The sequence below is a fragment of the Molothrus ater genome, chromosome 2 (genome assembly GCF_012460135.2).
Source record: "Molothrus ater isolate BHLD 08-10-18 breed brown headed cowbird chromosome 2, BPBGC_Mater_1.1, whole genome shotgun sequence".
Classification (NCBI taxonomy): Eukaryota; Metazoa; Chordata; class Aves; order Passeriformes; family Icteridae; genus Molothrus; species Molothrus ater.
The window spans coordinates 111166988-111236747 of record NC_050479.2 but is presented as its reverse complement, the minus strand read 5'-3'; the positions used below and the strand labels follow the sequence as shown (position 1 = coordinate 111236747).

General features: G+C 47.4%; 2 protein-coding genes across 4 annotated transcripts in view; one reads left to right on the top strand and one right to left on the bottom strand.

Moving 5' to 3' along the window:
- The first annotated feature begins 25884 nt into the window (after positions 1-25884).
- Positions 25885-55808, top strand: BCL9 (BCL9 transcription coactivator). Of its 3 annotated transcripts, none has more exons than XM_054513984.1 (9): positions 25885-25971; positions 41086-41168; positions 44145-44451; positions 46026-46339; positions 47237-47426; positions 47897-47996; positions 48419-50648; positions 52311-52571; positions 53614-55808. In XM_054513984.1, the coding sequence occupies exons 3-9, from the start codon at positions 44399-44401 to the stop codon at positions 54729-54731; spliced, it is 4266 nt and encodes a 1421-aa protein (XP_054369959.1). In that variant the 5' UTR covers positions 25885-25971; positions 41086-41168; positions 44145-44398; the 3' UTR covers positions 54732-55808. The 3 variants fall into 3 exon arrangements, with proteins under 3 accessions (XP_054369959.1, XP_054369960.1, XP_036238801.1); XM_054513985.1 differs by having other exon boundaries at positions 46023-46339; positions 53650-55808; XM_036382908.2 differs by having other exon boundaries at positions 46023-46339.
- Positions 55809-61993: 6185 nt separating this feature from the next.
- Positions 61994-69760, bottom strand: part of ACP6 (acid phosphatase 6, lysophosphatidic) — a 7914-nt gene continuing 147 nt past the window's right edge. Inside the window, exons 1-10 of the mRNA XM_036394201.1 lie at positions 69651-69760; positions 68105-68236; positions 67881-68011; positions 67168-67247; positions 66355-66442; positions 64785-64917; positions 63952-64055; positions 62647-62742; positions 62282-62447; positions 61994-62167 (exon numbers count right to left, since the gene is read on the bottom strand). The exon at positions 69651-69760 is cut by the window's right edge and continues 147 nt beyond it. Coding sequence (XP_036250094.1) covers positions 62027-62167; positions 62282-62447; positions 62647-62742; positions 63952-64055; positions 64785-64917; positions 66355-66442; positions 67168-67247; positions 67881-68011; positions 68105-68236; positions 69651-69760 — 1181 coding nt within the window. The 3' untranslated portion in view covers positions 61994-62026. The remainder of the gene's footprint in view (positions 62168-62281; positions 62448-62646; positions 62743-63951; positions 64056-64784; positions 64918-66354; positions 66443-67167; positions 67248-67880; positions 68012-68104; positions 68237-69650) is intronic.

Here is a 69760-nt window from a genome sequence, read left to right as displayed (position 1 = left end):
GACCTTTATTGCTTTATTGATGTTTCCACGCACCCAGCACCTCCACACACATGGAAACAGCAAGTTTGTGCAAACACACCTGCTTGAGTCGCACATCCTTCCTCTTGAGGGGCAATGTGCACGTGTTGTGAGCGTGGCTCCTGCGTGGACATGGCCCAGCTCTCGTGTTTTCCTCAGTTTACAGGATAGCTTGTTCCCTCAGCCTGGTAGCAGTAGTATATGGCAGCCAACTTTGCGATAGCACCAACTGCACTGAGGTGGCTGAGACTTAAAACCAGTATGTGACGTGTTCTAGCTTTTCCATTCGTGGCAGCATTCCCATGATGGGGCAGGGACGTACCACAGGTGTCTGGCATGCACAAATAAAATGTTACACACGTGCAGAGGACAGATCTCAGGTCAAATGTACCCCAAGTCACTCTCTTTGAGAGAAAGCTGAAGCAGCACCAGCTTGTTGCAGGCAGAGCTCACACGCTGCTCCCACACATGCAGATCGCACGCGTGCACGCTCCACCTTTCCTCTCCAGGATCACCTGTTTGAATTCCAGCTGGGCTGGCAGCACAGGGAAGTTTTGCACCCTCCTGGATGGGGATTTGATGGCCTTTCTGTTCCAGCTTGGCGCTGGATGGGCTTGAGCCACAAAAGCTTAACAACAGGGAACACTAATGAGCCCCTGCTTGGCATGCTGAGAAGAAAGGCCGAGGGCTGAGTGGGCATAAAAACAGTGGCATGGAGCCCCTTGGCCAGAGTCTGAGCCTCGGCACGAAGGCTGGGGAGGCAGCAGAGGCTCTGGAGTCGGGAACAAGACGGCAGCGCTGCAGCAAAGGCAGGAGAGGAGACCATGTTGGGGGGAGGAGAGCAGGCTGCTGTTTCCACATCATCTGAAAACTCAACCTGCTGTCAGGACAGAAGGAAGGCTTGTGCATATTTTATGTCACTTTTCTCCTTCTAGGACAAGCTGCTGATCTGATCAGCTATGCACTTTAAAATCCTTGACGCGCCAATCAGCAAGTATGACTCGAGGCCAATAACCAGCCTTGGCCTCCTGCCTCCGCTCCTTTGTGGACATCCCATGCCGCCCTTCCCCGGAGAACGTGCGCACAATTAAACCCTGCACGGCGTTCCTCAACTGCGGCATGGGATGTGACGAGCTGCATGGAGACGGGGACAGAAAATGGCAACGTGTCAGGGCTGGGGGGGGTGGAGGCAGGGAGGGGAGTTGGCCATTTCTTATGCTGTTTGCTGATGTCTGGAAGGAGACTAAATGGGTAAATTGGTTTTCCTTTGAACCGGTGGTGTGCTGTTCCAGTCAGCTGCTCTCGCTTCAGAGGTCTTCAGTGGCAGCTCAGGAGTTGGTGGGGCTGGCAGTAAACAAAATGCATTTCACTCCTCCAGCCTGAATTTTGTTGGGGGCTGTCAGACGAGAGATTTCTCCTCAGCAGTTAGTTATTCAGTGCTGCTTCTGCATGGTAGAGCCACTTGAGCCACTGGAGATAGGAGCACCACTGGTGCTCCCTGCCCTATGCTTTAAGGGTGCAGGCAGCCCAGGCACCGTAGTTTTGACGACAGTCAAACAGTCTCTCACACACAAACATGTAACTCCTGTGTCCCATAAGCCAACTCACTGCCCTAAACACCATCTTGGGACACGTGGGGAAGCAAATATTTTTTCTGTGTGATGCAGAGTTGTGACCCTAACTGAGGTCCTGCTTTATCCTTCACTTGTCCCGTGTGAGAAATGGCCATCAGACGTGGAGGTCTCACAGAAACTTGAGGTCCTGGCACTGATCTGATGGGACGCCTTAAGCAAATTGCCTTAAAGCTGGCATGGAGCTTCCTGCTGCAGTCTGTGTGATGGGGTGATGCTTGCCCAGCACCCCAAAGGGCTGTGTGTGTGTGTGCAGACACACACCAGCCCATGGACAAAGCGTGTGGCTTTGCACCGAGCGTGACTCACGCGACAGCAACTTCTGCTCGAGGTATGCGCGCTGTTGGACAGTGAATTCTGCTTTGTCCTTCCAGCAGAAAGCAGCACAACTTGCCAGTGACATGGACTGGACATGTATTCCCATAACAACAATATTATAAACATATGGTAAACCTGGTGGAACAACTGCTGTCCGTGTCTCCACGCAAAACAAGGAGCCGGTTAACAGAATCTTGAGGCTGTCTGAGGCTGTATCTCCCCAGACTGTGATCTCATCAGCTTTCCCAAGCTAACCTCAACCTGGTCACTGCTTGGATTGTAAACTTGGGCTGGGTGGGAGGGGGTGGGAGCAGTTAGCAGGAATGGCTATTTGTGATTCAGTCCACTTCCCCGTGACTCAGAACTGAACCATCCCTTGGTAGAGTATTTGGGGATAGTACTCTTCAGATGTTGAACATCAGTCTAGTTCTTAGAAGTTCTGCAGCACCCAGGCTTGCTTGCTTGCTTGCAATTGGGTTTTTCTCAGCATCTTTTTGTGAAAACAAAACCCTAAAAACTACTTCTGACTATTAAAGACGCCATGGTAATTTTTGCCAAAAGAAGAAGGGGGAGTGGTCTTAGCCCTGGGCACTTTGCCAGATTCGAGCTCAGGAAATTGCAGTCTATCTAGGTAAAACTCCCTATAGTTTAAATGAAAAAAAGTATTCATCTCTTACTGTCTTAAAGGGTAAGCACTGTGTTCTCTGGAGCCTTAAACAGACAGTACATTCTGGCTGGAGAGGTGGTTACAGTTGCTTGCTGGGAGAAGAATTTTTTATGCAAAAACTGGGGCCTTTTTTGCATTTTTGGGATGCTTCTAATTGCAAAATGCTGTATGCATTTTAGGTTATTGCAAAGCTTGAATGAATATGTGGCTCCACATACAAATGCAAGGAAATATGCTGGTGTGCTGTTTGCACAGGGAGCAGGCACAGCCAGCAAACACACATCTTTTCTGTGGCAGAAAAATAAGGACCAGTTCTTTAGTCCTGCGCACGTGCATCTGGGGGCTGGATTTTTGTATGTTTAGCAGCAATTGCTTTTGTAAGCTGCTGCTAGGGCACGTAACTGGCTGTGTGCAATTGCAGTAATGGAATGTGAAAATGCAACTACACACAGACCTGTAATCTTGCATGCAAAACACTTCTGGTCTAGTTCTCCAGGTACCAAAAAATGGTCTGAGATTGTACTTGCCTTTGCATTTAACTGTGTTCACCTGCATTTTTCAGGTGACAGCTGTGTGTATGGAGTGCTGAATGATTATCCTTTCTATTTTTGCTCCAAGAAGAAGGAAATTAAATCTTTTACTAGTGATCATGGCAGTGCACGTGTTGTGATAAGTCCAGGATGGAGGTGGCTGGGGGGTTGCAATGAAAATTCCATAACGCTTTGAAATCCTGGGGAAATGGGTGAAGGAGAGCAGAGTGAGCTCCTGTTCCCCCTACAGATGAGGAGCACTGAACTGCTGTGTTTGCCAATGCTGTCAGGATCTGACCTTACCTTCTGCCAAATCCAGTACTTTCAGGGCCCCCCAAAACAGAATGTGCAGTAGGGCACAGATGGATGCAAGGCTAAATATCCATGCTGGGAAGGATGTCCTTGGGTATTCCAGCCCAGGACTCCCAAAGTGTGAAGCAGATCTCCTCCTCCTCACTCAGTGATGTGCCTCAGCCCTGCCCCAGGGAGATGGAGGCAGCTGGGGGGGAGGACACAGGAGAACAGCTCACTTTCTCTGCACTTCACTCTCCAGCTTCTCTGGTGACAGTGATAACAAAGGGCTGCTCAGCATTAGGTGATATGGATCTCTCTCAGCCCACTAAACTTGAGTCCTGCAGGCTTCTCACTAGCCCTCAGGGCTTGGGTGTCACTGTACCCTCCCAGCCTGGGGTGGCCTGGGACAGTACCCCTGGGGACTGACAGCTGAACTTTCTCCAGGAGTTCTGGAGGCATGGATTTCTCCTTACTGAAACCCGTGATTTTATTTTGAGGTTATTTCCTGCCATCCTGGGTCCTTGACTGCAATCACTTCCATTTTGCACGCTGCTCTTTGTAATTGAATCTATCGTGTATATTTAATCCACTTGGCACCGTGGTTGGTAACTAGGCACTGCTTCCCAGCCTTCTGTCACTTGTTTTCACAATTACTGTCTGAAGTTGGGGTGGGTGCCTGTCACTCAGCTCTTTGCCCAATTGCTAGACTGCCTGGGAAGACCTGTGCTTGACAGTCAGCTCCACAGCTGGTACAGCTCCTGTCCTTCCATCTGGACTTCAGCCAGGTGTGTGGGACTTGGGTCATGGAAGCTAAGCCTGTTGGGTTTAATTCTCTTCTCTGCCGCTGATTTGCTTTGTGTGATCACGGGCAAGTCCTTTAACCTCAGATGGCCTCCACTGGGTTATCTACTTCAGAAAGGTGTTGTAATGCTTAATTATTGCCAGCTCTTCAGAAACCCCTGGTGGGGAAAAAATGCATTTTATTCAGAAATATCGCTGACCTCCCTGGCCTTTCTAAGCCACCTTGGTGGTGCTAGGAGATATTATTTTTCCAACCTCAATAATGTTTCTTCAATTTTTCATCTGTACATTCACCCACTCTCTCAGCTGCATGTAAAAATGCCAAGCTGTCTGAAGCCATGGAAATATTTTTATAAACTTGACAGCCACGGCAAACATTCCTCCTTGGCAATAAACAAACAAGGTACACAACCTGCCATTAACATCAATTTATAGCAGAGAGACCTTCTTCAGTCATTGATGAGGGAATCCTAGACAATTCTTCTGCTAGCAAGCCATAAAGTAGTGTTGTCTGAGATTAGGAAAATGCTGGATCCTTTGGGTTCCTGTGTGCTGGGAGTAACTGGGAAGCTCTGTTTGCCCAAGTGCATGTGGGAGTTCAAGCAGGCACCAGGTATTTGGTTTATTCAAGGCTCTTGCAAACTATGTTTGGCTCGGGTGTACGTGTGCTTGGGGGCTTGGTGTCTGTTTGTAGGCAAAAAAAGCCTGTTTTCCATAGTGGCAGCTGAAACACAAAGGTGGTACAAATTAAACTGGATAAATTTTAGACACCTGAAAAAAAAGCTGCAAACAAAAGACATCAGTCAGCATTGGAGGAGCACAGCCCTTGTCATGCAGCCTCCCATGCACCCTCCTTCCATTTTCCTTGCAGCTGGCTGTGGGCTGGGAGGGTTGGCAAGCACCTGAACCCATGCTGCAACATCTCCCTATGAGCAGCTCCCCACATAAGCACTCAGACAGTGCTCATTTTGGTGTGTTCTAGGTTAATTTACCCTGAATACATCTAAACACAGAGAGCTCTTCAGAGACCTTGGTGGTGCTGGCAAAAAAAAAAAAAAAAAGCAGGTAACCCTCTTTTTCTCTCATTACTTTGGGTTATCTCTTACTTTTCTAGCAGGCTCTCTTCCTGCCATCTTTGAGTGGTGGATTCTCTGTGGTGTGCTCAGGAGAAGAAAGTCTAGACTGTTCTTCACCTGTGTCTTTGATGGAAGACTCGAAGTAGGGAGCCAAGCTTCTTTCTACCACCTCACTCATTCACTGCCTCTCTGTCTCTGTGCCGTAGTTCCTCCCTTCTTAAATGGGGATGACAAGTCTTCACTCTGCTTCCACAAAACCTTTGAAAACTAAGGAGAAAAACATGCAGGGCATTTGTCTTCCCTCTCCAGGAAATCATAAATCCCTCCCCTCTCCCCTCACCCCTCTCCCTTCTCCTCTCTACCTTTTTTTCCTTTCTCTTCTCCTCTCTCCCCTTTTCCTCTCATTTTAAGAGTTGTTATTATTATATTCTGTCCCTTTAGGTCTCCTCTACTTCCACCGCTCTTGCAATCTGTCTCTCTCTGCTGTTTCCATATCCCCTTCTATTTGCAGCTCTCTTCCTTCTGTTCATGTCATTTTCTTCTCTCACCCTGTATCTCCTACCCTCCCCCACTATTCATGCGCCGCGCACTCCTATCGCTTCCCTCTGGTTTATCCTCCAAATTCCTCCCTTATGTGTGTCTCCACCACGGACCCCTTTTTGTTGCTGCCGGCTGCATGTCCCTGGGAGCTGCTGGCAGGGCTGGCTGGCCAGGCCTGAGGGAGAAGGACAGGGTGTGGGATCAGCTGGACAGCCCCTGCAGGGTGGGGGTTGCCCTCTGAGGGAGCAAGGTGAGGCTCCCTCCATGTGTGTGCTGCTGGCTCTGGATGGAGCTGCCTCGAGTCCCGTTCTGAGCTGCAGCATGGTTGTCACTTTAATGTCTGAGCACTTTGTTTCTGCCTGGAAGCTTGATGAAGTCTGTAGTCTCAAATGTTGTCTCCTGATGTCACCTTACCTCCTTGGACATGACCTTGTGACTTTCTCTGGTCCCATTGTCCTATTGCCATTCCCCTGACTTCCCCCTGGCTCTAGACACTCTGTTCTGAAAACAGGGGTTGTGTTGTGCCTGGCTGCCTGTTGACATGTCTGGTTGTTGAGAGGATGACTGTCCCATGTGTCACTTCCAGCTGAGTTCAGCGCCCTATGCTGTGCCAGGGGAAGCCATGATGGAGGAGGGAGAGGCTGAGCACCAGAGGTCTGGGAAGCCCTGTACATCCTGATGGAGAGTTGCATTGAGCCCACAAGCCAGTGCCCAGCAGGTCAAGACAACTGTGCTGTGTTCCTGGGAGACCTGTGCTTAGCGTCCTGCTGTTGTGACAGGACAGGAACAACAGGGTCACTGCCTTAGGGAGAACCCCTCTCCCATCTGCCTGAGAGAGCCACCCGATCCCAGGAGGAGGCTATCCCACTATCTGATGTGGGATAGAGTTTCCTCCAAGTCAGCCAGGGTGGTTGAGGTGTATTTAATCACCTTTCTTCAGGGACAGGATTTTGGCTGCGAGGATCAAGCCCAGTAGCAGCAATTAAAAAATGGTGAGTTCTTTATATCCCCTCATGGACTCCGTTTTCTTCACACATAGGGGACACATGGCATGGAGAAGTCCCCTTTTCAAGGCAAGGAGAGGTGGCTGCATCTGGGCTGATGGGAGAGACAGCCAAATCAGGGCTCATGAGGTGTTCCTGACAGCAAGGCACCAAGAGGTCAAGGAGATGGCCACGTGCTGAACTTCATCCAGTGTCCTGCAAAACAGGGCATGGTGACTTTTTGGCCCCCAGTGGAGTTTAGCTCTACTCCTGGATAGCACATTTCCCCCTGCCAGGTGTCACTCAGTCCCAGACTCATTAAAGTCATGAGCCTCAGTTCCCCTGACCAGACAGTTCCTGATTTCTCCCTTCTGTCTCTGCAACACTCAACCCTTCCTTAGTATGCTGGATGATCTCCCTCGTGCTTCATGTGAGGTGCTGTGCACCTTTTCCCATTTTTCCCACAGCAGTTTTTCTCCCTCTCCATACCTGCTTCACCTGTTTTACCTGCTTTTTCCCTCCTGCTCTGCCTCTGGGCTAGGTCTCTTTCCAGACTCTGTCTAAAACCCTCTGCCTCATTTGCCTTCCCATCTGGCTTCCTTGTCTCTGTGGTCATGCCCTCAGCTGTCAGAAGTCAGGGGAGGAGGACCATTGCAAGAGCAGGGCACAGACTGGAGGGTGTGAGAGAGAGCAGGGCAGGAAGGCAGATTCCTAAACCAGGCTCCATCATTTGCTGGTCTCTGGCCTCTCCCAGGTATGTGCTCTTAGCTACACGGCAGAAGTCCCCTTTTCCCAGAAGTGTGATTTTCCCATTGCTTCTACTTCACTATTGGCAAGCTCCTGAAAGGTTAATGAAGTCATTCATTGCAAAAGGAAAAAGCACATCTTCCCATGTTTTGCATAAATTAATCTTGGAGATTATGGAGCAGCCAGTGCACAGGGCACAGGATAGGCAGCTATGTCCTTGAATCTTGTCACCCAAAATGCAGCTCTGGGAGTATCACGTAGGTGATACTGTGCACTCCAGTCCTTGATATCAGCTGAGGCTAAAATGTAGGTAAAAACTGTGGCCTCCTCAGTCATCTTTATTCATGTTTCATTGTGTGTAACAGAGACTGGGGAGGAGGTACCCAGGAATGCCCACAAGCCCTTCCTCCCATTGCGGTGGATCCTTGTTTCCCACAGATCCTCTTTAGAAAATGCCCTGTATCAGGTTTCATTCCCCCTGGATTTTTTTTTCTGCTTGAGAAGTATGCAGAAAATCATTCAATTGGTTCTGAACCACATGAGTGGGAGCAGGAACCAACCCCAGAAGATAAGTGTTCTGACCTTTACCGCACTCAGATAACTGAAAATAATAACAAATAAATACATCTTGTTTCTAAACCTCAGACTTAGGTATGTGTCCCTGCCTTACTCAACGAGAGCCTGAGCTCCTGGGAGGGCTGAGGTTATGAACCTGGTAGCTGCCTGCAGTAAGCAGCAGCCCCTTTGCTTTTCCTTTTGTAAAAGGAGCTGGAACCAGTCCAGATATTCAGGATGTGAGGGACAGGGCCAACATCCCCACACTCCTGCCATCTTGCTGCTGGGACCCTGCATGTTTTCCCATGGCTGGTGTGCTGGGAGAATGAGAATTTTTTTTATTTCTTGCCTGTGTGTGTTTCTTTGTGCTTTTTGCCTCTTATTTTCAAATATGGGGTTGACCATTTAGGGCCATGCCAGGCTGGCTACCAACTCTGCATATATGCAGACCCTGGATAAGATGATGGGATTTGCTCAGAAAAAAAAATGCTAAGACCCCCAAATCAGTGAGTGTTTGAAAAAAAAAAAAAAAGGAATCTGTCTATAAGGAGGACATGCTGAACTGTTACTTGCAGTGAGCTCCCCAGGTCTGGGTCTTAGGTCACTGACTCAGACTTCCATCATCTCTGCAGATGCCCCTGGGGAGGTCCATCTGAGACAGCCTCTCTCTGCAGGCTGCTGATGACAGTAAATATTTGTACACTGCATGCTGAAGTGCTGATATGGGGCTGGAGTCCCATTGTGCAGTGTGCTGTCCAGACCCTGGAAAGAGACAGTGCCTGTCCTGAAGGATTTACTGCAATCCCAAATTAAAGCTGGAAAACAGGCTTTTTGTGCCTACAAACAGATGCCAAGCACCAAATTCATGGTGCTTTCTGTCGTGGCTGTGGCTTGATGTTGCTTCAGCTGCATGTTGCTTCCCTTCCCTCCTCTGTGACATGGGGTGATTGTTTGCTTGGTTTCTGCCATCCAAACCACCAGTGACTGTAGAGATGACTGTATGCAGACCGTGGGGAGGATGCTGGGAGGTTTCTAGCACTCAGTCAGTGTAAAGCACCTTATTTATTAGAGTCTAATGCCCGTCTGGGATGTACTTCTGATCTAAAGCTCCTGAATTCCTCCCTTTTAACGCTAAAGAAGCCATTCAGAGGCCCCCTGGGCCCAATGTGTGCTTCTGCTGAAGACTGCCCTGATCATATATCTACCACTGTCTTGCCCAGACTTCAGGTTCAGTGATTTTGTTTTCATTGGAAGATCTCCTCCAACTCACCTCTTCCTTCAGGGGTTCCAGCAGATACCCAAATAAATATGATATTCAGCTCATGCAGTGTATGGAAACGTGCATTTTCAGCATGCAACCTGAGACTGCATGTTTGCAATTGTGTTGTGTGGACGCTTGCATTCATGTCTGCCAGTGTATTTGGGCTGGAGGAGGCAGCAGAGAAGCCTCTGGCAGCTGGGAAGAAAGGAATGACAGGCTTGCTAGGGGAGGGAGGAGAGAGTTTGGTAGCTGAGATGAGGATTGGGTAACAACTGGAGGGGGAGATCAGATTTAGGATCCATGTTGCTCACTTAAGAAAATAGGAGAAGAAGCAGTACATTGTTTATTGGGGATTGTGTTATTCCTGTGCATTATTTATTAGACTTCTGCTAATGGTACTGCATAAAGAAGTGGCACTTCTACAGAAATTTCACAGACAGCTGGAGGATCAGTTCCAGGAGGTATTGTAACCAGGTCAGGTTGGTGTAGGGAATCCTGCTGGGCTCAGTTTTGACAGGCTTTGGAAAAGAGAAGATTGTTCAGGAGGCATTTGGAGGCGAGAAGGGGGGGGGATGTCTGTGACTCACCAGGGAACAATGATTGCTGTGAGGATAAAGGGGCAGGCTGGAAGAAGACCTGGAGACAATGGTGAATTCCTGGGTTCAGCAGCTTCAGGATTCCAGCCTGAGGTACAAGAAAGCGTGAGAAAATGATGTGTTTAGGAGGAAGCTTTAGGAGTAATAAAGGCAGCTGGTGAGAGAGAGCCAGAAGTGAGGAGCAAGCAATGCTGCACCTTGAAGTGGGTCCTTTAAGGCTTGATTTTGAGGCAGGAGTTGGAAGAATGGATGTGCAGTGACTGTAACTGAACCCTTCCTGAGTTACCTGTAGTGTCTGTGAACACAGACCTGCTGGTGTGCAGCCTCTGCAGATGCAACAGGCAAAGCAGAGGTGTTGAGGTACCCAGGGACAGGAGACTAGATAGGTTTGTGAAGTTCATAGTGCAGACAGATGGGTGCCCCCAGCCAGACCTTGGATACTGGTCCTTCCTTTCATTTGCAAGATGTCTGGTCACTTAGAGAGGTGGGACTGCTGTTCTGGTAGGTGGCATTCTTCTTTCACCCAGCCATGAATCTGAAATCAGCCAATACTGGAGGAGGAAATCATGCCATTGGTGCAAACTGTCTTTGGGTGAGAAGCTAACTCATAGTCACCAAAATACCCAGAAAAAATGTAAAGGTTTTATTTTTAAGGTTTGTTTTACCCCACCACGTTCAACCATTGGGCGGGGAACACCCTCCTTACTGCTTGTGACTTGTTTCCATGAGCCAGGAGCAGGTCTAAATGGAAGTTGCCTTGGTGACACTTCAACCTGAGAATCTTGGTGCTGAGCTGGTGCAGAATTTTGGGGCTGGAGGGGAGGAGGAGAAACTGCAAAATAAACAGCTTCATGGGCTGTCCTTTATTTTTCTGACTGCAGTATGAAGCCTACTTTGTTGGATACAGTCACGCTGTGAACATGGGAAGTCCTGTAGCACAAACTCCATTAGCCAGAGTCAGCCCCTGCCCTCAGCCATCAAGTACAGCACAGCTGAGCTACCATTACTGAGTGTATTTTATTTATTTTTAACTAGGATTGATGCAAATCATTCAACAAGTACCTGTGATTGTTGGTGTGTTTAAGAGTTGTTTTGGGTTTTTATTTTTCAGTTATTGTCTTAACACTGCACTACACCCTACAGCAAACCTCCTTGTTGTTGTGTGCAGCTATCCTGGGGGTGGGGGTAGTGCTAAGTGCACTGAGGACTGTAACAATAACTCTGTGAGAGTGGCCTGGAGGTTTGGAATTAACCAGGCCATGATGGGACATGATTCTGTTAATCCACTATGTCGTTTAGAATAGAAGGTGACTTGGGCCAACCAGCTGAAAGGCCTTCAGAGTGTTTCTCCACCTTGGGAGAGTGTGTGATCATCTGAGATCTGGGACTTAAGTTCTAGCAGGGATTATCCATTGGGAAAGGACAGTCCATTTTGAAAGTGAAGTGCTGATGGGTCCAGGAATGATAAAATCACCCTTGGACTTTTTTTGTGCGTGTGTGAACTCCTAGAAGTCATCTATGTTGGTATAAATGAGATCATTTGGCCTAATTAGTTCCAAGCTTAATTAGCAGTAATTATCCCAACATGGGAGTAATACTCGAGTAGGAAGTACTGAGTCCTCGATTAGATAGATCTCTAATTGGTGTTACAATATTGTAATTAAAGCATGCTTGTACGCCTCTGCCTCTGCAAGTGATTTGTTTTATGTCTGATTAAGCAGGGAGTCCGGCAGCCTCAAGGAGGCCAGGACACCACCACTGATTGAAACAGTGTATTATTCTTTGTTATAGGAAAGAAATGATGAATCACATGTACTAGGAAACACTGTGGGCCAAATTAGTCCTTTGAGTAATTGCTACTGGAGTTAGGGAAATTACAACAGGGGTAAATTTGGCCTCAAGTGTATCAGCTCTATCTGTGTATCACACAGTTAAACAAATACTCATTTGAATGTGCAGTCTGGCAATTACACCATCAGACAAATGCAAGTGAGTTAATCTGCATTTGCGATCACTGGATTGCAGGGGTGAGTTCGGCTGCTGGGTGATGGTTATTAGGTTGCACATTCTGCTCAGATTTTGTGGGAGGTGGTGCTGTGTGTCCCAGGATGCAGCTGGCACAGTTTCAGATGGCCACTGCTGGCTGCAATGTCCTCTCCTTGGCGAAGTGGGACCTGGAAGGTACTGCTAGGGCCACCAGGAGTATCTGGCAACTGGAGGAGATGGACAGACCAAGAGTCCTCTTCCAGCAGTGCTACCTTCAGTCTGGCTGATCTGATCTTTCCCAGCAGAGGACCCTTCAGAATATCAGGTAAACATGTTTTTTGAAGAAGTTTAAAATGAAGAGAGTGATAATGGGAACTTTCTGAAATTAGTCAGCATCAAAACACGAAAGCTTCCTATGTCTTTTTAAGAAACCACCTCCTTAGGAGTTGGCAAGTGTGCTGCTTTATTACTTATCTGTTCGCTACATGAGTGGGCGACTGTACTTCCTGATTTGGTTCTCCAACACAGAGAGATCATCAGCATAGGTCTGTAGAGGACAGTAACTCCTCGCCTACAGAAAGTAACAAATAGGAATGCATGTATCCTCTGGCTGTCACAAAGGATTTCTAAGCACATTCGAGTCACATCCGAAGTAACACGTCATCTTATTTCCATTCTACAGCTGCAGAAACTGAGGCACAGATCAGTTACTTCTCTTGCTGCAGCTCATGGAGCTGGTGGATGTGGCAGCACCAGGAATGCAGTGCAGGTCTCATCACCGTCTGCTTCACCTACAAAAACATCTTTCTTTTCCAGGAGGGAGAGTCCTCCCAGAAGGAAGGAGATGACTTGAGCAAATAAAGTGCACAGAATTCTGTTAAAGCAATATTAGGGATAAGAATTTAAACACCCCATGCACGGGAATTCAAAGCAAGGGTTTCCATAGCAGCATTGCTTGGCCATATTGTATATACACTGTTTTGCATTGTGCTGGTGATGTCAAAGGCATATTCTAATATCTGTGTGTGCAATATGTCTGAATCAGAGTTGCTATGAAACTTAAGGGAGAATTACACCATGGAGGCATATTCTTGTGTGGTGTTGGGAGGAAATAACAGAACTAGGTTTTGCTGGGATTTTTCTCCAGAGATAATTTTTCTTAGAAAATTGCTGATTTGCCAGAATTGTTGCTATTTTCAGGAAAAGTTGACTCCAGTTTTGTGTTTCATCTTGGAAAAAAAAAAAGGAGAAAAATTTTAAAGCTGTCAAAATGAAACATTTCAAGAAGGTAAAATGAAACCTTGCATTTAATTCATTTAGTCGGTTTCTAGGTAGAAATTTTGAAAACTACTTTTTCGTTTCTTTTTTTTTTTTTTTAACCTGATCAGATGTAGAACAGTTATTTGAAATTTCTGAAAATCTGGAAGGAATAAAAAGTTTGTTCTTTCTCACCGTATAGTCCTGAACTGTCCTGGGAGTGGCAGGTGGCAAGGGAGTGACTGCATCACCCAGCACCGTGTGTGCCTGCCCGGTTGTGTGTTGCAATGGGAGCTGTGGGAGAGGTTTCCCACTGAATACCTCTCTAACTACCTGGTAAAGGCACGTAGCAAAAAATGCCTGCTCCAAAAACTGCTCAAATCTTTCACAAAGCTCAGCTGTCTCTAAAAACCGCGGCATCACCTGGATATCATAAGGTTAAGCCTCTGGACCGGGAGTGTTTTGGGTGGGAGCCACTGTTTGTCACATCGTTAAACCTGGATTCAGCAGATGATGGGATCTCCGAGGGGGAGCTGCCTCCTCTCCCTGCCCCACACTGGGGATCCTGGGGCCTCTTCTTCTCACCTCCCTATGCATGGACAAAGAGAGGGCCTCCCGAGTGGCACCACAGCTCTCCCCTGTGCTCATCCCTCTGTGCCCTTGATTCCAGCACCTCATCTATGCTCTGAAGCTCTCCTGGGTAGCAGGAGGGATGTTGCACCCTGGGCTGGGAAAGAGTGCTTGCACTCATGGAAAAGCCCTGTGAGTTATTTTGGCATCACTCTTCCTGCTGGCAGCAATGTTTCCTCACTGCCAGCATTCCCAAATGTTGGTGTAGCCTGTATGCCAACGTCTCCTTTCTCCCTGCCCCCTCATGTTGCAATTGCTAATTTCTGTGCCTGTGCCTGAAGAGCTGTAGTTTAGACTTGCTTTCCCATGCATTGAAGCTGTTCTTGTTTAGGGAAGAAACTGTAAAAGGGGTGTGGGAGAGAGAAAAAAAGAAGAGAGCTGGGTTTTTTTTCCCTATGTGGCAGTGACGAATGCTGGGTATTAGAGAGACAAGCTGACAAACATCTGAATGAGTGGAAGAGACTTCTAACCCAAAGGGAGGAGTTGTGGTTTAGGTTAAAGCCACAAAGGAAGTGAAGGAGGTTACCACTTTCCTGTCTGTGGGCAGGAGGTTCTCCTTGTGCTCGTTTGAAGGCTTAGCTGTAGCTCGTTCTTCCCTAGGAACATGCTCATCTGTGTACTTCTTGAAAGGCATTCGAGCTGGCGTCTGATCTTGGGAGTGACAAACATCCCCTTTATACTCAGAAATCAGCAGGAGCTGGGAGCTAAAGATCTGGGAATCACAGTCTAATTTATGGAGCCAGATACTCTAAAGCGTCTTGTTAGGCCATGTGTCTTGGTTGGTGCTAGTTCATGTAGTGTTTTTCTCTGTGTTTCTTCCTCTTGCTGATTCCACTTGGATTTTCTGTTGTAAATATCTGTATGTACCTCTGGGGCTTGTTGGCTCCCCACGGGCCTCACTTCTCTCATGTCCCTGAATGATTGGCAAATTGTGTCTCCATCGTGCCTGGATCCAGCAGTCTAGCATGCTGATACAGGACAGATTCTGAATGTCATTGGGTTCCTACCAGCATGGCCTGTGATCAGGATTTTCCTTGATTTTCTGTGCTTGCTTTTCTTTTAACAGTGCAGAGGCTTTAGCTGTATGTGGTTGCAAAGTTTGTTGTCTCAGCTCTGCAGCTTCACTCTTCATCTGAGAGAAGAGGGTGAGTGGTTAACCCTGGTGTGCTGCAGAAGGCATGCCAGGAGGGAGATGAAAGAATCCAGGATTGCTCTTACAAGAGCATGAGCCTTCTCCTGAGTCAGAGGAGCATGGGCACGTGAGCCAGCTATCTTAATCCCAGCTATCAACTGGTGACTGCACAGTTAGAGCCACTGTCAGTGGCAGTGACTTCAGTATGTGGTGCCACTGCCTTCTGATTACTGTGCACTGCTGAACATGAAAAGAGCATCTGAAAGGTGCTCCCTGAAGGGCCGTTTTGTGGTCTCTTAACCTTCCATTAACAGCTCACCTTAGACCCTAACCCTGGCCTTGGGATGCAGCAGAGTTATTTCATTTACCAGGTGTGAAAATCATATTTTGCCATGTGAGGATGTTTGTTCTCTCAGGTGTATTACAGCAACTGGGGTTTCTTTTTTTGTTTGTTTGGGTTTTTAATGCTTTGTTAAAACTACAAGATATCATTAAAGATTTATATGTGGCAAATGTGTCCTTTTTTGCAGAGTGTTTCCTTTTAGAGACCTTCACAGTATTGATTTCAAGTAGATTTTCCTCCTCTGTTTTAAAACGTTTCCTTTGCCTATGGATTTTCAGCATTACTCACTGGAGCTGTGTGCAGTACATTCCCCAGACTGTACTATCAAGCCAGAGTCCCTTACTGCTGCTCTTCAGGGACCACTTCTGAAGCTGGAAAGACCATTCATTTGCTGTGTTCACTCAGTCCTGCACAACTATCCTGCATCACATCCTTATTACTCCAGGATGTGCATTGTCATCTAACTGAGCCATGGGTCTGCTTTCACCTTGTGCCGGTGGATCCCACACTAATCTGGCAAGAGCCTTGAGCTGGCCCTTCCTTGGACTGAGGGATGTTTGTTGGGATGTTTTAGATGTAAAGGGAAAACAAGCTGTACAACGGGGAGATGAAGAGACTGGAGTGATAAGTAGCTGATATTGTAAGGTCGTTTGTTTTTGGTGTCAGCATTTCATTTCTCAAACTCATCCTTGTGGCCACTAGAGTGGGGAACAGGGATTTCTTTTTTGGGGAGGGCAGAGGACTCAGCAGGAAGGCTGAGAATGCTGGCCCAGCACAGATCCTAGAAGAGTGAGGTACCACTGCCCTTTCAAGGAGTGTGCTGGTGTCCACCAGCCATTTCTCTGCCCCAGGATGAGGCCCTGGGGTCTATCTTCTGCTGGTGGCTGAAACATCTCAGTGAGAGCCAGCTGATGGTGTGGGTTCAGCCATCTTTTGGTGGATCGTATCTGTAAGATGTTGAAGACTTGGATTCAGGCCTTAAAGCATCTGGCTTATGGAATTTGGCTTTGTTTACTGTAGTGCTTTAGCCTTAGGGCCACAGAAAGTGCAGCTTTATTGAAATCATTGGAGTTGTGCTTGCTTATGGCAGCAGGGAGCTGGGGACGTGGTTTTTTGGAACATGTTGCCAGGAACATAAACCCTTTTCTTTGGGAGATGCTTTGTAAGGATGACTCAAGTAAATGCCTGGGAAACATTGTCCTAATGGAAACAAGACATTGGAGTGATCAGGTCTCAGAACAGCTCTTATTTCTTCCTCACATCTGTGACTTTGAGAAGTCACCATCCTAAGGCTCAGCTCTTCTCTCCTTCCTCATTATCATCCTAGTTTTGAACATCATATACACCACCAAGAGCAGGAGCACCCAGGGGAGACTCAGTCTCTGCACATGGGGGAAATAAGGACTTGGAAGAGGAATCCAGCTGACTTGCATGGGATCCAGGCAGGGCGAAGTTGTGTCACTGGACAGAGCAGCAGCAATCTGTTATTGGATTCTAAAGTGGAAGGTATCTGTGTTTCAGCATTTACATTTTTACAGGAGATTCTTGCTACACTCTTTGATGCTGGATGCTCAAATAAAAGCAATTCCCAAAAATACAAGTGATTTCTAAGGACAGTGCACACAGTATTACCTGCATTTCTTGCATGCTGGATGGACTGCTGGCATTAATTTTAACTTGGTTTGACAGAGAGGGCAGGCAAAAGATGCAGGTTGTGTGTAGGAACAGCCCATGTTGTAGGCAAGTCAAGGCACAGGGAGTGTCCCATCAGAGTTCCATTATCAAGGCTGGTCCCTTGTGCGGCACCAGCTCACTTGTTAAATGGATGCTCTGAAATAAAAGGGTATAGATGGAAAGAAGCATGCTGTCCTAGGTGTCTCTGAGGACCTGCAAGGCAGGTATTGTCAGCACATGTATTCCTGCTGGGGAATAGCCCGGTATGATTTAAAATAAGCTGGCAGATTTTGTGCTCAGATGGACTGGGAACATTCATGCAGTCTGTTATTGCAGTTCAGCTGTGAGAGGCCAGCACCACTAACAGAGAGGGACTAGCAAAATGTTTGGGCAGAAGTATGTCCAGTCATGACATCTGTTGCTGAAGTGGTCCACAGTTTGCACCATAAAAGTGCATAAGTAAAAATGGAAAAGAACAAGAGCGAGGCATTTATATAGCTAAGCCAAAACTCTCAAGTGCCCTCTAATAATGAAGAGTCCTGGGTTTGTTGGTGTTGTCCTCTATCATCTAAGATCTTGCAGATCTGAAAGCTGGTGATTACTGCAGGACAAAGTCAGCACCATACTGATGATAAGCCAATGTCTAATCTAAAGAGCAAGGGGGGAAATCTGTGTGTTTTCTTTGGAGGCATCTCTCTGTTTTATGTAATTTTGGTACAACACCTGAAAATCAGTGGCTGGTACTTTTGAAATGTATTTCTTTCATCAAAAGCTGTTTCAAACAACAGGTTGCACCTATCCATTCAGTCTAAGCTCCCTTGACATTTTTAAATGACAGATAATGAAAACTGTCTTCATTATAACTCAAGCAATTTCATCAGACTGTCACCAGCAAACAATGGCAAACTAAAGACTGAACAACCCTCAACTCTACTCTCCTAGGTACCTGTGCTAGAGTATCTGGTGTCTTTTCAGCTTCTAGGAAATATAAGAGGTGATATGTCTGCTGGGGAGGGTTCTGCATTGTGAGGCATTAGAGGTCAAGAGGAACATGTTAAAATCTGTCTGGGAGCCAGCGGTCAGATGGCATTAAAATGGAGCACAAATGTGAGAATGATCGTGGGTGAGAGACATGGCTTATCTAACTGAGCGCTGAATTCTGCACTGCCTTCAGTTTATGAATGGATTTAAAGCATGGTGCCAAACAGACCATATTGCAGTTGTCTAATCCTTAGGTGACAGAGGCAGGCATGATTGTAGGCAGAGCTGCATCCAAGAGGGCTCATCAGAACAGCCCAGTCAGCCTGGCATTATTGCTACCTGATCTGTGGGAATCGGTCCAGGCCCTGGATCTGAACTGCCGCAGGGAAACCTGGCTGAAGGAGCAGCTGTTGAGGTATGGTACTGGCTTATCTTCCCCTGCCTGTCTCTGCCCAGCCAACATTGCTGCAGGCTTGCCTGGGCTGAGCATCAGCCACACAGGTCCTTCCCCCCTTGCCCAGCCCCCCACTCCCCAAATTTATAGACTAAACCAAACTACCCCCCAGAGTTAGATTAGAGGGAGAGTGGGAGCAGAAGGGGCATTTCACAATAAAACATAATTTCTACAAGATGGCCACAGTATGGGAGAGGCTAGCACCAGGGAGTGAATTATACGGGTCAGAGAAGAGAGAGGCTATGGCAGAAAGAGGGTTGTTATTGGAGGACACAGGGAGGAAAATGATGGAGATAGAAGGTGTAGATAAATAGTTAGAAATGGCTGCAGTGGTGTGATTTGGAAGGAAAATCAGTCACTACTTCAGTCACCAGTGGTGATCAGTTTAGGGAGCTGAGTGGTAAATTACAGGCAGGTTAGGACTCTAAGAACACCCGTGACCCTGTGAAATGCTGGAAAGAGAAAAGTTGCAGTAACAGTGAGTAAGACTCAGATCTCATCTAACTGAGCATGAGTATCTCAAGGTGAAATAGCAGAAGGAGAGGAGGCGGGAATATTGATTTCTGCCTCGCAAAACAGACAACAACGCCTACTTTTTCATAGCAAGAATTTAACCATTCGCTTTAATGGGCCAGTCTGCGGTACGGTGGGGGCTTGGTTTCTTTGTGCACAGTCTAGAGGGGAATTCATGCTGAAGTTGTTTTTATTTTTTCGTAGCCTTGAAGGAGAGACATGAGCAAAATTTTTCACTCAAACAACTCCGAGGTGCCTGTAAGGGTAGCATGAGTGGAATCTGTCCGTGTTGCTGGCCTGTTGTGCAGCAGGCGGGTACCCTGAGCAGCTGGATGCTGGAGGAGCAGTGCTGGAAGGCACAAAAAGCCCCTTATGTCAGGAGAGCTGTTGTATGTGTTGGCGACAGATGACTTCTTCTGTCTGTCTGAGGGCAGACTTAGCCTCCTATTTATCCTGTGAGAAGGATGCTTCTAATGAGAGGTGCTTTCTTCATCTGGTCGTGGCTTTCTCAGAAATGTTGCTTTGGGAATGAAATTTTGTTTGCTCGGTTTTACACCGTGGAGGTGCACATGTGTGCCCTGGAGCTGTGGGCAGGCAGCACAGAGAACGTGGCTGTGTGGCTGTGTAAGGGGGCTTGGTGGCTTGTACCAGGCTCAGCAGGTGGCTGAAAGGAAGCAGGAGGTGAGTTTGGCAATTTTGTGAGCTGCTGCCATGTCTGTTCTCATTGATGTCAAAGATGGCCATACACATTCAAAGGGAGTGTGAAGACATGGCTGAGAATCTTGAAAGGCTCGAGGGTCAGGCAATTCCAAAGACAAATTCTCCTGGCAGGACCACAGCACTCAGTGTGTGTTAGCAGCTCCCTGTAAGTGGGGACTGTGTGGTGGAAGCAGTATTCCTGTGCAATCATTGGTTCTGAAGTCTTCTCTGTGCCAAAAATTCCCACCTTTGTTTGGTATGAATTCATATTTTTCATGTGTTGCATGAGCATATGCTTCCCCAGATTCTGTTTACCTGATTTCCCTTCTGAATCAGTATCTGTTCTTTCCCTCTTTTTCTTCTCCATGTTTTTTTTTAAATCATAGGAGATAGAGCTGAGCATTTATCTCTATGGCTGCATGATACTTGCCTCATACCTGCTTATTGACTTGAGAAAAGACTCTCTAAATAGGGCAAGAGCATCCTGCAACTGGAATCTTTTAATGCACGGGATTTGTTCATCACATCAGAGTTTTTGATGGGAGATAATGTCTTCAAGTGGGCAGATCAACTATAAGTCTCTGTGGATGTCCAGACGAATATTATAACCACAGGCACAGTCCCATGTTCCTGCCCAAACCTGATTAAGGCTCAGATTGTTTGGGTGCTCTTGTGAACAGGAAAACACGACATCAACTGTTTCTCTCTTTTCAGTGCAGACAGGAAAGCGAGAGTAGGGCCTTTCTTGCCCAGGTGAATTTGCCATCATCTGCACACTGTTGCCTTGGGGTGATGTGCAGCCAGTGCTGGTCAGATCCATCAGCCAGTCTCAGCACAGCTCCATGCCCTGTGCAGCCAGCTGGAGAGTAGTCATTGCTGTAGGTGACTTACAGGTAGTTTTTTCACCAGCAGTGGAGACACAAGTGGGGTTTGCATGTGTGTATGTTTTGGGGGGGATGTGTGTGACTGTATGTGAAAATTGACATTGGTGTGAGTAGAGAGGCATTTCCCTCCTCTGGGAGGCTGTGAAGTCCCACCCACGATGGGATGCAGAGGGACTGTTCACACAAAGTATGTTAAAAATATTCTCTGGTGGTTTGCAGGATAGAGGCTCAGCAAAACTGAGGAGACTCGGGTTAATGTCTAATACTAAAAGAAACTGAACAAGAAAGAAAGCCACAACAATCTCTCCCCCTCCCCCAGGCCTGATTTCCTAATCTTTTAGGAATGATTTACAATAAATAAAAGATTTTCTGAAAGAAGGTTTTTTTTCCAAGTTAACAATAGATGTTAAAGTACCCCTCCCTGTGGTCCTTTCCCATTTCTCTTTCACACTGTCCAGCTTTAGACTTCATCCTGCAGCAAGATTCATGAAGGCAACTCCCCTGTGCCCATGCAGAGAGATCACGGCGGTATGCAAACCATAATCACCTGGATTCCTTACAGAAATGGGTTGTTTCCTTTCGAGAAGGCTCATTAGAGCATGCAGCAGGGTAAACCTGAAAGCTTGTAAGAAAATGGTTTCATAGAGACTGATCTCTCTTGTCCCACAGCTCCTCTGATCATTTACACGGGAGCACAAAAGAGGGCAAAAAACCGCCAAACCTAAAGCAAACAAACAAAGCAAAACATCCTCCTAATGGTGTGTGCTCTTAATTTCCAGCAGTGATGGTGTTTTACACCTACTTTGTGCAGGTCTGCACGAATGCGGGTCGGGAAGCAGTGTAGAGAGCAAAGCTCTTAAGGAGTTAGTGGAGCTTCCCTGCTGGAAGGTTATAATCGCGCTGAAAGAGGGAAATCTTGCCTCGGCAGACAGGAAATATGTGATGCAATTTCAGCACAGAGTTGCTAGAGATAGAATAGCCCATAAACTAAAAAAAAATAAATTGGAGAGAACACTTTGCATGGCCCAAATGTGCCATGTCGAAGCTAATAGCAAGGGATCCCGTGACTGCAGAAGCAGCAATGTACTGGCTACGTGGTGCATGGTGTTGACATCCTTTACCTGCAAGGAGAAGCGCCTGTCCATGATCCTGGGTATAGGGATTGTAGGCAGACTCTTACTGCTGACAGCTTTCCTTGAGGCAAGGTTTTTTTTTTAAATTATTGATTGAAAAGGCCCAATCTACTGTTGTATTTGAGGTGGAAGTGTTTCACGTGGAATGAGTTGGTTGGAGAAGGCTTCACTTCAAACAGTCGATGGTCAGGAGCAGGGTGTGACTTCAGAAAAGGGTAATGTCTCCAGCCTTCACACGCTGAGGATCCATGTCTCCATTTCACCTTCCCTCAGTCGACTCCATCTTCAAAAGTTCCTGTTTCTCAGATGTTTCCACCTCCTCCAGTTGTGCCAGTTCAGCTGCTTGTGGAGATGAAATCTACATCAGGGCTGGTCTGGTGTTAAGGTTTTGTTCTTGTTAGCTGGGCTTTTAAAAAAAAGTTGGATCGTTTAAGCCGCTCACCTATGCATGTAGCTACATAAATAGTTTAACTGGCACAAGTGAGCGGCAATAACTGAGAGAGCATGGCAGGATCCTCTAAAACTGGGTCTGCTGCAGGTGGAACAGTGAAACAGAGCCACAGCCCTACACACTCTCAATGTTATTTGCATGAGTAGCTCCATTGTGCTTCAGTGGGACTCTACTTACACATGTAAAATTAAATGTTTGCAGGGCCAGGCCCTTGAAGAGAATAAAAGCTGCGATCGGGGTGTGCCATGCTCTGAACCATGTACAGAAAGTGTCATGCAAATGTATTTTGCTGGCTGGGCTATCTCGTCTGATCTGTCTGCTCCGAAGAACCAGAGCTCCTGTGGCAACTTTCCTTAGGCTTGGGTTGCTCTAATGGAAGAGGGCCGTGCTTTTGAATAGACAGGCTGATCTCCTGCCCTCGCTGCAGACGGGGAGTTGTGAGGAGAGCATACACAGTGTGGTGAGAGCTGTAATGCTTCCAAGATGTTCTTGGATTTGCCGGAGTGCTGTAAAGAGTCGGGACAGCTGCTTTCTCCGGGGCAGCTTTTATGAGCTTGGCCAAGGGAGGGCAAGGCCCCAATACAGGGGGCTGCTCTCGAGGCTGGTGGGGACAGTCCCAACATCTGGAGCTCTGCTACCTGAAATCTCGACTTACAACCAGTTAGGATCGTTTTGGAGCCTGTTGTTGTCAGTTCCCATGGTAAAACCCTTCAAGGACAGCCTTGGGAATTCACTGCTGTGGTGGATTCCCAAAGGTGGTGGGTGAAGCAGCAACTTAACTCTTGAGAGTGAAGCAGAGCACCTTGATCGCTGCTCTCCGGAGCCCCAAAGAGAGGAAGGAAGAGACTTAAAGCCGTTGGAGGGGAGAGGCTTGGTGTGGTTATTTGAGACCGCTGCCTGCAGAGTTGCACAGTCATTTATAACTGTTTGAAATGTGGGGGGATGGGGTCGGGGGGATGGGAGGGGAGTCGGAGGAACCACAGCATCTGCAAACTAGTAGCATTTTGTGCTCGTTTTCCCCGGTCTAACTCCTAAAGGAACCAGGCAGCGAAGTACTGGGTCGGAGGAGGGAGGAAACAAAAAAGTCAGTTCGCTAACTCCTTGTATTTTATCACTGCTGTTCCATGTGTCGGGATTGAGGCACAGAGTAGGATTTTCAAAGGTACCTTTGGAAAATGGAAGTCGGGTGCCTGGCTTCCTTAGGCTCCTTAGAAAAATCCCAGCCTCTACTGCCCAGGGCAAGCAACTTCCTTTTAAGCGAACCACGATGGGTTCTTGGTGTCGGTGAGAGTGGGACTGGATCTTCTGTGGGAAGCACTGTGAGGTACATTCTCTTCCTTGCACCATGCTGGCCAGCATGGTGGGATGCGTGAAGGACAGGAGGAATTGCAGGTGTTGCATTAAGAGAGAACCGTATCAATGTAAAAATGGGCAAAGTTTAAACATCATGTAGAGGAGAGTGTGGAACCGATGGCAGCAAAGGTGGTGGTTCCAGTTTCACCGACACTTCAGCTGTGGAAGGTGCTGGTCGCGATCGCTGGAAAGATGCAGGTGGGGCTGGCGTCAGTGGGTGGAAAGACTTGTCAGAGACCAACTATTTCCACCTTCGGGTCGTGGATCCTGGGAACTTGTAGCCCCAGGGACTTGTCTAGAAAAGGTGTCAGTGGGCTGGAAGTCTGTCCAGCGGGAAATGCTTCGGGTCTCTGGTCTGCCAACCAGAAGGGACTGAAACCCCGCTGTTAAGAAGTGTGTCCCTGAAGGAAGAGTATCTATCTGGGGTAAGAGGTGATAATTAGCAACTGTTGCAGTGTTCAGGAAGCTGTAAGGAGTTCTTTAACAGTGTTTGCAAGTGAGCAAGGACAAGGGGAGGAGAAGAGAGGGACAAAAAGAGAAAAAGGGATTGAGGGCTGAGCAAAGAGAGGAGGTGGTTTTATCTGCCAAGAGCAACGCCCAGCGTGAATGTTGCGCTAAAAGGGTCTTCTTCCAAAGACTTGAGTTACTTAAAAGTGGGAGTTGGACAAAGAATGGGTCGTTTGAGGATAAAGGGGGAGGGAGGACACTGCATTTCTGTTCACTGATGTTGTATTGGCTAAACAGGTTATTCAGGCAGCGCGGATAAGCAAAACTGATCCGCTGACTTTCTCTGTTCGGCTGCATCGGTGTGCCACCGGTGGCTTGGAAACCTCTTCCTTACAGCCACGAGAGCGCCCATTTTAAGAACATTTTGTGGAGGTGAAGGAGAAGGATTAGTGGATGTTGAAAGCCGTCTTTTCACAGAGTAAGTCTCAGACTGAAAAGGGCGGGGGATTGCTACAAATCTTCAAAACTCTTCACTGCCAGTTTGAAACCAAACTACATTGATGTCTAATCCCCCAAACACGGAGCATTTGTCCAGGATGGGGCCCTTGAGCATTTTTAGGAGTTGATAGGTTGTGTCTGTTTGCCATTACTGCCTGGTCCCTCCCTGTTCAGTTCCAAGCTGCTGCTTATCCTGGCTTTTTCTCTCCTCAGAAGAAAGCCCTCGGGTCTCTCGGCGGGTGGGCAGTCGGGGTGCTCAGCCCCCTGAGAGGAGGGACGCGCTTCTCCTCCACTAATCCCCCCCTCCCGCTCTCATCCCGCGTTCCTCAGAAACGTGCGGAAGGCAGGGACATGTGCCAGCGGCCCGCGCCGCTACACGACGGTCCAGCGGCTCCCCCGGGCCGTGCCACCATTGGGCTGGCGGCGATTCCCGGTGGCCACCTCGGCTCCCCAGGGCGCGTGGAATCCCCCTCGCGGGGCGGGAGCAGCGAGGCAGAGGCGGGGGTACCACGGCACCGGCAGCGGCGTGGGCCTGGCGGGCCGGTACCGAGCAGGGCGGGCAGGGCACCAGCTTGGGGCCGGGCGGCGCCATGCCCTATCCCGCATCCCCTATCCCGCATCCCCTATCCCGCATCCCGTATCCCGCATCCCCTCAGGGGCCCCGCGCGCCGTTTCCGTTAAGGGGGTGCCGCCGCTGGGGTCGGGGGGGCAGGGTGGGGGCGGGCCCCCCGCGCGCGCCGCCTCAGGGGGAGCGCCAGGGCCCCTCCCCGGCCCCACCGGGGGCGCCTCCCCTGCGGTACCTGGCGGGCACCGGCAGCGCGGGGAGCGCCCTTCCAGCCACCCGGAGAACCGGGGCGCTGACGGCCATTCTCGGCGCCCGACTCGGCGGAGGGGAGTTTGGGGTGGAGGGAAGCGGGGGGGTGGCGGGGGAGGCGGCCCCTTTAAGAAGAGCCCCGGGCGCGCGGTCTCTTTAAAAGGGGAGGAGGGGGCGTGGCCGCCGCGGGGCGGGGGCCGGGCTATGTTAATGAAGGGGCGGGGCCGCGAGGCCGAGGGGAGCCTGTCTCTTTAAGAGCCCGGCTGGTACCACCGCGCGGAGAAGGGGGAAGGGCCGCAGTCCCCGCCCTCTGGCCGGGGAGAGGCGGGGCGGGGGGGCCGGGCGAGACCACTGCGCGGCGCGGGGAGCGAGAGGCGGTCCCGCCGCCGGCCGAGTGAGTAGCGGACGGTACCATTGCCGGGGCGGGGCGCGCGCGACGGGCGGTACCATTCCTCTCTCCGCGGGTTGCGGGACGCGGCGGGAGGGGGGCGCGGGGGGGGGGGGGGGGGATTGGAACCAGTGTGGGGAGAAGCGGGGGGGGGGGGGGAGCGGGCGGGGGGGAGCGGGCGCGAGGGGCTGCGCTGGGCGGTACCATGTGCGCGGGGAGCGGGGGGGGGAGGCGCCGGCGGACAATGGAGCCTGTGTGTGTGTGCGGGAGGGGGACGGAGCCGCCGCGCCGCCCCCGCCGGCCACGGGCTGAGCGCGGTGAGTGCGGGGCGGGCACCGGGCACCGGCACCCGCACCAAGTTCGGGAGTTGGGGGGGTCCCCGGGGGTGCCCCAAAGGAGGCGGCGAGGGGAGCCCAGGGGTTGCATGGGGTGCCTGGGGGGCTGTGATCCATGGAGGCATGTGTGGGGAGCAGGGGATGTGCTCCGTGGAGGGATGTGTGGGGAGCAGGGGATGCTCCGGGAGCTGTGCTCCATGGAATGTGTGGGGAGCAGGGGATACCTGGGGGATGTGCTCCATGGAGGGATGTGTGGGGAGCAGAGGATGTTCCGGGAGCCGTGCTCCATGGAGAGATGTGTGGGGAGCATGGGATGTTGCGGGAGCTGTGCTCCATGGAGGGGTGTGTGGGGCATGGTTGATATTCTGGAAGCTGTGCTCCGTGGGGAGCAGGGGATGCCTGGAGGATGTGCTCCATGGAGGGACGTGTTGGGAGCAGGGGATGCTCCAGGAGCTGTGCTCCATGGAAGGAGGCGTGGGGGGGTATAGGGCTGCTTGGGATGTGTGGGGTGCTTTGGGGTGCGCTGGGAGCCCTGGAGGTTGTGCTGTGTGGAGCGGCACATGGAATGCTGTGCCCGGCGTCGTGGTGCAGGGGATGCCCCGGGGGCTGTGATATATGGAGGAATGTATGGGATGCCACAGGGCATGTGCTGGGAGGAGGCATGTGTGGGCTGTCCTGGGTCGCGGTGTGGTGCATGGGATGCTCCAAGAGCTGCGCCTGGTGGAGGGATGTGTGGGATGCTCGGTGGTGCGGGGGATGCGCTGGGGCTCTCTGCTGTGTGGAGAGGTGTGTGGGGCACTGGGGCTGTGCTCTGTGGGGCGGTGGGTGCTGCCCTGAGGTGTGTGGGGCACTGGGGCTGTGCTCTGTGGGGCTGTGGTTGCTGCCCTGAGGTGTGTGGGGCACTGGGGCTGTGCTCTGTGGGGCTGTGGGTGCTGCCCTGAGGTGTGTGGGGCACTGGGGCTGTGCTCTGTGGGGCTGTGGGTGCTGCCCTGAGGTGTGTGGGGCACTGGGGCTGTGCTCTGTGGGGCTGTGGGTGCAGCACTGGAGTGATCTGTGCTGCCCTGAGGTGTGTGGGGCACTGGGGCTGTGCTCTGTGGGGCGGTGGGTGCTGCCCTGCGGTGTGTGGGGCACTGGGGCTGTGCTCTGTGGGGCGGTGGGTGCTGCCCTGAGGTGTGTGGGGCACTGGGGCTGTGCTCTGTGGGGCGGTGGGTGCTGCCCTGAGGTGTGCGGGGCACTGGGGCTGTGCTCTGTGGGGCTGTGGGTGCAGCATTGGGGTGATCTGTGCTGCCCTGAGGTGTGTGGAAGTGCCTTCGGGCCGTGTTGGGTGGACTAGAGAGGTGGTTGTGAGATTCCAATCTCAGTGAGGGGCTGGCACATCGGATGGGAGGGGCTGTTGGATTGGGAGTGAAGATTGTCCTAGGAGAAAGAAGGTGGTGTAAAAGTGGGGCGGGAGCTGTGTGTGTGAACTCTGTGGTTGAGCTGAAGTGAGGGGCTGGGGCACAGGGGTGTAGGGAGAGGGATACAAGGTGAAACACACAGTGAGAGGGTGGGAGATGATGTGTGGGACATTAGATCTCCTGGGACATGCCTGAGGAAGGGATGTGGTGCAGAAGTACTGAACAAGAAAAGATGTGGAGAGCTGGGTGAAGAAATGAGTGTGAGGTTGGCTGGGGAGAGTGGTACATGAAGGGAAGCATGTGAGGAGTTGGGACTTGAGTCGTTGTAAGAAAGAGAAATGGGAGTGGGATTGGGGTAGCACTGGGAGCCAGAATATGAGGTAGGAAGTGCTTTCAGCAGGAGGGAGGTGGTGCACATGGGTCATGAGGGAAATTGTGGGGCTCCAGAGCTGGGAGGCAGTGTAGATAGACCAGGGGAGCAGGAATCCAGGGAAGCTGAGCCTGTAGTATCGAACTAGTAGGTGGGATACTAAGTGTGGGAGGGGATCTTGTACGTGGGGATTGTGGGGAAGAGCAGTATCTGTCAAGGCAGGGGAAATGTGTTTATTTGGAAGGATTCCTACTAGGTAGAGGAGAAGCTCTGTCTGTGTATGCATGAGAGGGAATCTGTGCTCTGGCTGGCTGCAAAGGAGGAAGAGAGACTAAATCTGAAGTTTCATGAGGTTAAGGGTTAGATGATGAAGAAAAAAAATGAACAGTAGAGACCTTAAACGCTTAGGGAAATGGTGGGACAGGTGGATGCATGCAAGGCAGCAAGGCTCCACTTCTAGGATGAGAGAGAAGCCTGTATTTCTGTGTTGTCCAGCTCCCTGTCCCCAGGTTCTATGTGAAGCTGATGGGTCTAAAAAGGCCTCTGAAGATGGATTGTTTGGGATATGGAAGGTGGATTTTACTCAGGGAGGGTAGACAAAGCATGAGGAGACAGATGGGAGGAATCTGATGTGACAGTCATTGGTGGGTTGCTATTTGGGTGTAAAATATTAAGGTGGGATGATTACATGATTAGTGCTTTAATAGTAAACTACATGAGAAATCAAAAAATTGTCATGCAGCAAAGAAAGACTGAAATAAGTGTCAGATGGGAGCTGGTTGTGGAGTGATTCAAAGCCCACCAAGGTGAAAGGAAAGATGCTTTAATTCTTCAGATGCCAGACCTAACATGGACTCTGAAGCTGGTCTGGAAATAACCACGAACCTCACTTTTGGGAGAGAAACATCAAGTCTGGTAGCCTCTACCTGGTAAAGTAACACCTTCTCCTTGGTCTGGGCAGAGAAGAAAGGGCTGTGCCAAGTCAAGTTTGTCTCCTTAAGCCTCCTTGTTGGTGACTGGATGATTTTCTGTCAAAACACAGTTGGAGGAAGCGGGGGAGATAGCTCTCTCTGTTTTTAGGGGTTCCAGTAACATTTTTATTTTCCTTGAAAGTATTTTGTCCTTGGTTTCTCTGTGAAAAGCCCACACAGACATTGGATGCTCTGAAGGATCCTTAAATGTATCAAATCTTTAAAAGCATGAGGAAAAAAAGTGATGCAGATTTTTTTTTTCTGTTTTGTTGAATTATTTGATCAGCGATTGCTCGAGATATTACAATAACAACCGTTGGGAAGCTAGGCAAGGCATTATATGAAATCCAATGAAAGAATTAACATACTTTAACAGCTTTATCCCCACTTCTTTTGGTTTGCCTGTGTCCTGCTTTCTCTGAGCTGTGTCACGGCCAGTCCGGCTGAAGCGGGGTGTTGCAGGTGTGGAACTGGGCAGCTGATGGGGGCACACACACGGAGTCGTTTTGTGTCCATTCTGCGGCAGAGGAGCTGTGCTTGCAGGAGTGCACACGCCTGCATCCCATGGCACAGGGATCTGCTTTCCTGCCTGAACTACAGGCGTTGTTTTCCCGAGGTTTTATAGCCATTTTGGACAAGTTGGCATGATGGCTCTGTTACGCGGTGTGGATTTTTTTTCTTTTAACAGTGATCTCCAAAGAGATTATTTTTAATGAATGTGTCCTTTTTTTCTTACTCAGTGCATAAAAATGGCTCAAGGGCTCATATTCTTTCCCTGTCTCCCTTGCTGGCCTCTCCTCAAACAACAAAAGAAAGGCATCTTTCTTTTTTTGACTTGGAGTTAGCAACGATGTTAGTTTTGGGATTTTGGAATTTTCTCAGTGGGGCAAGTGCGTTTTTGTTTTGTTTTGTTTTTTTAATCTGTTTTTTTTGGGTCGGGATTTTATTGTGGAGAGGGGTCTGGGGATCTTGGGTCTCACTGCACTTGTGTGAACTCTTAACACCTTAATTGAAGGGGTGGAGATGCTGAATCACTAACAAAGACCTCCTTTATCCAAAATGTTAATCAATCATTGACGTTAAATAAGTGTGAACAAAACCAAGCAAAAAAACCCCCCACCCTAAACAAGTTTTTGTGTAAGTCCCCCTCCCATTCAGCTGCTCATCTTTGGTCAGGTTAACGTGATAAATTCTTTTGGGAATGTATTTTGCCCGTGCACTTGATTTTTGCAGTGTTTAGTAAAAGTTCTGTTTATGACTTCCCAGTGTAGTTTTCCCAGTACAGATTATTTAGCTCCTAGATGTCTAAAGAGGTCCTGGGAAAAATTGTGATTTGCTCTGGTGTGGGGGAGTAGCTGGACTATGATAGCAGTGTTGTGACCATCTTTTTGTACACTAGTTTTTGGGTTTTTTTTTTTTTTTCCCCTTGTTTGTTTTGGGGAGTTATTTTGCTTTTCTCTCTTGTGATGAGTTAATTTGTTTATTGGTCAACACAATCTTCTAAGCTAGGCAGGACCTGCATTTTAATGTGAAAGAAAAGAAATAGGTTTCTGGTCATACAACCAGAAACTTTGTAGATCTCTTTTGGATATTATGGATACAAAGGGTGTGGACTCTTTCTTCCCTGTGCTTTCCCCCTCCTTCCCCCCCCCATCTTACATTTCGTCTTTACAGTTCATGTGCTTGGATTGTTTTTAGTTAGGGTTAGTCCACAGCCAAACTGCATTTGTCACCAAATATCCAAATATAGAAACTGAGGCGACTGTAAGCCACAAGGCTAAAATATTCATATACTACAGCTTTTCTGAGCAGTTTATATGTTTGATGTGGATAAGAATGGAGTACCTTTGATCCATATTTCCCAGCTATTCAAAGGCTTGCTACTCTGCAGCACATTGACTTCCCACACCTATTTCTACATGTTTCTTCCTAGATGTTGTTTTTTCCTCTGAATTCTTGACATGCTGTGTCAATTCTCTTGCCTCACAAACTGTGCCTATGGCTTAGGAATTTTGCTGGTCTTTTATAAATTCAATAGGAAAAAAAACCCCAACTCCAAACAGCAACAACAACTTTATCCTGTGAAGCAATTACATTCCAGTGAGTATTCAAACTAATTTTATCTTAAATGTGAGCTGTGCTACCTTGCAGGGCTTTTTCTGTTCTGCTTTGTAGAAGTTTGTCAGAATTTCTTCATAGCAGTGCAGGCAGCCTTCATAAAATCCTTCTAACTCGTTTGTGTGGCCTTGGACTTCACAGAAATCTCTGAGCCTCCCTAAGGTCTGTGGTCTGTTTACACAGATATGAAGTCCTTTAACCCAGCAAGTTTTGCTGTGGGCTTGGATTTCCTGCTTACAAGCTCTGCTGGAGTCCCTCTAGTCTTCCTGCTGGCAAAATAAAGGTGTTAACTCAGTTTTTCAGAGCAATTTGTGAATGGAAAGAGATTTCATTGCCGAATTTTTGTTCAAGCAGGGCTCTGCCTATTGAATTTAAAAGAGCTTTCCCCTATGTACCCTTACTTGTCTATTAGGTTTTCGGGTTTTTTTTTTTTTTTTTTTTTTACTGCTTTAAAAGTTTAATTGTTTTGGAGCTTGACCTCCTTTGTAGTAGGGACTACACAAGTCCAGAAGAACAGGAACTTTATTCATAATTAGGAAGTCCAGATAATCTTGAAGAACTTGAACAAAAAAATCTATCTGTTGGGAAATTTCTGAAGGGTTGCCTTTAAGAACATGCAGGCTTATAAACACTGGTTAGCAACAACAGGTGACATTTAATGTGCTGAATCCAAGTGAACTGTTCCAGTGTTCACTTTTGATTTATAGTTTTGAAGAAGCAGGGGTGTGCTTTGAGAGTGCACCCTTACCTGTTGGCGGAGCTGCCCTCTGTTTTTATTCCTTTGAGCTCTTCCTTCAGTGCTAGAGCTGGGTTTTGAGGAGTCCTTGGTGCTCATCTGTTTTGACTCTGCACCATCCTGCTGTGTGTGCTGGTGCTGCTGTTTTGGAGCAGCTGGATGCTGGAACGGTTCAGGGAGCTGATCTGGATTAGAAGTAGCCTGGCAAAGAAATGATGATACTTAGCCTGCATCAGTTTGCCAGACTGGTTTGCTGTTTGGCCACGGGCACATCAGACAGTGTGGTGCAGGGGTGGGAGTAAATATTGGTACCAGCAGTTCTCTAAGCTGGCAGTGCTGCCAAAAGGAATGCTCATCTAACTACATTGCTAAGAGTCTGCTAAACTTGCTAAATGTTTTTTACACCTGTTTGTTACAGCTTCCCTTGCCTGAGAACAGTTCCTCCAGCTTACCTTGTTCTTTTTGCCAAAAATCATCTCTGAACGTATATGCAAGGTATCAAAAGAGAAGCCCTCTTGAAGAAGCTTTAAGCAGGGCCAACAGCAGAGTGTTGGGGCTTTGCTAGGGAAGAGTTTCTGCTGCCTCAAGACTTCCTGTTGATACAGAACATGTACTGTAAATTGACGATAGACTATTTAGTATGGTTGCAATTAAGCAGTGAAACTCATGCTGTGAGAATCTTGCTGAGGAGCAAGAATTCAACAAGAGTTAAAAAGCATCAGATGTCTTTAAGAATATGAAGAATATTCAATTATCATAATCAGTGGCAGTAGAAATTTTGGAAGAGGTATTAAGCCTGTGGTCTAAGCCTTCTTTTTTATTCTGCTCTAGCAGTTGTGCTTCTATATTGGGAAAGGGAGGGATGGAATAGCCTGTTGTGCCTGGTTTTGCTGCAGGGTTCTCACACTCCTCTCTGGGAACTTGATTGAGAACCAGCATATGAGATGTGCCATAGACTTCTGGTTGGATCTCGGTGAACCATCCTGAAATCTGGTAAATGTGGCTATTGTGAAGTGAACTGCTGCCTCACAACTTTTTAGATTTTCTTTATTCCTACTTCTGGTTTCTTCCATATTCTTTTGCAGAGTTGAATCTGAGCACTCTGGTTTTGATCTACTTTGACAACACTAATTGAATTTATTTTAAATACTGTTATGAAATTGCAGTTAACTATATCTGAAGAATGAATGTTATCTCTTTAGAGAGATCCCTTTTTTTCAGACAGACTTAAAAGCAGAAGTGGGATTTTCCTTGTTTGGCCTCCAAGAAGATGCTTGTGGAATAGGGAAGGGAGATGAACAAGGGAGCTATAAGGTGGTTGGCCTATTTGTTTTTTAAAACCTAGGCAGAATCAATGAAATCCTTTCGAAGGAAGGAGAAGTGCCTTTTACCACTGACATGATTTCTTTCAACAAAGAGAGATGAGCAATGTCCTCTGAGATTTCACTGAAAATTGGGTGCTGTAGTCTCGAAAGCAATGCTGGTTTTACGTGCTCCTTAGTGGTACAGTCGGTGGCATAAAGAGTGGATGATATACACAATAATTTAGCTGCATATGGAATCGAGGGAGAGCTTGCTGTTTTCTGTATTGAGTTCAGAGCAGTTGTTGTTCAGGCACAGATAGCCACACAGCTGCCTGTTCAGCTCCTAGCACTGGCAATTACTCTGAGCTGGGTGTCTTGTTTTCATGGCTGTTTGGCCTCTAAAGAAAGCAGTGCTGCTGTGTTTTTCCTCCTCTGGTGAGGCTCTGTCTGCAGAGTAGCAGAGCAAGAGAGCTTTAAATCACTGACCCACCTTGTCACTGATGGTCTCCGTGTGCCTGTGGTTGTCCTCTGTGCTTTCTGAACAAAGGGTGCAGATATCTGTTCTACCTTATCAGCGGGGTGGCTGGGGCCCATGGGCTCGTGTAAAGCCAGGGTTGCTTGGATTTGGTGGCAAACTTGGGAACAGAGCTCGGCTCTGAACGTGCCTGTGATTTATCTACTCGACCATGTTACTTATGCTCTACAAGTTGCTTTAAGTCTGTGAGTCTGCCTGTGATGTTGTGTCAAGCTATCCTTGCCACCTTTGCAGTGTGCACAGAGTTGTGAAGACCTGCACAAAAACTCTGGTTTAGTGGTTCACTGATAAAAACACTGGGTAAGATCAAGCAGTGCAGACCATTCTTCAGGTTGCTCAGAGCTCTGCTTTCTGCATTTTACTAAACTGACTTCTTCAGGTGTCTTGATATCACTGTTCCACTGCCTGTGAAATGGCAATGTTCTATCTGTGTACCAATCTGGATTTGTTTGAGGATTGATTAGAAATGTATTTGCAGTGTAATATAAAACCAAGTTGAGGTGAGCAGCCACAGCCTGCCTCAACAGAGACAGCTGGTACAATGGACAGTTGAGGCAATCCTGTGTATGGAGAAACTCTTTTCAGAACTTCTGATGGTGGAATGGAAGTTTTCCACCACATTTTATATGTATGTATTAGAAAAAAACTAAAAAAACTTCAGGTCAAAATGATTTGACAGCTCGTTAGCAAGAAAACACTCTTTTCTGCCTCTTGAAAATAATAATTTTATATATATATATATATGCATATATTAAAAAAAAATTAACCTTCTTGTGGTTGGGGCATAGAAGGTTGAAACTGTCAGGCAAATAGCCACCATCCAGCAGAAATGCTTCTGAATGCTTTAGTGAAAGGCAGCTTTGATTTGACAGTTATGAGGCTTTGAAAATAGCGCTGTGTTTATACAGCACAGTAAATACTTTGAAGTGCGTTAGGCTGTGCTGTACATGCGTGGCTAACTAGAGGAATATTAAATGCCTACATCTTGTGTTGAGTGAGGGAGGATCCTGCAGCAATTGGAATTGCATGCTCCTCGTACTTTTATAAGATCGTGTCAAAGCAGTAGATTTGATAATAGACCTGATTATACAATTGCTTAATTTCTTGTCAAAATAACATTTTTACATGCAGTGTTCTGAGATCTTAGAGGTGACCTCATGTTATTTATCAAATGTCAGTTTTTCATCCCAGCAGCTTTGATATAATCATGTAGCATCGTGGAGTACTGTGTACATGCAGTTTTTGCTTGCTGGAGTTCTTTGAAGTGCCTTACTCCTTAGAAGAGTCATTGCTGTGCGGAGGATCCTGCATTTAATAGCTGGGAAGCCAGTGTGAAATCACTGCACTGTGTCACTGAGGGTCGTGCTGCCTCTCACATGCCTGATGTGGGTCTAAAAGCAAGGGAATGAGAGGTTCAGTGCACCAGGGACAAGCACACCCTGGCACACATTTTACCCAGCAGTAAGCTGCAGGGATGTAGTAGCTCTTCAGCTCTGCTCCCATGGGAATGCTGGGTTTGTGGTGTTGAGCTCCCCAGGTGCCTGAGAACAGCAGGAGGGCTCGTGCAGAGGAGCAGAGCAGAGGGATGGCTGGTGGTGACAGTCCTGAGCGAAAACTGGTCTGGCAGGCAGTGCTAGAAGGTAGTGATGCTCAGGGGGGCCTTGGAAAAGTGCTCATTTGGGAGGAGAGAGAGCGGAGAGCTGTAAAGGTGAAGGTTGGCATGAAGGAAGGTGTACGGCTCGCCCCCAGCAATTCCGGCTGGTGTCGTGTGTCGTGTCCCCTTGCAGCAGAGTGCGGAATTACTGCTTGCTGTAGCACTGGGTTTTTCTCAGAGGAGCTCTGTCCTGTACTGACCCATCCCAGCCCCACTTAGCTTATGAAAACTGACAAGATTGCAGCCCAAGGAGTTACGCCTGAGGATTGCTTCTTATCTTTCATTCTGGAAGCCTGTTGAAGGGATGCCGAAAGGGAAGGAAAAAGCACTTGGGTTTTTTCTGTGCTGAACTGATTAGGGACTTGTTTCTCCCAAGCCTTTTGTTTAAGCAGTGTGGTGTTAATACTTGTAGAAGAGCAAACTGCTGTCTCCTTTGTCCTGTCTCCCTATCCAGTATTTCAGCATATTTTCCCCCAGCCCCTTTCAATAGATAAGTTTCTAGAGAATGGACTGCTGTCAAGTTTGACACAGGTGTCTTTCACCTGTGGTTGTTCATGCTGATGTCCTTATTTAAATTTTTCAAAAAATAAACCCAGAGAAGTTAGAGGAAGGCGATTGCCCGTGGCTTCTCCTAACTCCTGAAAAGTAAATGAAGTTTTGACAGAAGCCAAAGCTATGAAAGCAGGGCATAGAAAACTCTCATTACCCCCTGGACTCCTGCATGCAATGCTGACTGATGCTAAGGCTATTAACTGCTAACATGACATGGAAAGCTGCAGAAGCCTGTCATACATTAGGGAAATACTGTTAAAATGTTTCTTGAAAAATCCCTTATTGCTCGAGCTTTTGATCTTTATCGATGTTTACAATAGCTGGGCACTCCATGGCAGCCCGGCTGCTGCTCAGGTGAGCGACGCTCCACACAGGGAGCTCCAAACTGCACTTGTAAAGTACATAGGCTGCTCCCAGCCCTGCTAGCAGAGGTGGAGCTGAAGTGATGCTGGCAGCTGCGCCAGGCTGAGCTGAGGTCAGCGCGATGTCGTGACAGGGAGCGCGACCATGTCGTGACAGGGAGCGCGACGGCGGCCCCGACGCCCCGGCCGACCCGCACCTGCCAGTGCCACTGCTGCTGCTGCAGCTGAAATGGCAGGAACGCTGAGGGGAAGTGTTCATAATGTTCCTGTGCAGAAGCAGATAGCTGTAGCTTAGGCTTTGAGGGGTTTTTAAAAGAATTTTTCTCTTGGCTTTTTCCCCAGGCTGATTTCTGGAACTGTGTCAGAATCTGCCAAGAGCTTGTTCCAGTCCCAAGTGAACCAAGTAGATCAAGTGTTTTTTACATAATAGCAGATGGGAAATTGAAAAGCTCTCAGTGTTTGTCTGTGTACACCTTGAATTTGATCACCAGCGTCCATAAGTGTCTGTCTCCTCCACTGCTTTGGAGAAGGAGTTGTACAGAGTCAGAAGCTGTCTAGGACAGCCATGCATCCCTACTGGATTAATAATGCACTGAAATGTTGTTAAATACATTAAAAATAAAGTTTAATGGACACACAGTTGTCTGTTTGACAAGAAGTGTTAGTGTTATTCACAACTCTTGAAAGTTACACTTGTGAGAGTAGCGGGCAACATGTCTGTTGCAAAAGACTGTTTTAGAATGATTTTTTAAAGTACCTAAAAAGAATGATTACTTACACAGCCTTTATATCATGGCTACTGTTGGTTATCCATGCACTTGTCAGAAGGAAGAGAATAGTTGCTAGAGATACCATTTTCTCAGAAAAGGGGATAGTGGCATGAGAAACTCATACAACACTTAATTCTCTGAGCCTTTGAGTTTGTATTGTGCTTTGTCAGTGATTGTCTTCACTGCACATTTTAAGGATGTAGAGCAAAAGGTTGGATTTTCTGTGGCCTTTGTTGTTTTGAATGGACTTCAGGAGAGATTTGTTCTTTGGGAAAGGTCCCCATCTGTGGTGATAGGGGCTGGGAGGAAGGGTGTCTGTACTGTCTTATTTGAGAGGAGCTGCATTGTGTGACCACACTGCATTTGCATGGGCCTGATTAAATATTCTTACAGTTTCTGGGAGGCTTATCCTCCGGTCCTAAATTCTTAGATTAAAAGAAACAACACAAGGGAACTTCTCTCCATGTAATGGCATAGAATCTTGCATGCCCTTTTCCTGTCTGTGTCTGTTGGTCTTCAAGGTGCTAATTTTAGGTGAATCTGTCTTTGCTCAGCCCCTTTCTCTGTGCTTCAGGGCTGGATCTAGTTGTAGGCAATAACCTACTCATTTAGAGTTCAACAGGGATGCTTACACCTCACGTGCAGGAGAAGGTATTTTCCCTGTGGAGGTTGCAAGGAGTAATTTCTGGTATAAAACTGTGAACATAGAGATAATGCTGTGCAGACTTTGGAATAGCAGTGATTTCTCTGATGTGGTAAGATGGAATTCTCTGGGAGATTGTGAGAACTTTGTGCATCATTTTTATTGTTATGACACGAACATAGGAAAGTCCATACTGTTTCAGGGTAAGTTAGGACCATCTAGAAACTGATAACTGGCTGTGAGTTGCTATCTAATCACCTTAGATGAACAACTTACCTCTACCTACCCTGGAGCATCCAAGTTACCGATCTGAAGGTACCTGAGGTATTTTCTGCCCTTGTTTATGAAAAAGGGCAGAGGGACCTGGCAGAAGATGGGCACAAATGTATTTCAATAAGCATAAGTTTATCCATGCCTTTGCCATTAGTCAGCACTGCCTCCTTTGTGCCAGTGAGCACATGGACACCTTGTGGGATGAAACAGGAAAGTTGTCTCCTGAATATTATTTATATCTTCACAAGTGCTGGATGGGATAGAGTTGGATTGGTTTACACTGGTTGAAGTTGCTTTCCTGGGTCCAGTACAGAGCTGGTGTGCAGAAGGTAAGGTTGCGTTTTTGACAGACCTATTTGAATGATGATGGGTTCAATCCTAGTAGTGTGACAGGCTTTATCCATTCCTGAGAAAGGATGAGGAGGACAGCTTTTGCTAGGAGGCAGAGACAGATTTAAAGGTGTATTTAATAGCCCTTGGTAGGGAGCCCTGTCTAAAAATTTGGACTGCTTCAAGGGATTGAAGTATCTTGTGTCCCTCTGTCCTCAGGTGTCATAGGGAGATGTATGGGGTGTAGAATATTCATGTCATTTTATCTATTTGCTTTTACATGATCTTAAGGAAGTCGGACAGCTCAATAAAAGCTTTGAATAACACTTCCTGTGTCCTCCTTGTTTGCCAGTCGCTCTCCTTATCAATGAGGTGTGTAATCAAGCACTTTATTAAACAGCAGCTTATTAAAAAGTAATGTGCAGCTCAGCTGCAAGTGTGTAAAATAAGCAAATGCTCAACAAATCTGCTAAGTGCAGCACGTGATGAAAACCAGTGGTAGCTCTTGGGTGTAGTGGAGTCACCTTTTGCCAGGGCAGCTATTCTCCCTCTCATGTGGTTGAATGAGGGTCGGAGAAATTGGAGGTGCCCTTCCCAGTAAAAATGTGCTGAAGGAGCGCGTTGGCTGATTCATTGCCTTGCCCCACCTCTCAGGTCACACAGGGAATCCACTGGTGGATGCACTTGCAGAAGTTTGCTTCCTGGTGGCTGTCAGGATCAGTGGTTGCTCAAATACCTCCTGCTGCTGCTATTCTGGGTTCCTTCTAAAGCTTCTGTTCTTCCCTGAGCAATCTCTTATCCCACTCTCTCTCCTTCCTTACCCATTCCACTGTCAGAGATACAATTCAGGGTGCAGGCTCAGCTTGCATTCAAAGTTATCATTTGTTTTCTGCAGCAGCAGGTCTCCAGCCTTTTTTCTTTTTCCATGCTGATTTTGAGCTCTCACCACCCTCAGTCCAGCACAGACTGACAGTCTCAGAAAGGCCATGTGGAAAATAGCAGTGTGCTCTTTCTTGTATGCAGAGAAAGGTTTCTTGCCTTTAATGCTTCATGTCACAGTCAGGCCACAAGTCTGATACTTTTATCTACTTGGTATGCTTTTATTTCATCTCTCCACATTCTCCTCCTCAAAGAGGGAGAAAAGACTGAAGTGAATCAGTGATAACTGCAGCTGTTCCTGCTGGAATAGCCATAATGAAATACACCTCCAAGTACTTGACCACTTGTCACTATCAAGCTTCTCCAGCTTAGGGCCATAAAATAGGAATTAGCTAGTTTGATTTTTTTTAAACCTTCTATTTGCAGTGCAGTAATATGGTGGCTGGTTCATGGAAGTACAGGGGTGGTCAAAATATTTAACTGAAAGCTAAACTGAGATGTGCATTTGCATCTTATTAATTACTCTGTGGTAGCTGCATTGTGTGCATGCTGTCAGCCTTTTGCCCTTAAATTCACTGTGAAGCAAACTGCCTTGTGCTGACAGGGCTAAGACTGTGCAGGTGAGCAGCAGAGATGGGACACTAGGGAATGGAATTGCAGTGCAGTAACTGGGTAGCCTAAAAGATGGATGATGCCCCTCTTGCCGTCCTGAGTGATGGTCTGCAAGGCTGGGATTGAATGTTTCAAGGAATAGAGCTCTGAGCAATGTCGGTGATAGATTCTCTCCATCCTGATGTGTGCTGGTGTTCGCACGCTTTCCGCTTCAAGGGAAAAGGTGATTCCTGTCCCTGCTCTGGTAGAGGTGTGTCAGTATTGGCACTGGCATGGCTTAGCCTGTATTGTTTCGTTGGGTGTGGTGGGGGAAAGGGGAGAGGAGATATAACTGGGTAATTGGATTCAGGGATGGTTGTGCTGCTGTGGTGAGTTTTACTGGATGAAGCAGCTTGTTGCGATAGGTGTTTGTTTCAGCTTCTGTCTGCAGGTGTGACTTGGCTAGATAAGGATGGTCTATCACGTTGATGATTTCATTGTTTGATTTGGCTGGTCTGGGTGGAGAATGTAGCTGCATTGTTTGGGACTGGCTTTGTAGTTTGGTTTTGTGAAGTGGATTACATGGCAGCACGTTGCTACGTTATTAAGGTGAAGCTGCAGTAGATAATAGTTGGAGAACGTTGGAGGGAAGAGAATATGCACAGGCTTTCACAATGCATAACTAGTTGAGCCTCCAGCTCCTGTGTTTCTGTCGGGAGACCTGGTCAGCAGAATGCGTTGGGATTACCCAGAAAAATTTTGGTAGTGATTTCAGTTTGCAGTTGTACTTTAACTGCGAGGCTGTCCATGCTGTGTAAATAGCTGAGAGTGCTCTGAGATACAACACTGGCCCTGACAGTGTGAGTGTTGTTTGGATTCATACTGTCTTGCAGCCTCTACAGTTTTCACAGCGGGTGAGGGAGAAGCTGGCAGGTCACTGCTGGTTTTTTTGCTAACCTCAAATTCAGCAGTAAGCTGCTCTTCAGAGCCTGTGTTTCCTTGTATTGCTGAACTTTCAGGCATTTATACTTGCTTTGGATTCCCTTCCTCCTGTAGGGTATGCAATGATGTGAAGTAGGAGCTGCCAGAGCAGTAGATAGTGCTTCCTCCTTCTAAAACCTGCCTGGTTTTCCCCTAGATGTGATTGCCTGGCTTTACCTGATATTTGATGTTTCTGTTTATACATTGTCTGGCTGTGGAGGAGGTTGCATCTATGAAGCACAAGGGTTTGGCAAGAGTTGCTGGGCACATTGTGAGGGGAAGGTGAGCCTTTGAAGAGAGGTGGGTGCAGAGAAGGGAAGATGACATGCCCAAGTTTTGTGCCAGCTTCTCTAAGCACAGATGAGCTCATGGGAATCTGGCTGGCTAAACCTGGGAGTGCTAAAGGAGGTCTGCCCTATCTCCCCTCCATGGGCAGCGTGGGTCTTCAGAGTCATCGGTCTGATGGTGGCTTCTTGGGTGCTGAAAAATCTTTCCAGGCTGAGCAGAGGCTTCCCCTTGGTAGTTCAGAGCAGCTTTTGATTTCTCTGCTTCTGTGGTTGAATGCATGGAAGGGGTGTACAGCTTAGCTGTGAGTTCTTGTTGGTGAAACCTTTTCTCTCCTTTTTCCAGGTGACTTTTTTTTGTGAGACAAGTGGTTTGCAACTCATGGCCTCCACGATGAGTACTGCAGTGTCGTGACACCAGGGGTCTTGGTAAGCTACTTGTTGGAAAAACAAGGATCTACAATCTACTTCCATGAATGCAGATCATCTCTTTTGTCTATGCAGTTAAAGTTTGAATTAATTTAAAGCCATCCAAGTTGTAGGCTGCAAGCAAATGGGGTGGGGCTACATTTTCACCTGTTCTCACCTCCTCTTCTGAGCTTGTAATGATAGTGATGCGGTTACATGATATCAACCAGGTCAGGGGGAAAATCCAGCTGAATAGAAATTTTTGTTGTTCTCATTGGGTTAGTTCCCATTCAGATCTTTCCTTGATGTGGTGAGAATGAGTAGCCAGCTGAACCATCCCATTTCTCTGTAACCTTTGCCTGCCATACCTTAAAGCCATCCTGAAAATACAGCCTTGGATGTAGATTTCCAAAATGTCTTGAAAGGGGTTTGACCATTCACTGTCACTGACCCTACCTCTAATTTTAAAGCAATGATACAGGCTTTGCTATAGTAGGCAGACTCCAACTGCAAAAATACATTTCTCTAGAGCTTTTCCATTATTGAACCCTAGATTCCCAGGCATATATGTGTTAGAAGTGCATTGAGAAAAATCATGAGACATTCCATTTCACATTATAAAAGATGGTACATTCCCTGTATGCAGAAATAAGAAGCTGAGGAAGTTGAGTTGCTGTTGTTCCTCCAATGAATATATTGATGTATCCTTTATAGCTCTTTCTGGTAAGAATAAATTTAACTGAGATTGGAAAACACAGTTCCCTTGCACAGCACATCACTTCTAATATATGGAAGATGTGTATATAGAATAATAAAAATGTAAAGTTAACAAATTGGAGGGTTCTCCTCCCACCCCTGGGTGAAGTACTTGAAAGTTTGCTGATGTCAGGAATACCACGTAGCCAATGTGATTGTGATTCTTATCTTCATGTTTTCCCATTGCACTGTGCAAGACTGGGACCCTTGAGACAATTCTCATCTTGTAATAAAAGGTAAAATAATGTATAAATATCCAAATGGAAAAGCTGGGGATTAAGCAACCAGAATACTTAAGTTCATCATGCAAGCATTACATCCTGCTGTAAACATCAAGCTCTGCTCACTGTTATGCTGCTACTCCTGTTCTCATTTTTTTTAACCTGGAATTCACTGTATTTTCAGTCACACCTTTACCTTTAGTGAGGGTGCAGAAGTTTCACAGAGTTCCACTGGCCTTTACAGATCTGTCAATCTCTTGGAAGGCAGAGTTGGGTGCTGTTGATAATGTTACAGTTTTATTTAACAAAACAGACATGGGAGCCAAATTTGCATGCAAAGATGATACAATTTAGATATGTGTGAAGAGATTTTGTCTCCTCTTTAATGTATCTGTATAGAACCAGCTGTAATTGCAACATGATAGTAGGAACAATAGGGATAGGGCAACTCCAACATTGTTCCCAAAATCAGTGGGATAACCAGCTAAAGCCCCAGAGAGGCATGTGGGTCCTCTGGAGTGTGTGGCTCAGACTGGAGTTCATCTGATTATGCCTGATAAGAGGACTTTAAAATGAGACATTTGCTGCAGAAACATTCCCCACATTTTAATAGGTTCATGCAGCACCGTGGAGGTGAGAATAGGCAGTAGGATGACTTCTCTGACTCATTAAGGAGATGTGGGGTAGAGAGGAGAATTTTTGTAGGTGATGCAGAACTTCACACAACTAGTGCAGTGTGGATCATATTAAAGTAGAGCAGCACAAAGTCACTAAGATGTGTAACAGCACAACCTCACAACTGTACAGATTTGGGGAACTGAAAAACTGTGGTGCTTAATACTACAAGTTGCTGGTAACTGCTTGGCCAGAGGTGATCATAGAGTGCCCATGTCTTTTAATCCTCTGGTGTCATCAGCACATAAGCCAATTTTTTGTTTTGAAATGCAGTTTGAACAGTAGTTTCTTCATAAAATTCAAGACACTCCCATCCTAAAAAGATTTATTTTGTTTCATTTGGTATATATGGGAAGAAACTACTTCTTTGGTGCTGAGAAGGAATATCGGGAATATTTACATTTGAATAATATTTAACTAGCAATGCTTAATACATTAACAATAAATCTTGGTTAGATTCTAAATTAAGTGGATTTGCATCTGAGTAGGTGAGATGAACAGGAGAGATTTTGTTGAAACATAAACAAGACAGAAATTTGTTCCAAAATAATTTAGCCCAGAGCACATAAACAGTAATGTTCAATAGTTTCCACCTCCAGAAGCAGCTTTATGTGCCTTACTGCCTGCGTCATGCATATTGTTTCTTAGAAAGAAGCTGAAAAAGCAGCTGCTTTTTTTGTGCCTTTTTTTTTAAAGCCTCAATAATGTGTGGTGTGTTGCTGAGCAAATTTAGCTGGGTACTACTCCAGTGCTTTTTTCACCTTTCTAATAGATATGATGAGTGACTAACCTCTCATGCTTTCAGAGTAATCACACAGAGCAGTAGCTTACAGGTGGTCAGGAAAGCATTTTATTTTATTTTTCTCCCTTTGTGTAACTCTTAGCACACATCATTGAACATGTGTCTGGGTATATTGGACCAAAGAGACAAAAGATTTAAGCAGAGTTTATGTTCTTAAGAAATATCAGATTACAGCCATTCACAGGGGAATTTTGGATAGCTAAGTCATGTTGGGGATTTGTACTTTTGGCTTCCTACTGACTTTTGAAATGTCTTTAAGTTGAGCACAGATGCAGAATGTAAGTGTTCAGATACAAGGTGCTTCCCTGTTTTGTTGACTCCAGAATGATTTGCTTTGGACAAAGGGAAGATGGCCTCACTGCCTGTAAACTGAATGGCCAGCCAGGGCTGCCTCTGGTCTGAAATACACATCTGTCTGAAAGCTCTTCTCTCTCTCTTCTTGGGAATGGGGGAAGAATTGCCATGCATTTCTTCACAGCAGACACATCTGCTTGGGAAGTTCCTCATTGGTTTTCTGTTCTCTCCTTGTGGGGTGGTTTGCAGTGTGCCCTGGAGATGCGAGACTTCCCCTGGGCAGCAGGAGGCACGCATCTAGAGAATGCTGGAGCTGCAGGAGGGAAGTGCCCAGTGCAAAAGCAGCGAGGAGCAAAGAGAAAAAAGGCAAGCAGGCAGCCAGCACTGAGAGAAGCGGGTGGCAGGAAGCGCTTCGACGCTGCCTCTGGCGGCACGCTCCCCAGAGGAACTTGACGAGAGCCCATCTGCGTGTGTGTGAGACTGTGAGCTCAGGATTTCTGTCAATGCATTCCAGTAACCCCAAAGTGAGGAACTCCCCGTCAGGCAACACACAGAGGTAAGGAGAAGAGGCTGCAGTCAGCTGCTGTGGGTTGGTGCACATTGCCATCCCTGCTCTGCTGCTGGATTAGCCCAAGGACTGTGGCAATGTGGCTTCCTGCTCCCTCTGTGCTGCCATCAGCCTGCTGAGTATCTGAGCAGTGGGTGCACAGTGCTGGTGGTCTCCATGCTTGCAAGGCTCAGGATGAGCTGAAAGCTGTAAACCCATGGGGCATGGATTCTCCATTCCTTGTGCTCTTCTCCCTTTCACCAGGTGCCTGGATAGGCTGTAGGAGAGTTATCCTGCTGTTTCTATCGTGGTTTTTTTTTTTCCTTTTCTCCTCTTCTAATTATCTATTTCCTGAGAGATAGTTGGGCATCAGAAGGTCTCTCTGTCTGTACTTTCACACAAAATGCTTTCTCCATATTATTGGCTTGAGCAGCCTGGAGAACTGATCAGCTGAGCACTGAGATCCTCTGCGTCAGTCACTTGCCAGTGCAGCAGGTCAGCATTTATTCTCCACTAATTTGGAAAGGGAAAAATATGAAAGCAAAGCAGTGTCCAGGGACTTAGGATGGTTCTGATTGACAGCATTCTTGAGTTTGAGTATTTACTCCTAGAGGTCATCTGGAGCTTAGCAGTATTTCAGAGGGAATGCTTCTGAGTCAGATGTCTGTCCAAAGGAAGGACATCTTGTGTGAGTCCCACAGTGAGGATGCTAGGAAGTACTGCCTGTTGGAAGTGATAGTGGTGATGCTAAAACACAATGCAGAAGATCCAATAGCAATGGAGTAAGTGGAGGGTGAGGAGGGAAGGGGTGCCTAACACCTGTAGAACCCAGAGGAGCAAAATATTTTTGGGATGCAGTTTGCTCAATGGAAGAGGAATGAAAGACTGAGTCTCCTTTAGCAAACTGAGGAGAATTCATCTGCCCCATTTTGCAGGAGTGTGCTTGGAGATGGTATCCTTCTCTTTCCTTATTCAGGGGCAGGTTGTAGCTGGTTTAATTGTTTTCACGGTCAGAGGTTTGTGTTTCTCTGGCAGCTCGCCCCGGTGGATGACGAATGCTGCAGTAATGCTGGGTTTTCCTTGTGCTCCCTGTAGAACTGGATAGGGAGGTGCAAGGGAGGGGTTGGGGGGGTCTGCTGATCAGAGCTGCAGTGTAGTTGGGGTCCAGGAGAATGGTGAGGGGAACTTTATAGTGCCTTGTTTGTTTACTCTGAGCTGGTCTTGGTGTGAGGTGCTTCTCTGTGCACATAGAAACCGTTGTCTTTATTGACAGAAGTGCCAGAGGTGGGTCCTCATGTGACAGCAGTTTCTGGGATCTGGCAGGTCTGTGGTTTGCCCTGGTGCCTTCTTGAGCAATGAGATTTCATCTTGGATAATAACCCTTTCAGGGCATGTTCAAAAAAGCACCTGCATGACTCTAAGCTTGCAGGCATTTTTTATTTGTCAGCAATTGTCTTAGCTTGTAAAGGTGACAGTGGTTGTTTCTGCTTCACTCTAATCTGTTCCTACAGGGCTGAATGAATCAATGGTGTGATTTGTCACTTTTTCCTTTTCTTTCTTTTTTTTTCCTCTCTCCCCAGCAGCCCCAAATCAAAGCAGGAGGTGATGGTCCGTCCCCCTACAGTGATGTCCCCGTCTGGCAACCCTCAGCTGGATTCCAAATTTTCCAACCAAGGCAAACAAGGGGGCTCCACCAGCCAATCCCAGCCCTCTCCCTGTGACCCCAAAAGTGGAGGTCACACCCCCAAAGTGCTCCCGGGCCCGGGTGGGAGTATGGGGCTGAAGAATGGGGCTGGAAATGGTGCCAAGGGGAAGGGGAAGAGAGAGAGGAGCATTTCAGCAGACTCCTTTGAACAGAGGGAAGCTGGGACTCCTAATGATGACCCAGAAATCAAAGGTACGTTTGCTAGGGTTCATGTGCAAGTGCAGACAATTAGTCTGAATCTTCTGTGAGATTGCTCTGCAAGTATTAGTGAGACATTTTGTTTGTCTGAGCTTCTCAGAGTTCCAGCCAATGAAGTCTAAAGGTCTTGAAAGCAGGCAAAGAGGAGAGGTTGTCCTAGCTGGCATTGGTAAATGTCTTGTTCACGCTCGGTTAGAGCCCAGACCTGACTCTGGTGGGAAAGTTCCTTTGTAACTCTTAAACTCCCCCAGAGGATTTAAAAGTACAAATGCAACCTGTTGGTCTCCTCCTGGCCTTTGGCCTTTCAGGAACTGTTCTGTTGTAACTGGGGTTTTAACAATATGCAGGTCTGTTTTGTCAACATAGATACATAACCCGTAGCACCCTGACTGGTAACACAAGCCAGAGAGCTGGGATTTCTGTTCCTGGCTCCAACATTGCCTCTGTGAGGCAGTGCAAAACCAGACCATATGTTCAGTTGTCCATCTTTGTTGTCCATTTGCTAGGTCACCTAGCTAAGGTGGCTGAGCAAAAGAAAAAGTAAAGTTTTGCAAGAGTGTTTTCGTGAGGCAGACATATTTATCTTTGTTTCTACATAAAAGTGTAGTTTTCCTGCTTTATGTGGTCATTGGAGAATTCAAAGGATCAGTTGTGGGAACTGCTACTTTCTTTGCAAAGGGACACAAGAGGAGCTTTCTCCCAGTGTTGCTTGAAGGACCCCAAGGCTTTAGAGGAAAGATATGTAGTGTAATAGAAGAATTGCCTCTAGTGGTGCTTGTGGAAGAAGCAGAAAATTTCAGAGGAGAAAAAGCTCTGATCTGTTTCCAGAATTGATTTACAAAGAGATCCCATGATAGTAATTCCCTTCTTTTCCCCTTTGTCCCTTTCCAGACTGCAATTCTGCTGATCATGTGAAGTCCCAGGAGTCTCAGCACACACCACACTCCATGACTCCTTCAAATGCTTCAGCCCCAAGGTCTTCCACACCTTCCCATGGTCTGACTGCCACTTTGGAGCCAGCAAGTGGGCAGAAGACTCCATCCAAAGTGGTTTACGTCTTTTCTACTGAGATGGCCAACAAGTAAGTAGGTAGCTGCTTGAATGTCTTCTGGGAGCAGGCATTACATTTGTGCTCATCTTTTAAGAGATTATCAAGGGCATTTTCTGCATCAAGTGGCAAAAAGTCATTACTTGTTTTGGGGATACTGAAGCGGTTGGAGTGGACCATATCCCTGCCTTCTTTGCTCTGAGAAGTAATTGTTTCATTCTCTGAGGTATGGGTATATAATTTTTTTTGGCAAATACTGGTGGATATTGTTTTGCAATCCATGCAATGAATAGAAGCCAGGATGGCTTAAACTGAGACATGAACCCTGAATGCTGATGAGTTTGTAGACGTAAGCATTTTTCTTTTGCTACTCATCTAGAGTGAAATATGTGTGGCTAAATCTTTCTGCCTTTTGCCAGCTGAAAGATAGAAAGGAGGCCAGTTAAGAAAAGTTGATTCTTGGTTTCAGCTGGATATCTGCATCTGCCTGTCTGTCTTTGCAGGGCTGCAGAAGCTGTGCTGAAGGGACAGGTGGAAACCATCGTGTCCTTTCATATCCAGAACATCTCAAACAGCAAGGCGGAACGAAACACTGTACCCCTGGTAGGGAATACCTGCATGGGGGTGAGAAGGGGAAATTGTAAATGTGCCTGTGTCTGGTTCAGAGAGATGGATGATTATTTACACTCTGAAATACGTTTTAGGAAGACAGACAGTTGTCATTCAGACTGTCTGCAAATAAATGTCTTGGGTCATCCAAAGAAGAGTTAGAGTCTTGCAATATTTGGGTAGTGTATTTCCAACCTGTAGGTCATGTAGAGCTAGCACAGACAAAAGGGGTCCCTGCAGTAATGCCTTGAGCAAAGTAGGTTTCTGCATTGCCAAAAGGCTGCTGTGTAATTGCTGCATGAAAGCAAATTTTGGGCTGGTGGATTGGGATTGAGATTGGGTGTTTTGTTTGCACTGCTGCTTATGTGACATGGCTGTAAGAAGAGCAAGTGACTGAGTGTGGCTTTCTCTTGCAGAATCCTCAGATCACTGCACTTCGGACTGAACCCAAGCCCCTGCCACAGCCCCAGCCCCCCGCTGCCCAGGACCAGAACCCTCCCCAGAACGCCAAAATGCAGCCGACTCCGCCCGTGTCAGCGCCAGTATCCAAACCCACTGGCCCCCCATGTCCCATAGATCAGGACAGTCCCAGTGTGGAAAGCAAAGTGATGTCTGTGGGCAGCCCTGCCAACTCTACCCCGTTGCAGACAGAAGGATTTGGGCAGAGTTCAACCCCCAATAATCGAGCGGTTAGCCCAGTTTCCCAAGGTAGCAATAGCTCTGCTGCAGACCCCAAAGGCCCTCCCCAGCAGGGGTCTGGTGGGGACCCATCCAGTTTGGGTGAGAACCCTGATGGACTGTCACAGGAGCAGCTGGAGCACCGGGAGCGCTCGTTGCAGACCCTGAGAGACATCCAGCGCATGCTCTTCCCTGATGAGAAGGAGTTTGCGGGAGGGCAAAGTGGGGGGCCACCCCCAAATGCTGGGGTGCTGGATGGTCCCCAAAAGAAACCCGAAGGGCCGATACAGGCTATGATGGCTCAATCCCAAAGTTTAGGCAAAGGGTCGGGGTCTCGGACAGATGGAGGGGCTCCGTTTGGCCCTCAAGGACACAGGGATATGCCTTTTTCCCCAGATGAAATGGGGCCACCACCAATGAACTCCCAGTCAGGAGCCATAGGCCCGGACCACCTGGACCACATGACTCCTGAGCAGGTGGCCTGGCTCAAGCTGCAGCAGGAGTTTTACGAGGAGAAGAGAAGGAAGCAAGAGCAGGTGGTTGTGCAGCAGTGTTCCCTGCAGGACATGATGGTCCACCAGCATGGGCCTCGTGGGGTGGTCCGAGGTCCTCCCCCTCCCTACCAGATGACCCCTGGTGAGGGCTGGGGACCTGGCGGTCCGGAGCCCTTCCCTGAAGGCATGAACATGTCCCACTCTCTGCCCCCCAGGGGCATGGCCCCTCATCCCAACGTGCCCGGGAGCCAGATGCGCCTGCCTGGTTTTGCAGGAATGATGAACCCTGACATGGAAGGCCCCAATGTCCCGAATCCCGCCTCACGGCCTGGGCTTTCAGGAGTTAGTTGGCCAGATGATGTGCCAAAAATCCCAGATGGGCGAAACTTCCCTCCTGGTCAGGGTGTCTTCAGTGGCCCTGGCCGAGGGGAGCGGTTCCCCAATCCGCAGGGCCTGCCTGAAGAGCTCTATCAGCAGCAGCTGGCTGAGAAACAGATGGGCCTCCCTCCTGGTCTGAACATGGAAGGCATCAGGCCCGGCATGGAGATCAACAGAATGATGCCCTCCCAGAGACACATGGAGCCTGGGAACAACCCCATCTTCCCTCGCATGCCGGTAGAAGGACCGATGAGCCCATCTAGGGGGGACTTCCCAAAAGGAATACCCCCACAAATGGCTTCTAGCAGGGAGCTGGAGTTTGGGATGGGCCCTGGCAGCATGAAGGGGGACATGGGCATGAATGTCAGCATGGGCTCCAACCCACCCCTGGTCCCTCAGAAGCTGAGGGAGGCAGGAGTCGGGCCGGAAGAGATGATGAAGCTGCGCCCCGGCGTGTCAGAGATGCTCTCCTCTCAACAGAAAATGGTGCCGCTGCCGTTTGGGGAGCACCCGCAGCAGGAGTATGGCATGGGTCCCAGGCCTTTCCTTCCCATGTCTCAGGGCCCAGGAGTCGGTCTGCGGAATCTCAGAGAACAGATGGGGCCTGACCAAAGGACTAACAACCGGCTCAGCCACATGCCGCCACTACCTCTCAATCCCACCAGTAACCCGAATAGCCTCAACACTGCTCCCCCTGCACAGCGCAGCCTCGGCCGCAAGCCCTTGGATATCTCTGCGGCTGGCCAGGTGCATTCGCCAGGAATCAACCCCCTGAAGTCCCCCACCATGCGCCAGGTCCAGTCTCCCATGATGGGGTCTCCCTCGGGGAACCTTAAGTCCCCTCAGACGCCCTCCCAGCTGGCAGGAATGCTCGCGGGCCCCACTGCCGCAGCTGCTGCTGCCTCCATTAAATCCCCCCCTGTCTTGGGGTCTGCTGCTGCTTCTCCTGTCCACCTCAAGTCTCCGTCTCTCCCCGCACCTTCTCCTGGATGGACTTCATCTCCAAAGCCTCCTTTGCAGAGCCCTGGGATTCCCCCGAACCACAAGGCGTCTCTAACCATGTCTTCTCCAGCCATGCTGGGGAACGTGGAGTCGGGTGAGTGCTGCCTCTGCTAGCCAGATTTGGTGCTTTGGTTCATGTTGGGTCATCCAAGATGTGCAGCGAAGGGAGGGAGGAGGGCTCCTGCAGCAGGATAAGAGCTGGATGGCCCTTTCCCTATTTGAGGGGGGCTGAGGGTTTGGTGGGTGGCCATGCAAGCGGAGGGTGAGGGCTTCTCCTCCTGTTGTATTTGTGGGTTTGCACCCTGCCTCCCATGTGTTGAGCTCAGGGCTGAACACTCTGAGGATGTAAAAGCAAAAGGATGGGGTTAAAAGGTGTGAAAAGATGTGGAGAATTGATGGGAGAAATCTCTCCTTGGAAGGGTCTTGTGCTGTTCTTCCATAGCTCATAGTCACTGTAGCTCAACAGAGAAGATCCCATTGATATTATTAAAGCACTTTGGTATAAGAGGTTCCTACAAAGACATGCTGAGCAGTTAACCAGCTGTGTATCTAGACACAGGTCAGGAGTGGTTGGTCCTTTCTAGGTTTACATTGCAGACAGGAAGTTGTGATTCAGTTGTTCAGACTTCAAGCATTTTGGAGCCATTTAAGCACCACTGTACATAATATTTTGGTTGCATGCTGAGCCGTGCTGTGCCTGGGACCTTGGGGTCCCGCTGCTGGCACACTTCTGCTCCCACCTTCTCAAAGCTCACCCGCCCTTCAGTCCAGGCTTCCTCAGCTCTGGGCAGCCTCCCCGCCCGAGAAATTCTCCTGGCTGGAAAAGTGGAGCCCTTTGCCCACGTTGCCCTCTAGTGCTGCCGCGGGTAACAGCGGGGACCGGGGCCGGGATGTGCCAGTGGGGTGGGCGGCTCGGGAGGGCACCCAAGTGCTTCGGTCTGTGCCTTGCTTAATGCTTAATGAATGCTTTGACATGCAGCTCTTCCAAACCATGGATCTTTTGGCATTGCAGTTTTTTTGTATTCTCTATTCTCATTTCCTCTTTTGATTGGGAGGGGCTGAGGAATGTGCAGTGAATTTTCAGTGAGAGTACAGCTTCAGTTTAGCATCTGCACATTGGTCTGGGTGGCATAAAATTCATCACTGAAGAACAAAGGAGATTGGAAGTGCAGTTTAGTTACTTCTAGTTTTGTGAGAGGAAGGGATGACATTAAGCTAATAGATGCAGAGAATGCTTCTTTCACTGGAATAAGCAGCTAATATCTATATGAAACAATAAATGCAACGTAAACAGGGGGTTTTACTTGTAGCTCCTGATGCAGCTTGTCAGAAATGTGCTCGCATGTCTCAGCATAATATCTGCTACAGCTTGCCTTGTGCTGCCTATGTCTCTTTTGATTTTAGATTTTGATTTTTATGGCTAGCTCTGGTATCTAAGTCTGTCTTCAGTGTATGGAAATTGAATAGTAGAATTTTCGGACTAAATTGGTAATTCTTCATGTGGATTTGTGGAGGCTCAAGATAGTTCTAGTTAGAAGTGTTATGCAGTAGGATAACATATTAATCAACTTGACCAATAGGTTTGTTTTTCTGGTTACCTTTCATAATCATTGACTGCATTAGTCATGTAAAGTCTTGCAATAGGAAAGATTTCTAGTTTTTGAGATTTCTAGGGGAAGAGAGTTTGATTTAAGGAAAACAGTAAGAAGGAGAAAAATTAAATTCATGCTCTTTTTCTTTTCTTTTTTTTCCTAAGGTGGTCCACCTCCTTCCACAGTCAGCCAGTCTGCTCCTGCGACTCTCCCTGGAAATCTTCCCTCTAGCAGTCCTTACACAATGCCTCCAGAGCCAACCCTGTCCCAGAATCCCCTCTCCATTATGATGTCCAGGATGTCCAAATTTGCCATGCCCAGCTCTACACCGCTCTATCATGATGCCATCAAAACTGTGGCCAGCTCGGATGACGACTCCCCTCCAGCACGCTCCCCAAACTTGCCACCTATGAACAGCGTACCAGGTAAGAAAATCAAAGGGACATAAGCACAAGGCATCAGGGTGATTTCATGGAAACCTCATCAAATGAAGACAGTGAGATGGGAAAAAACTTGAGGAATATGTAGCCATGGGTTGTTTTTGAGGAAACATTTGCAGTTCTCTGAGATGGAAATTCTCCTTGCAACAGTTTTTTTCTGTTCAGAAAGTGTGCATTCTTCAGAAGGTGTCTAATGTTGGAAAGCACTTATGTATGGGAGAGATTCTCTCTCAGGCAGACTGGAATTGTTTGTGTGAATGAAGGCTGCTCGTGGGATTAAGGGTCGGACCTACAATGTGTTGTCCAGAGGAAACTTCACCTCTCCTGTCCTAAGGCAGTGCCATAGAAGCTTCACTGTTTTTGGGGGTTTGTTTGGACACTGAATCATCAAAAACATAAAACTAGGCTGTAGCACCTCCACCTTATTGAATTAGTAGTTGAAAAAGCTGATGAGTGGATGTTTCAAGAGAGTGGCAATTGGTGATGAATTCTTGATGAGTTTACCTGTAGCTTTGCAGTGTGTTTCACACAGTAATGGTTGAATATATCTGGGGAAAGCTGGCTAATTGAATAAGTTCATGATGGTAACTCATTAACCTCATTGATCAGTGCCTCTTAGTCTTATGAAGGTTACCTGATTTATCACTGCTGAGTTTTGAAAGGAGTTCTGGTCACTTCCCAGTGGACAAGTGTCCATATGCTGTTAATCTGTCACAGACATGTTTGCTACTGCCTGTGTCATCCAGACTGCCAGGGAGGTAGTAAAAGTATGGTTTGGATTGAAATCCTATTTATGGAGCAGGCTTTTGTCACTGATAGGGCAGTGACAAGTTTAGGGAGATGGCTGTTCAAGTGGCAAAAAATTTCTGGTTAAAATAGCACTTTTCAAAGCCACTGCTGATGGTTTTTTTACTAGCACTGTTTTTGTGTGTGTGTGCAGACTTGGTAACCTTGCAGAAAGCTCTCTGATGGCTTTATTGATTATTACTGGTTGTTGTCTAAATGTGATTCCTTGTTTCTTCCCTAGGAATGGGCATTAATTCTCAGAATCCTCGAATTTCAGGTCCAAACCCAGTGGGTCCAATGCCAACCCTTAGCCCAATGGGAATGACCCAGCCTCTTTCCCATAACAACCAGATGCCCTCTCCAAATGCTATGGGACCCAATATACCTCCTCACGGGGTCCCCGTGGGACCCGGCCTGATGTCACACAACCCAATGATGGGGCATGGTTCCCAGGAGTCTGCAATGGTACCTCAAGGACGCCTGGGCTTCCCGCAGGGGTTCCCTCCCGTACAGTCCCCTCCACAGCAGGTGCCATTTCCACACAACGGGCCCAGCGGTGGACAAGGCAACTTTCCTGCGGGAATGGGCTTCCACGGAGAAGGACCTCTGGGGCGTCCTACCAACCTGCCCCAAAGTTCGACAGATCCAGCACTTTGCAAGACTGGAGGCCCTGGCGGTCCAGACTCCTTCACTGTTCTTGGAAACAACATGCCTTCGGTTTTCACTGATCCAGAGCTGCAGGAGGTGATCCGTCCCGGAGCCACGGGAATACCTGAGTTTGACCTGTCCAGGATTATCCCGTCGGAGAAGCCCAGCCAGACACTACAGTATTTCCCTCGTGGGGAGGTGCCGGGCCGCAAGCAGCCGCAGGGTCCCGGGCCTGGCTTCTCCCACATGCAGGGGATGATAGGAGAGCAGACCCCGAGGATGGGACTAACATTGCCCGGCATGGGGGGCCCCGGGCCGGTGGGAACTCCGGATATCCCTCTGGGCACGGCTCCGTCCATGCCCGGTCACAACCCGATGAGGCCGCCGGCCTTCCTGCAGCAGGGCATGATGGGGCCGCACCACCGCATGATGTCACCAGCACAGCCCGCCATGCCCGGCCAGCCCGCGCTCATGAGCAACCCCGTGGCCGCCGTGGGCATGATCCCGGGCAAGGACCGAGCCCCCGCAGGGCTCTACAGCCACCCGGGCCCCGTGGGGTCACCTGGCATGATGATGTCAATGCAGGGCATGATGGGACCCCAACAAAACATCATGATTCCCCCCCAGATGAGGCCCCGAGGTATGGCTGCTGATGTTGGCATGGGAGGATTTAGCCAAGGCCCTGGAAACCCAGGGAACATGATGTTTTAAGCTGCTACCATAAGACTGGATGTTCTGATCCTTGTCAAGATGAGATTCCAAGTCCTGAGGGCTTTTTTGGGAGCTTCAGGAGTACAGTTTGGCCATGCAATAGGTGAAAAGAGACCAGAGGATGCTTTGGGAAATCTCGAATGTATGGAATTACCTGAAAAAAAAAAATTCATTTTAACAGGTTGTTTTTTTTTTAAGATTTATTTTTTAAAAATTATTTTTGTGGACTTGGGTATCCCGTGACGGCACCTGCTTTGAGAATCTGTAGCTGTATTTTGAGAATTGCCATTTGTCACAAGTTGCACCATTCTCTGTATGTTTACGTCCTTCGGACTGGCTTCTCCCAGGACTTTCGGTTATTTTTGGGGTTTTTTGTGTACTGTACTATATTGTAAAAGGGATTTTAGCAGAGACTTTAGTCTTTGGGGTGAGAGGAGAATGGGATTCTAGGCTGTTTACTTTAGGTGGAGAATCCATCTTCAGAACTTCGGACTATTTTCCTTCAACTCCAATGTATAGAAAAACCAAACTACGACCTCAGAGCAGAGTATTAATGAAAAGCACAAAAAGGAACTTAAGTTCAGTGAGGGGAATCTTTTAAAAGAAATAAATAATAAGTTAAGGACATATTTTTCAAATTATGGCGTGCTGTCCAGCACCTTCTGTCTCTCCCTCCCACTCTTTATTAAATAGGCTTCTCTCTCTCTCCGTCCCCTTCTGTCTCCTCCTATGGCAGCTGCAATACATTGTGTTATTTTGGGGAGTAAATCTAGGAGAGCCTCTCCTCACGTGGGGACTCTTCCCACTTTTAGGAAGGGGCTGGACTTGGACACTGTTACATCCTACAGTAGTCTCTCTCACTGTTTCCTATTCTCCTTTTCTTAGAAACCCCAAGTGATTTTATTAATGTGGGAGTGGAACAGACACTAAAAGTTATCCAGGATTTTTTTTTGTGGTTATTTTTTTTCCTCCCCAGCGTAAAACGTTCTGTGTAACCTCCATTAAATTTGGTACAAAACCACTCGCCAGGGCTGTGGTGTCAGAAAAATAAAATATATTGTTTCTTACAAAAATGAACTGTCTCCTTTATCCAGTCCAGTTGTTTCTGTGTAGATCAAACAGCTGGCCAGATGACTGTTTGCTCTTCCTTGTGATCACAGTCAGCCTAGAGGCCAGGTGGGCTAAACTTTGACAGCTCCTAAAAGTCTGGTCAATAGGCAGCTGTGTGTGCTCCTTTTGAGGCAATTCTGAGCTTGTTTTCCCTTGGAGTGAGGTCATATTTCAGAACACCCCAGGAACTATACTTACAGACTTCCTCAATTTGTCGAGGGTCAAGGAACAGATGAAACTTGTCTCCGTCACTTCCTCCTGGAGAGTGTTTGCAGCACTGCAAGGTACACGGGTTTGAGCTCCCCCTGAGCAGCAGTGTCAGTCTGCCGAGGCGCTGGGATTGTGTCCCTCTCTGGGGACTCTGTATTGGTCAGGTCTCTGACTGCCAGCACTGAGAGCCTGAGATGGTGGGGAAGGATGAACTTTAATAACAAAGGTGAGAGAGAAATTGTCAGTGAGCAGATTTTTATGAAGACAGCCCTGCTGAGTAAATTGTTGCTTTGCCACAGCTCTCATTGATTGCTTCCTAATCCCCTGTCTTTTCAAACTTGCCTTTTGAGAGGATTTCAGCAAGGAGGTTTTATGGTCCTGCCCATGAGGAGTGAAAGGATGGATGACAAAACATGGATTGGGAGTTGAGCCCTGCTCCTGGAGAATACCAGCATGAGCCAGATATGGATCTGTAGGCCAGAGTGTGGGCTCTGTGGCTGGCTGTTCTCTGGTCCCCCAGCACTGTCTATGGCGTGGGTAATCTGTTCTTCCTTCCACTTATTGCTACTTAAAACTATTTCAATGAGTAGTTTCTTCAGAGGGCTGGCCATTAGTGTGAAAATTCATGTGGAGAATGAGTATTTTTAACATGCTTGTGTGTTAGAATTTTTAGTTAACTGATCCTTACCAGGTGGAAAAAGAATTCCTCTTGGTGGCTGATTTACTAAACTTTTGTTGCTGGTGTTATAAAATGAGTGAAGCCATGCACTGTTGGAGGCACGCAAGCCTCAGAGCCTTCTGTTGTCTGCTTCCAAATTCACCTTTGTGCTGTCATGCAAATTTACGATGATTTTGGGTGAGAATTACTCTTTTGACAAAGTGTAGGATGTCTGTTGTGGTGCTTCCCTCTGACAAGACAGGCAGCGTGAAGCACAGGCTTGTCAAGATTTTGGAAAGAGATGACAATGACACAGTAAGTGTTATTTCTGTAGAGCGGAATTACCTCTTCTTTAAGTGGTTGCACAGCTCCCTTTTGAGGACCTTGCATGGGAATTGTTACAATGCAACCTTTTTAAGTGTTGCCACTTCTGCCGTCACTCCTGGCTGTTTTTACCATGTTGAACAAAGCAAAGTTCTTGATCGACATGGAAATGAGCAGAAGGTTTTGGGATTTTTTTAAACTGTCGTAGGGCCTCCTATGCCTGTTAAGATTTTGCATAGCAAAGGATTTGAGGTGGCTGTGACTTATTCTAGGAAAATTAGCACAGGAAATTCACTGTTTCAAAGCCACTGAACAGTGAGAGGATACATTTTAAACATTCTGTATAATTAAAGTTCCTTCTGTTTCTGTCTAACTTATGATGCTGGCATTTAGTATCTTAATGAGATTTTTCCTACAGAACGTGCAGAAGATGTGCATTCTCCTGAGTCCACATAGGTGCACTCAACCTCAGTGTTTGCACCAGCAGATGAGCAAGAGTTGCTAAGGTCTTAGCTGGCTCCAGTTGTGAAAATGACTGTGTAGATGTGCGTTGATGAACGTCTTTGTTTTGCTCTGATTCTTCTTCTTCCCTTTTTGCTTTGCAAATGGAAAAGTTTTCTAGCTGTCAGCCTTGCGGATTCACCTGAGGATCTGTAAGTCAGGCTCTGTTCCCTCCTGCTTATCAATAGAAACTGTGACTCAGCTTTGGTAGTCATGGTACAGTTGAAGATGGAAAGTGGGTTGCCATTTTTAGTTTTCTTTCCCCATCCCCCCCTTTTTTTTTAAGCTTTCAAATCATCCTCCTCCACCTTTGTTTGAAAGAATGAAATAGACTTTATTCATACATGCTTGGCTGCTCTTCCTCTCTAGTAACATGGGAGGAAACAGTCTGCTGTTCAAATTATCTCATCCCAGATGGCTGCGCAGCCGGAGTGTGGAGAGACTTAAAAGGTAAACCCAGCAGATGGTGAACTTCTGAAACGCGAAGTAATGTGCCTGCTAAATCAAAAGTTTAAAATATTTGAAATCTGTTTGTTTTAAATTAGTAGACTTGCACTCAGGTCATCTGTGAAGTACACTGGCAGTTTTAAGCACCTCCAAATAAACTTGAGATTTGTACCTGTATCATGGGCTATAGCTAATCTGCCAAAGAAGATGACAGCAAGGAGCCAGCCTTAGGAGTTCAGTCCTGACGTCCTTGGGGAGTCTAATGGATCGCATTTCAGAAGACAGACCAGTGTGTGGAGATCTGGTCTGCATCAGTCTTGGTTGGGATTTGAATGCTGGTAGTGCTTCTGGTACAATACATGTGTCCTGGATCAGATAGATGTGGGTGCCCAAATCTTTCTGAGGGTAAGTTGAAATGCCCCAGTTTTTGTTGCCCCAAAATGTTGGGACTATATCAAATAGGGTATATGCAGGGCTTAATTTTGAGGTGCTTTGTGTGCTCCCTGCTGTGCTGGTTTTCGCTCAGGTGGCAGGACAGGCTACATTTTATTGGTGGTGTGTGGTGGTGTTCACAGGGGTCCCAGGACGAGGGAAGAGATGAGAATCTTGACTCCATGTTTCAGAAGGCTGATTTATTATTTTATTATATATATTATATTAAAAGTAAATTATATATTAAAATGATACTAAAAGAATAGAAGAAAGGATTTCTTCAGAAAGCTAGCAAGGAAAGGAAAAAGAATAATAAAATCTTGTGACTGCTCACAGCCTCGACACAGGTGGCTGTCATTGGTCATCAAGTAAAAACAATTTCACATGCTGGGTAAACAGTTCTCCAAATCACATTCCAAAGGAGCAAAACATGGAGAAGCTGAAGCTTCCCAGATTCTCAGGAGAAAAGATCCTAATGAAAGGATTTTTCAGAAAATATGTCTGTGACAGTGGTGTCCTTCTGCACTCATGATGGTGAATGCTTTCCTTGTGCAGCCTCACCGGCTGCTGGCTGAAACCTGTTCCCTAATGTGACACTTCTCGAGGAAAAATGATCCATGTTTGATATAGGCCTGTATTTACTAAAATGTACTTCACTTTGCCAGTTGGTAGTAATTCTTAACCTAAAATAGTTAATGATACATGAAAAAAAAGTGATGCTGTTTTGTTTGGGATACTGGGAAATTGTTGATTTCTGAGACTTTTTATTCCACATTCTCAGGAATGCCTCAGCTCTTCCATGCTGTGTTTGCAATACAGTAGCTCCCACTTACCTGTGGCTTTTGGTATTGAAACTCTTCCACTGTCCAACCAATCCTCTTCTGAAATGATCATTTACACTAGTTGTGGTCGGAAGTAACTTCTCCTTCATCCTGTGGGCCACAACTGCCATGGAAGTGCTCAATGGGATGGACCATTGCATGGCCCAACCACTTTGACACTGAGGGGAAGATAAGGCTAGAACAGGGCAGAGGGGGCACTGCAGAAACCCTGCAAGAGACAGTAAAGACCTGTTTCCAGTGGTGCCTTCCTCCAAGCCACTGCCAAGAAGCTGGCTTGCTTTTCTGAGGTCTTCTGCTGTTACTGAAATTAGTGTTACCCTGCCTAGAGTGATAGGAGGATCTTAATTGTGTAAAAGCCGTGCCCTCTTGAGCAACTTGTGCTTCTGAGTGCTCTGGCTTGTGGCTGTGTTGCAATTTTTTACCTGGCTGCTCGTCAGTTTTGTTGGGGATGCTCCTAGTTATTATTTAAGAATAGGTATGTGAATTCCCCTTTTGTATGGTCAAAGTTCCTGATGCCTTTTTCCAAGCAGTTCATGCCTCACAAATAACTTGTAATCGTAGACCTAAATTTTCATCACTGTTCCCCAAATACTTGAAACTGTGTATAAGAGGGATCTTGATTAGAGCAGAACACACTGTTCTTAAGGAGGGGTAGGCACTGATTTTTATGTAGTGGCATTATGGTTTCAGGCTGTACAAAAACTTGATGGAAAATAACAATGTTTTGTTTGCTTTTTTGACAGCTTCTAATAGCAGTTTAATGAGACTTCCAGCATTGTATTTAGCATTCAAATTATTCTTTTCACTGTTGCGTGTGTCAACATGCAATTGTGGTGGGGGCAGGCTAATGAAAGGGTAGGGGTAAATCCAGCCCATTCTTCTTAGGGAAAAGGTGCTGTAGTGCTTCCATCACATATCTGTCAATGGCTTACATTAAGTGATTTTTTTTCTCTAAGCGAGAAGAGGTAACACAGAACCTAAATTCCAGGTCCATTTTAATAAATGGTCCCCCCTGTTTTAACCTGCCTATCCCAAAGGAAGTAGGGACTACGTTTTATTTACTTATTGAAAAGTGGAGATCTTTTTCAGTTAAATATTCAGTGAGATCAAGTGCACCCTCAGCAAGTTTGCAGAGGACATGAAGTCAAGTGGTGCCATTGACACAAGCGAAGGACCTGGACAAACTTGAGAAGTGAGACTGTGAGAACCTAGTGAGGTTCAACAAGTCTCAGTACATGGTGCTGCACCTGGGTCAGGGCAATCCCAGACATGAGACCAGCCTAGGAGAAGAAGTCATTGAGAGCAGCCCTGTGGAGAAGCACTTGGGAATTGTGGTGGATGAAAAGCTGGACATGAGCCAGCACTGTGTGCTCACAGCCCAAAAAGCCAACCATCTTCTGGGCTGCATCCAAAGCCCTGTGGGCAGCAGGTCAAGGAGGGGATTCTGCCCCTCTGCTCTGCTCTGGTGAGACCCCATTGCAGTGCTGCATCCAGCTCTGGGGCACCCAGCACAAGAAAGATGTGGACCTGTACAGATCAGTTCAGAGGAGGCCACAAAGATTATCAGAGGATTGGAAAACTTCTGTTGTGAAAACAGGCTGAGAGTTGGGGCTGCTAAGCCAGGAAAAGAGAAGGCTCCAGAAGGACTTTAAAGCAGCCTTGCAGTGCCTAATGGGGGGCTTATAAGAAAGATAGAGAGTGACTCTTTATATGGACAGACAGTGATAGGACAAGGGAGAACAGTTTTAGACTAAAGAGGAGAGATTTAGGTTGAATTCTTTGAGAGTGGTGAGCCACTGGCACAGATTGCTCAGAGAAGCTGTGGATGCTCCATCCCTGAAAGTGTTTAAGACCAGGTAGGATGGAGCTTTGAGCTGCTCAAGTGGATGGCATACCTGCCCATGGCAGGCGGTTGGAATGGTATATGACCTTTAAGGTCCCTTCCAACCCAGACCATTCTGATTCTATCACTTTGGCAACATTGTGATTCCCAGTACTGTCTCAAAGGCAAAGCTGTCATCTCAGCCAGAAGTAGTGCTGTATTCCTCTTTCAGCAAGGGCAAAATAGATCACTGCTGCCGAAGTTGATAGCAGCTCCCCAGACTTCCTTGTTTAAAGCACATTAAGCAGAGTTCACCAAGATTGTGTGTTCTTGTACTTGGCCCACTGTGGTTGTTCTGCATGTTCATGGCAGAATTTCCATAATTAGAGGAGTGCAGGGAAGAGGTTTGGAGGCTTGCTGTCCCTTTGGAGATGTTTCCTGTGCACGAAAATGCCCTCAAGAAGATGGGGTAGCTAAATGCTGTGCAATTAGGGAGGCTCATCTGTCTGCAGAGAGCAACCCTCCAACATGCCTAAAGAATGGGAAAGGCACAATAGCTTCTGCAGTTTACCAAACATACGATCAATGTTATGTCAAAGCTTTCAAGTCTGGTCGCACAGAGCAAGCTGGGCTTCATCCCACAGTCCCAGCATATGAGGAAGAGGTATTCCTGATACAGATGGGCAATTTTAAATGGTCTGTTCTCGCCCTTGCTGTTTTCAGCCTCTCCCTGCTTTTGTGTGGTCACCTCAGAAGTAAACTTGAGCCATTCTGTCACGTGGCTTCTTTCAGCCTGCTGCTAACAGTGTAAAGTGACACTGTGCCACCCTGTGTCTGGTAGGAAAATGTCCCCTCATCTAAAATACATTTGGAATAGAGAAGGCTAGCAAGGACATAAAGAAAAATAGTCGAAGACTGTGACAATAAACTAACTTTAATTTATAACTAATTATGAGTTAGTTTCCCAACTCCTGTCCACTTTGCAGCACAGGCTGCTGTGCTTCTCTGGAGTGAGCGAGTACCGTGAAAGAACTTCCAGAAATTCTTCGAGTGAGCAGAGACCTGTTTTACAGCCTTTCACCACTTGCTCCTGCAAGGCAAAGAGACAGAATCACAGATATTGTGCACTGCCAAAGCTCTTTTTTGCTGCATGGTGGAACCACAAGCCCAAGATTTGTAGGAGGGACTTGCCACGGGATCTCACCTCTCCCTGGTAGGTCACGCGCACAAACCACTCCTTGGAGCACCGGTGCTGGTACAGTTCCAGGGTCACATCAGCAGCATAAGGTGGCCACTTGTTATCAAAGGTGCCCAGTGCCAGCAGGAGAGGAATAAGAGTGGAGTCATGAGAAGCATAAAGGAAGAGCTTTCTGGAAGAGAAATAGAAAGGAAAAGACAGACCTGGAATGTCAGCTGTGTTCCTCCATGGATAGGCAGTAGCACTCATGCTTTTTTTAGCAGGTGAGCACTCCTTTTAATCCCCCACATTCAATGTCTTTCTGGACCAGTTTTTCACAGTGCCATCAAGTTAGAATTTATAACGATTAGAGGAGGAGTTCTGTGCTGTACCTGGCCTTTTCAGCTGGATTTGAGGGATTTATTGCTGCTTTAATGTTCTTCTCTAAGGTATTGAACAGGAGGCCAATACTCATCTGAAGCATTTCTCTAGAAAAGAAGCAGAAATAAATTTACTAGTTTTAAAACTTTCACACGGTTATACATGAAAACTTGAGAACCTGCTTTTCTCTTATGATTTGATCACCTGCACTGAGTGTAGCTAAGAACTATTAAATGCAATTAATATGGCCAATTCTTAGTTCACCTGTTGTACAGTCACCACTCTACTGTGACTGCAGAATGGGAGAAGAGAGGTGTTAACAAGCAGTCTCATGAGGTGTGGCCATGTAAATGACAATCTAGAAACTCTTGGATTGTTCTCTAGACTGTTTTGTTTCCCTGGTATGTTTTTTTGAGTGCATGGGTTTCAGCTAGGGAAGATAACTGCTGCAAAACAGCAGCTGAAGTGGTTGGGGTCTTTGGTGAGGAGAGGCAGGATTCAAGAAAGTGGTTGTTGTATTTAAAAAGTAGATTAAAGAAAGAGATGATCTTTATACAATATCTGGTGGGAAGAAACTCCCTCTACCTAATGAATACATCAGTGGAAATGGAAGATGTGTGTGACTAACTCTCCTGGGTGTTTGGGAATGGGATCAATCAGTCTTTCATTACCTGAGATCTCTAATACATGGTAAAGACAGTCCTATACTACCACCTGAGAAGAGCTGGTGAATGTGGCAGCTGCAAATGAATCTGAAAGGAAAATGACTGCTAGGCTAGCAACTCAGCCAGCCTTTACAAACAACTGTGGAGGAGGTAATTAGCTGCACGTAGCAGCAGATTCTCTCTGCAAGTAGTTACATGTGTGCAGGGCCTGGCATCACTTTTTCCGCTAGCGCCAGCGCTTCTCAGTCGAGCTGTGCAGGTGCCATCCCTGGGATAAGCTTCCCAGGCTGGAATTTGGACTGTACTTGTGCAACTTCAAGGGCAGCCTCAGGGCATGGGCTGGAAGCATCTCCTCTTTGCTTTTGCTTTTGCCACTGGTTCACTTAAACCTCTGTGGCAACTGAGGCCTTCACTGCCGACCTCAGTGGCATCCTGGTCTCCTCACACTCCTCAGTGTGCACTCCTTTTTCCTAGGGCTCAGGGTGCTGAACTTTACATTGAGATGGGTGAGGCACAAAACTCATGAGTGGGCTCTGGTGAGGGAATGCAGCAGATGGGAAAGCATTTCTGTCTGCTGAAGTAAGCTGGTTTAGCACATCCACCCTAGGTAAGACAGCCACTAAGGCCAGAGGCATGGACACAGGCAATCACCTGGAACAACTGTCTCCCAGAAGGAAAAGCATGGAGTCAATACATCGGCGCTCCACTGTCTGCTGGAAGCTCTTCAGCACAGGGGAGCTTGGCAAATTGTGTGCCTGGAAGGAGGAATACAGCAGAGTGGTAGGGTTTGACTCTTTCTGAACCCAGCCTGAAGACACATGGATGGCTGCCCACAGAAAACAGCTGCTCGTGTCACACCATTTGTACTACAGTATTGTACTGTGATCCTCATGTGAGGATTTTTGGGATGGTTTTAAACATACAGACTTGCTCTGTCTACCAAAAGGATGGATGTTTGTTCTTAAGGATCCAGTTCCATGGAGAGTGTAACACATTGAGCCATTCAGCTGGCAGACCAGTTATCATTAGCTCCAGCAAAAAAGAGGCACTAAGGAGGAGTAGAAATGTGCCCAACTTCCTTCCAGTAGCAGAAGCAGTCTGGCTCACAGGTAGTGTGCTGGAACTGGGATTAAGATGACTGTTAAGTGCTGAGTGCCAAAAAAGGGAAAGCACTTTATAATGGGGAAGCAAGCCCCAATGTCTCTATTAGCTCTACATTACACTTGAAAGAAATACTTAGAGGAGTGCAGGGAAGAGGTTTGGAGGCTTGCTGTCCCTGGATTTTAAGGTACTGGAGACAAGTCTTCATCCATCCCACAGCAAGGCTGACCCCACAGCCTGCTTTTTATCAAAAGGCCATGCTATTTCTATAAGCATTCTGGGTTGCATAGAAAGCTACTGGAGTGCACATTAGTATCTGTGGGTGCTGGCACTGTGATTTCCTCCATGTACATGGTAAGGGGATGCAGAAAGGCTCGGCTCACCTGCTCAGCAGAAATGTTATCAAGGAGGACAAAAAAATCCACAGACTCATCATCATTAATGCACATACTCTTCTTAATTTTTTCCAAGTCATCACAGACACCTGGCTGGTGCATAGCTTTCTCTGACCTATCCCTGTAAAGGAATTAAGAAAACCAAAATTTTTTCACACAGCAGGCTTTCTATCTTTTGTTTTTCTCATCACCCAGCCCAGTGGAGTTCTCCCACATCAGTGAGGGGCAGAAGAGAAGCACTGCAGTATACTGAGGCATTCCTGATGTTGGGATTCTGAGCTGCAGAAAGGACAGAGGCTGTATCCAGATTTCAAGGATCAGAGCTGGCTCTCTGCTCTCCCAAAGGCAGGAGGAAAAATTAAGATGAGATGTGAACACCCCAGAAGTGCCTCCCATAAGCAAGGACTGTGTATCAGCTAACAGATCTGGTCATACTGGAACAGCACAGGTCTGTGTCTTCAGGGAGTAGCCTTTAACTGCCTCATGAAAGAAGCAGCTTTAAACTGTCTGCTGTATAGTGTGGGAAATGGGAAACACCTAGATACTCGCTTGTAGCTTAAATCCAACTTTTGCTTTGTTAGAACCCATTTGCATCTTTATCCTGCTTTAAATTTTATTTTAAAGAATTTAGCTGAGAATATCCGTGCTGGCCGTTGTACTCCCTAGATAGTCTGCAAGCTGAGGCAGTGCTTAGTGCAGTTCAAAACATCTACTTTGATATGGTCACAAAAGGTGCAGTTGGTGGGCAGAGGGGGGCAGGGAGCAGCAGACCCTGCAGTTTACTCCTTTTTTGGACAGGTGACGTTAGTCAAGGAGGCTGAATATGCAGCTTTTAGGGACTGTCACCTCACCACTGTCTAGATCAATCCTTTGCCTGCAGAGTTAAGCACTGCACAGTGAGCTCTTGCAAGTGAATTCTGAAAGCTCTTGAATTTTGGGCAAAAATATGCTAATGTACAACCCAGCCAAAGTGTAGTGTATCTGCCTCTCTTTTTCATTTTCTGCCCTGTGCCCAAACCTGGCACAGGCATTTCAGAGAACTTGACTCCACAAACATGAGTGTTCTATGTAGGATCTTCCTTATTTCACTTCATTAGCCTTCATTAAATGTGTCAAGGCTGAGTATGTTTCACTTTCTTCAAGGTATGAATGTGACGGGAGTGCTGAAATAACCCCCAGACCAGAAGCTGAATATAAAAAGGAGGCCCAATATGTTCACACTTGAAAGGCTTGTTAAGAGATGTAGATGACATTAATTCTGCCCTGCAGCAATGCTACAGACTAGCTGTACATTAGCTAGTAATGAATGTTTGCTAGACACAGACTAAATTAAACTGGTCTTTCAAGGAAAAGTCTCTATTTTATTTTCTTCTGCTGCCACTGCCTGGTGTATAATTCCGCTTACCAAGTATTTTATACAACTAGCTAACCATTCCCAAAGAACAGTAAGTGGTAGGGAAAGAAATTGGAAAATGGGAAGAAAATGTGCTGTTGTAAATGACTACTGCTGAAACGAAACAGCAGTGAAATCATACAGGGAGATATTGCTGGCAATTACCTGGTCAAGTCTTTCAGGCGCGGGCAGTTCTGGTAATTGGGGTAGAGCATTTCAGAGCATGCTTCATCAGTGACAATGACAACAGGTCCTGTGGAACAAGAAGGAAGTTTCTGTGATCAGTAGTGCATCTGTGTTTCTTTAGACTGCTTTATAATCACTCCCACAGTCTTTGTGCTCAAGTCCAGTGTTATCAACTAGCAATTTCCCCCGAGCTATCACCTGCAACACAAGCCACTGTACTTGTTTCTGTGCATTTATTTCCACAGGGATGCCTGCTGTGCACCTTGTAAAGCTTCCCAGTTGTGTGTTCATTTCTCTAGTGCCAAAAATTACTCTCTGTGTCATGAAGTGTAAGGAGCTCTGGCAAGTCACTTCTACTTGTTAGTGGAACTGAATGTGGAAGGAGCAGATGTGAGATCTTTAAAATGCAGAGCGTATTTTTAGAACAAGTAGTTACCAACTGTAGGATACAGGTGAAAGTTACTCCAGATACTGAACTTGTATCCAAGACACTTGGGTTTCCCTGAGAAACCTTTTTCTGATGTGTGAACTTTTTGCCTTCTTGATTTTGAAGAGGGTTAACACTAACCTCCTCAGCAGGTCTGAAAGAGCAGCAGAAAGATATGCAAAGAGAGGGAACAAGTGACAAGCTGGTAAAGAATCTACAGGACCAGGAGAACTGAGGAAGGGAGCTAAGAGCAAAGAACCGAGGAAGAAGTAACAAGTAGGAGCCAGAGAGAGTTAGGATACAGAAGGTGTGAGCATCTAGGGAAGACTAAGCAAGGAAAGGCACTATTCAGAAGTCTCCCCAACCTTCATTCTGCTGTTGGTACAGCCCAGCAAGCACACAGCGTGTGGACTCCAGATTCCGGAAAATATTAGTGGAACGGATGCTGAAAGAGAGAAAGCAGTTTGTGAGGCAGCACTTTCTCCTTCATGTTAACATGGCTGCAGCTGGGGAAGGTCTTGCTGGAACTGAGGATTCCACCATGGCTTTGGAAATCTGTGTAGGACTCATCTTTTGTCACTGTAGATATCTTAGGTATTCACCTACAATCTGAACACCCTTTAACTGCATGTCAGAGATAGTGGAGATAAACTGGCACTTCTCTGGTGTGATTTTTTTATCTCATCCTAAGCCAGATGCTCTCAGCATTACTGATGTGAGCAGCAGGGGTTGCTTCATCTCACTGAACTTCAGCTGTTTGCACGTGAGTTAAAGTGCTCCAGAAATGCCTGTTTCTCTTCGCTCACCACAAAAGTGCGTAACAGCACTGTCAGTGGCTCAGCCTAGGTGAGATGAATCTGCCCCTGGCATCACTCTCAGGACTGCTGGGCAATTGGATGCTTTGTACCATGATTTCTAGTGCAGGCCCTGCAGGCTGAGCAAAGATGAAGGCCTAGGGGGGCCAGATAGTTTGCTATGGGGTGAAGAAGGATATGCTAGCCAGAGTTTTTCCTAGCACAAGGCTACTGGTTAAGAGGCAGGGAGAAAGGAAGGTCCAGGAGGGAACTGAGAGACTCACAAGACCTCAGCAGGCTTAAATGTTGGTGAAAGAAACTGGACTTCTTCCATGTAGTTCCTCCTCAGCCGTTCGCCCAGGGTGAACATCTGCTGCATCCCCACAGAGGTCAGCTGTCCTGCGACTGCACCACCCTAAGAGCAAAGAGAAGGAGAGGTCTCCAGTGGACCATGGAAATCAAAAAGTCTACAGAGGAAAGAGGAATCCACCAGCAAATATACTCTCACCTTAAAAACAGTCTTACAGTATTCCTCATCCAAGAGCGAGGGAGGTTGAGGTCCTCCATTTAGGTCTGTCACCATGTAATCAAACTTAGTCTTAGGAGGTACATCTAAAAGAGTGGGATGCCATTCCACCCGCTTCAAAAACAAACAACAAACAAATGGTTTCAGTGGAAAACTTTCAAGGGCATTAAACCAAGGACTTTTAAGAGCATTAAACTAAAGTTGGAGTGTTACAGTGTGCTGGCTTGCCAGCAACACAACACGGAGACAAAGGGATCTCTTTACACAGCTCATAGAGAAATGAGAGCAGTGCTACTCTCTGGATTTGCAGATGTGATGTGCAGGAAATGCAGTACTTGCTTTACTTCCCTTACAGGAGAAGAATCTGTAGGAAGTCACAATTGCTGCTCTTTGTTACACATCTAAAAGCTGCTACAGGAAACTACCTGAGCTAACCCCTGCTGGCTCCCCAGGCCACCTCAGTGGAAGCTGGGGAAGCCAGATCCCTTGTGGTAACACTGAGGCATGAGCCACACCTTTGCTGAGCACCTGTTCTGAGGTGCACAGCTTGGCCTTGGAGTAAAGTCCCGGGATGCCCATCCCTGTATCCTGCCCCTGAGGGCTTCCGGTAGTTGCAGCAATTGTTCCCTCTGCTGTCATCTGTCCCACTAATGTGCTATTGCTGTTCTACTTTAAAGAATCACAGAATTAATTAGGTTGGAAAAGACCTCTGAGATCATCAAGCCCAACGTGTGACTGAGCACCACTGTGTCAACCAGGCCACAGTGCCACGTCCTCCAGTCCTTCGTTTAACACCTCCAGGGATGGGGACTCCAACACCTCCCTGGGCAGCCCATTCCAATGTCTAATCCCCCTCTTTGTGAAGAAATTCCTCCTAATGTCCAACCTGAACCTCCTGGGGCACAGATTAAATAAAGACTGTCTCCTCTCATCCTGCCACTTATTCCCTGGGAGAAAAGCCTGACCCATAACTGGCAACAACCTCTTTTCAAGAAGTTGTAGAGAGTGATAAGGTCACCCCGAAGCTTCCTCTTTTCCAGACCAAACACCCCCAGCTCCCTCGGTGGCTTCTCTTAACACTTGTGCTCCAGACCCTTCCCAAGGTCCGTGGCCTTTCTCTGGCCTCGCTCCAGCACCCCTCAATGTCCTTCCTGAACTGAGGGACCCAGAACTGGACAGGGATGATCCCTGCCCTGCTCCTGCTGCCCACGCTACTCCTGCTCCAGGCCAGGGTGCCATTGGCCTCCTCGGCCACCCGGGCACATCGGGCTCACTTCAATCGCTGCCAAGCAGCACCCCCAGGCCTTTTTCCACTGGGCATCTTTCCAGCCACTCGCGGCATGGGCTGCAAGCTCCCACATTCCGCCGCTTTCCCCTCGGAAATTACTCTCGGTATCGCTTCGGGAAGGGGAATAAACGCCAAACCACCAGGGTGCCGGGAGCAAGGCAGGAGCTCAGCGGCAGGCACGCCGCCGGCTCGGGGCAACTCCGCACCACCCTGCCCCGACCCGTCCCGTCCCGAGCTCACCGGCTCTGGCCCCGGGATCGGTCGCAGCGGGGTGCGCGCCCCGTGCCGGAACAGAACCTGCACCAGCCTCAGATCCAGATACCGCCGCCGCCCGGCCTCGCTGTCGCCCC

Bases quoted from the DNA above. Each gene is read 5' to 3' on its own strand.
- BCL9 (XM_036382908.2), top strand. From the start codon at position 44,399: ATGCATTCCAGTAACCCCAAAGTGAGGAACTCCCCGTCAGGCAACACA. The intron at 46,340-47,236 runs GTACGTTTGCTA...GTCCCTTTCCAG, and splicing joins TGATGACCCAGAAATCAAAG to ACTGCAATTCTGCTGATCAT. The intron at 50,649-52,310 runs GTGAGTGCTGCC...TTTTTTCCTAAG, and splicing joins GCTGGGGAACGTGGAGTCGG to GTGGTCCACCTCCTTCCACA.